At 42.3% G+C, this 72,089-nt stretch overlaps 2 protein-coding genes across 3 annotated transcripts in view; both read right to left on the bottom strand.

The window, feature by feature from the left end:
* Cog3 (component of oligomeric golgi complex 3) overlaps positions 1–13,835 on the bottom strand; it is a 62,836-nt gene extending 49,001 nt beyond the window's left edge. Inside the window, exons 1-5 of the mRNA XM_017796695.2 lie at positions 13,547–13,835; positions 6,307–6,453; positions 2,619–2,680; positions 1,520–1,685; positions 820–894 (exon numbers count right to left, since the gene is read on the bottom strand). Of these exons, the coding sequence (XP_017652184.1) occupies positions 820–894; positions 1,520–1,685; positions 2,619–2,680; positions 6,307–6,453; positions 13,547–13,720 (624 nt within the window). The 5' untranslated portion in view covers positions 13,721–13,835. The remainder of the gene's footprint in view (positions 1–819; positions 895–1,519; positions 1,686–2,618; positions 2,681–6,306; positions 6,454–13,546) is intronic.
* Positions 13,836–23,574: 9,739 nt separating this feature from the next.
* Positions 23,575–50,689, bottom strand: Slc25a30 (solute carrier family 25 member 30). 2 transcript variants are annotated; one of them, XM_008827740.3, is made up of 10 exons: positions 50,582–50,689; positions 42,379–42,498; positions 39,965–40,112; positions 36,321–36,415; positions 34,600–34,685; positions 32,055–32,150; positions 31,218–31,342; positions 29,171–29,309; positions 27,111–27,191; positions 23,575–26,101 (listed from the first exon to the last, which is right to left on the bottom strand). In XM_008827740.3, the coding sequence occupies exons 2-10, from the start codon at positions 42,440–42,442 to the stop codon at positions 26,060–26,062; spliced, it is 876 nt and encodes a 291-aa protein (XP_008825962.1). In that variant the 5' UTR covers positions 42,443–42,498; positions 50,582–50,689; the 3' UTR covers positions 23,575–26,059. The 2 variants fall into 2 exon arrangements, with proteins under 2 accessions (XP_008825962.1, XP_029416655.1); XM_029560795.1 differs by lacking the exons at positions 39,965–40,112; positions 50,582–50,689 and having other exon boundaries at positions 42,379–42,502.
* Between the last annotated feature and the right edge of the window lie 21,400 nt (positions 50,690–72,089).

Raw genomic sequence — 72,089 nt, 5'->3', positions numbered from 1 at the left:
CTGCACTTTCTAGCACTTTACAACACAGATTTTTTCTACTTTTGAACACTGGAATGTTTTATTGTTAAAGGATTAACTAGCAGTCACACTGTACTTAGCAATCACATTACAAAAGTCAATGCTGGGCTGGGAGTGTGGCTCAGTGGTAGAGCACCTGTATGCATGAGTTCCTGGATTCGATTCCCAGCACAGAAAAAATAAATATCAGTAGTTAATTTATTCCATGTCTTGATATACAAGTAGTTTGCAATGACCTAACTTGCACTATAGCCCATAATTAACTGGCTGCCAGCTTTATTTTTATGTCTCTAGTATTAAACTACAATAATTATGATTATTTTCGTAATTTTAATAGCATGATTTATAATTATGATGGTTTTACAAGTAAGAAATAGATATAAATATAGTTTACATAGCAGCCCTTATTGGAATTTTACTTGAGATAGACAAATACTTTATGAGGACTATATGCTTCTTCAAACTAAACAGGAGAATTTGTTTTTAAATGTTTAGATAGTATTACAGTCATGCAACACAGTAAGACTTAAAATTGAGTATTTCTTGTTATAATTTTTGGAGCTTACAAAGAAGATTCTACAATAGGTAACCAACAAACAGCTTCAAATAATAACATAATTTAATGTAGAAATTCTAGACTGATAATGGTAAATCCATTGATGACAAATAGGAACACTACCAGTCAGAAGATTATTAAGTTAAAGTACCACTCCAACCCATTTATCTGTTTGAAGATTATACTAAAAGAAGGAAATGCAAAATAAAATATTACCAACTTTACAAAAGGTAAAAAATACTTACTGTGTTAATAACTTCCAATTCATTAAAATAAGAAAGCTTTTGTTGAATGTTTTCAGCCAAATCAACAAGTTCCGACTTGCATTTTTAAAAGAAAAAAAATCAATTATTAAAAGAATATAAGAGCATGAGAATCAACCCTCTAATGTCAAAATTACTTTCAATAGACTTGGTTTAAATCAGATATGACTTCAGGATAAAGCTCAAATATTACTGCAGTCATGAACAAAAAGAGGAAATAACTGCTAAGTAGCATATGATCTTTTATAAAATAAGTCCCTGACTTTTAAAAACACAAAAAATACAGACGAAATTCTGAGATATAGTCACATCAATGCTCTATCTCTCATTGACAAGTACAATCTGAGATCAATTTTTTTAAAAACCCACTATTAATACAATCACTCCTCTTGTCTGAAGACTGTCAGTAACAGTGGACAGAGCAGAATAGTACAACCACTGCACTCTGAAACTGCACCTAGCAGATCAGAACAAGAAAAGCTGCCTTTGCCCATGTTCACTTTATAAAAGTAGGCTGTCCTCAAAGCAATCTGCATGTGTAGCACAGTCTCACACAGGACATCATTCAACATCTACTTGAAGAAATTAAGGAAACTGAAATTAAATAGTATTTGTCTATTTAAAATTAAAATATTAAATATAATTGCTGACTCTCTCTCTCTTCTTTCTGACACCCAATTACCTGTTCTTTTAGGAGCTGTTCACAGGCTTCATGTAGAGTTCCTGTCTTATTGGACACAAAAAGATACTGTTTCTGCAATGATTCCAGATGCTGAAGAGCATTGTTTACATCATTCAATATAGCATCACACTGCTCCTGAAACCCAGACAAGTAATCCCTCATCTGTCTAGAAAACAGAACCAAGAGGGGATTGGCAATAACATTTTCCCCCAATAGGCACAGTCAATAAACAACATAGTCTCATCTTTTCCAAAATGCTTAAATTTCACGAGAAAAATTGACCTCCCCCACAATATAAATATAGAAAAAGCTGGTTCATAAATGGTTTTAATACTTCAGAAGGCCAGTCACTGATACTATAAGAAATAGAAGGAATTAGTCTTAAAGGCACAATCTGGCTTTTCAAAGGGAAGGCAAGAAATCACTGGGGTCAACTGTCAAAGACAGGGACACCAAGACATCCCAAAGCAACAAGGTCATTCCTTCGGATAATTGCCACTTTGAAAGATGATGTAATGTGAAAAGAATTTTGGATTTGAGACTAGAAAACACTGGCCCAAACTCCAGCTCTACATAAGTCCAAATGACATTAGCAGTTACTTAATGTTTCCAGGCCTCAGTTTGCCCACTTGTAAAGTAGGAATAGCTCCTTACTGAGCTACTGTGGACAGTAAGTAGGAGCATAAATCCCTAACACACTGCCTAGCAACAATGGACGTCAATAGATGTTAAATAAACATGAGTGCAGAGTCCAATCCTAAAATCAAACTATACAGGGTCATTTTTTCCCATGCTATCAGTCAGTATACACTAGTTACACTCAATCCAGGTGATCACCTCAATGTTTCTCCTTAAACAAACATCTCGTGGAATTCTTGTACAGCTTCTACTTGATCCAAGTCCTTCTGGAGTTCTTTTTAAAAAACACACACATATAATTTCTAATACTGATTATAATAACCCAAATCCTTTTTCTGGCTATTCTTAAGGAAAATGTTCAAGAGTTTTCTTTGCAACTTAAAGACACAGACTATGAAATGGTTGAAATGACTATGGGCTAAAAATTAGGACAGCCAATAAGTACAGGACCCACACATACCTGTATTTTGTTCCTTCATCCTGATCCATCTGAGTTTGAAGCTCTGCAAACCATGAGAAAAACTGGAAAATAAATAGTATTATACTTTAACCAAACTAAAAAAGATAAAATGAAAATTGACTACACTCCTGGGTATGGTTGTTAACCAAACTAAAAAAGATAAAATGAAAATTGACTACACTCCTGGGTATGGTTGTACACACCTTTAATCCCAGCACTCAGGAGGCAGAGGCAGGGGAATCTCTGTGGGTTTAAAGCCAGCCTGGTCTACATAGTGAGTTCCAGGCCAGCTGGGGCTACAGGAAGACCCTCAAAAAAAAAAAAAAAAAAAAAAAGTAGACTCTAAATCTTACAGCTTTGTTTAGGGCTGTCATTAACAATTAGCTATAAGCTTTATAAAATATATACTATCTATACGCCAGGGAAAGCAAAGGATATTAAAAAACATTGGTCATTTCCTGAGTCAAGTAAGGAACAGTATTAAAGACAGATGTAAAAAATGAATATTTCAGAGACAGGCAGATCTCTGTGAGACTGAGGCCAGCTAGTCTATATAATGAGTTCCAGGTGACCTGAGGCTAGGGAGACCCTGTCAAAAATTAAATAAACAAATAAAATAACCAAAAAATAAATATTTCTTCTTAAGAAGCTAATGCCTGTCATGCACAGTGGTGTACACCTTTAATCCCAGCACCTGGAAGGCAGAAGCAGGCGGATTACTGTGAGATCGAGGATTACTGTGAGATCGAGGTCAGCCTGGAATGTTCTATATAACAAATTCCAGGCCAGCTAGAGCCACACAGTGAGAACCTATCTCAAAAACAAACAACAACAAATGGTGAAAATATAAACTTGAAAAACCACATTCATAGTGAGTTAAGAATATGGACTTTGGCACCATCTGAACTTCAGGCTGAATCTGACCTTATACCAATATTACAGAAACTATTTATTATTTTTTAAAAAACTGGCATGGCAGTACATGCCAGTAATACCAGCATGTAGGAAGCTGAAGCAAGAGGACCACAAGTTCAACCCAGCTTGGGCTACATATTCAGAGACTGTGTCTAAAAAAGAAAGAAAAGAGGGGGAAAAAAGTAAAAAACCAGTAAGAAGGTTGATTTACAAAAACATTTGAGGAGAATAAAAATGTTTTGCATCTTAGCCAGGTATGGTGGCACATGCCTATAATCCCAGCACTTGAAAAGTGGAGGTAAGAAGACAAAGCTCAAAGCCAGCTCGGGCTACATAGTGAGTATAAATAAGGCTAGCCTATACTACATGAGACCTTGTCTCAAAAAAACAAACAAAAAAAAGTTTATATCTTGTTAGCAGAAGTAGTTATAACAACATATACACTTGCCAAAACTCATCGTTAAAATACTTCAAAAAGACCAAAAAAAAAAAAAACTTTAAATAAGTACATTTCATCATATAGAAATTATAGCCAATAGATCTTTTAAACTTTTAAAATAGATATGCAAGTGTGAATTTAATGTTTAATGCAGAAGACTTTGTTTTCAGCACAAGAGGGATCTATTTAGGGGAGAAAAGGATCAGCAAGAAGGAGGAAGAGAGATGGGAAAACAGTGAGGGGAGAGTAAGAACAAAGTACTATGACATTATTTGCCACAAATGAAATCCATTATTGTGTAGGCTATCCTAAAAAAAATAAGATAAAGGGACTGGAGAGAAGGCTCAGTGGTTAAGAACACTGACTGTTCTTGCAGAAGACCCGGGTTCAAATCCCAGCACCCACATTTTTTTTCTAACAACTGTCTGTAACTCCAGTTCCAGGGGATCTGATAGCCTCTTCTATCCTCCACGGGCATTGCACGACATGGGTGCACTTACCTATATGCAGGCAATACACGCATACATGTAAAATAATAAATAAAAACATTTTAAAAATAAATAAATAAGATAAAATAATGCAGAAGAAAAAAATGACTATGTTTCAAACAGTCCAACAAAGTTCACAGACATAGGACAAGATGACCTATCATTCTCAAGTGTCTTGTCATGTACCTTGGCCATCATTTACTAGGCATTTACTGTGTGCTTGCTATCACTATATGTGTTATTTAATTCTCTGAAAAATCCTAGGAGGCAGGTATATAATCATGCTGTTTTCACAGACTAGGAAGCTAAAGACCCCAAAAGGTAATTTGTCCAAGCTCACAAAGACGGTAAGTGATGGAGTTGACTTTCAGATGTAGGTGGGCCTAAATTAAGAGCCAGAGTTCTCACTGCCTCTCTCAACTTACAATTCAGCAATTCAGTCAGCATGTTTGCTTTACCTTTCCCATGGAAATGCCTCAGCCTGAACTCTTTTTTGTCTTTTGTTTTTACTTTAGAGATAGAATCTCATTATGTAGCCCAGGTTTCCTTTGAACTTGCTATATATCCCAGGATGGCCTCAAACTGGTCCGTCTCCTGCCTCAGCTAGCTCTAACTCTCCCATCCAAGCACTAACGAGGCCAAATCCTGCTTAGCTTCCAAGATCAAATGAGATCAGGAGTACTCAGGGTAGTATAACCATGGACAGTCTCTTTTTTTTTTTTTTTTTTTTTTGGTTTTTTTTTTTTAAACAGGGTTTCCCTGTAGCCCCTGCTGACCTGGAACTCACTATGTAGACCAGGCTGGCCTCGAACTCACAGAGATCTGCCTGCCTCTGCCTCCCAAGTGCTGGGACTAAAGGCATGTGCCATCATGCCCGGCCAGTACTAACTCTTAACAGGTCAGAACAAATAGGAAAGCATCCATAAAAACTACTACACATTTATGCTTGCAATTAGCAATAAGCAAATACCAAGAGTGAATATTCAGTGCTAAATTACTGTAAAATAATTATAAACTTTCACCTAAAGAGAACATTTAGGATTTTAAAAGGGAATCACTTAGCAACAAGAGGAATGTATGTGTGCATATCTGTATGTATGTTTTGTGTGCTATAGAGGTTAATACAGATGCCGGGCACATGCCTTTAATCCTAGCACTCAGGAGGCAGAGGCACGAGGATCTCTGTGAGTTCATGGACAGCCTGGTCTATATAGTGAGTTCCAGGCCAGCTGGGGCTACAGGGAGACTCTGTCTCAAAAAGACTAAAAACAAAAGGTTAATACAGACATACATTGAGGGAAGTCAAAAGTGCACAAAATATTAAAATTTTAATAAATATAACAATCTATCAACATCCATATTGGAATGTCTTTTTCGTTGTTTTGTTTTTTGAGACAGGATCTTCCTGCAGCCACAGCTGGCCTGGAACTATGTAGACTAGGCTGGCCTCAACCTCCCAGAGATCCACCTGCCTCTGCCTCCCTTGTGCTGAAATTAAAGGCATATGACACCATATCCGGCTCTGGAATGTCATATTTTATCTATATTGGCAATACAATTGGGTAATGGAGTCATTTAAAGCACATAATAGCCAGAGCAAACACAAAATCAAGACTGTTTTAGCAAGACTCAATGCTCACCAGTGCCCTTCAGGGTATTTTAACTTTCTGACATTATGATATAATGTTGTCATCTGCAAATGCAATGGGCCAGATCCATAGATATCCTAGGACACACGTGGTCCATGCTTCAAGGTAGACAGACATGTCTGAATTAGATCCTTTTTTATTAGTGTGTATTGGGACATCCAGAATAATCCAATGTCCAGAAAAATGCTGCCATTTACCTGCTGAGCGGTCTCAATTCTTTCTTTTTCCATGCCTAAGGAAGAGAAGCCCTTCAAAAGAATGTCTTCTGTAGATTCAGGCACTATTGAAGTCAGCTCAATGGGCAGTGACTGGGATGATAAGCTGCATAAGTCTTCAATTGGGAGCTTGAAAAAGAGAGCAGTAAGATATTTAACTTGAAAATCCTCTTAAGTCAACTCAACTGAGTTTCCATCTTTGTTGTTTTTGAAAGAGAAAGGATTATTTCCATTAAATCTTCTGAGACTAGTTAATGCCATATTAATACTAACATTTTTCACTAAGTTCTCTCCTTGCTAAACACTACTCTGAAGAGGTAAACAGGACAAGTGTCCCCCACAGTAGTAAGGTATGATTGTTGAATCAATTTTCTAGTAGTAGGGGTGAGTCTATGTGAAGCCACACACATTTTCTCACTTGAACTCTGTGAACTACCACTAGACAAAGGAAAACTGCTGCTGAAAGTAACTTGCTTTCTCCAGGACCTAATGCAAAAACCTGACCAACCAGCAGAATTAACAAATCACACTCAAACTTAAATCAACAAACTCTGCCTCCACCTCCTATTTCTACCTACCAGCACACCTAACCTATACTGACAGTTCCTATTTTTTAATTTAGCAAGAGAATAAAATAGGAAGAATCTCAGAGTTTGCCATCAGTCTTCTAAGAGCCCCCAGAAAAGGTCTCATTTTGACCAGTACTTTCTCATTCTTAACTGCTAAAGATACTTTAGTCCAGGTATTAATTTACCTGAAGTCCTACACCAAACATGCTGTTTTTAGACCTAAAAGAAATGGGAAGCAGATAGCAGGGGAAGCAAAAGGGCCTTTGTTGTGGTTCAATTCCAAGTTTCCAGTCCTTAGCTTATGGCATTTAAGGTCCTCCAATATAAGACATGACTCAAGGCCTTAGGAAATTGCTTTCTATTTTTCTAAATATAGATCTTACCCCTGAAGACAGTGTTTTCTCTTTAAACTCAAATAAGCTAGATGCAAAATATACCGCTACTAACTTAGAAGCAAGATTCCTTAATAGTGGGAATTTTTTTGCATATGGTTCAAGTGGGGCTATACTTATAGCATAGTAAATATACTACAGTGCAGCCTTGTTTAAAGTCTGGTCTTGCTAACTTACAAGCTGTGTGAGATTGGGGAAATTACATAATGTCTCTAATCCTCAATTTCTTCTTCTATCAGACATAGATCTAGTATTGGTATCATAAGACTACTCTGAAGAGAAAAGAAGCAAGCACTGGCTTCTTGAAAGGAGTGCTAGCAAACTAGTCAGTCAGTGATCAAGAAGGCCCTTGTCTGATTTCTCCCCACAAATGAGGCAGACTTAAGAGCCAGGAGGGTCCTAGGTTTATGTAAATATATCTTACTAGGGCATCACAATTCATATAAACTTCCTGGAAAGCAATATAAGCCCTGTGGATAAAAGAGCTCAGGCCAGCCAGAATTAAGTTTCTCCAACTCAGTGAAATCTATCTTGAGTCTAAAGTGCACCAGCAATCTGGTGAGCGTTGATGCATTAAGCTATGGGTATAACGATAAGTCAGTAAGAGTTGGTTTTAGGGGCTGAAGAGGTGGCTCAGGGGTAAGAGCATTTGCTGTTCTTCCAGAATTAGAGTTCAATTCCCAGCACCCTCTTCCAGACTTCAAAGGCACTACACACAAACCAATAAACATATTGGCAATCAAAATATTTATACAATTAAAAATAAATAAATCATTAAAAAAGAGTTGATTTAATATTATGTTCACTTAGAATAATAGGTTCTCCCCTACGGCCTGTGACACTATATAGGTTAACCAGACTCCAGTGGAACCACACAGAAGGGCATTTGGGAAACAAATTTGACTCAATAGGCCTTCATATATATAGGAGTACATGAAATTGGGCAGGGAGGTAGTAAGGGGGTGTGCAGGACAGTTTTAATTGTCAACTTGACACACCTGGGTAGACAGGGCCTCAGTTGGTGAATTATCTCCATTGGACTGGCCTGTGGTCATGTCTGTGAGGCATCTTCTTGATTTTTGAGTGATGTGGGAAGGCCCAGTCCACTGTGAGTAGTACAACTCCTGGGCAGGTGGTCCTGTACTATATAAGAAAGCAGGTTGTGCATAGGCCAGGGGAGCAAGCCAATAAGCAGCATTCCTTCATGGCCTGTGCTTCAGCTCCTGCCTCCAGGCTCCTTCCCTTGAGTTCCTGCCTTGGGCTCCCTCAGAGAAGAACTGTGACCCAGGAAATGTAAAATAAAATAAACCCTTTCCTCCCCAAGTTGGTATCGGTCAAAGTATTTTGTCACGGCAATTTGAGGCAAACTAGAACAGGGGGGTCTAGATAGGGGAGGGAGTCTAAATATGATAAAAATGCATTGTATAGAATTCACACAAAAAAAATCAAAAAGTTAAAAAGTAAAGGTTAAAAAAAATTAAAGAAAAAATAATTTTAAAGAAAAAAGCAAAGTGTCACCAACAGCTCTGTGCTGCCACTAGGGGTTCTGAAAGACAGAGTTATACTGAGATAAGCAGCATCTACAACTGCCATGTGAAAACACCCTGTCTCCTTGAGGAGGGGATGGAATCTATGGGAGACAACCTGTGAATAGAGCACTTAGTGGAAGACCTGCCACATAGTAAGCTCAATAAGTTTGAGCTCCTGACATTAGCCATAGTATTTTGTATTATTCCTGTTACTAGCAGCAATAGCAATATTCTTTATTATTCCTATTAGTGGCAACAGAGTAAAAGTATTGCTCTGAGCCTAATCTAGACTGCTTCTTGGAAAAAGAATAGCAACTAAGCTATCTTTACCATATTGTATTAGTGGTAAAATTTAGTTTTGTAACAATAGATTACGGTGAAATTTAGCACCGTTAGGTAAGCTCTATAGGGGAAGAGGCTCGGATCTAAAAACATACCAGTAAGTACATGGGGACCACACTAGGATGAAGAAAGCTGAAAAGCATGTTGTTTACACCCTAGCAAACAAAAGCCAAATAATCTACAAAAGCATTTAGTATTCTTTTTAAATTTTTATTACATTTATTTAATATTTGTATGTGTGCTCATACATGCCACAGCGCATAGGTCAGAGGACAACTTGAGGGACTCAGATCTCGCCTTACATCATGTGGGTCCCAGAGATTGAACTCAGGTGGTCAGACTTGGCAGCAAGCACCTTTACCCACTGAGCCATCTTGACAGTGAGCATAAATATTCATAAGTCCACTGGAGTTCAGGTTGCAGGAATACCCATGCAAATTAAAAGGGGGAGAGAGATGGTCATTTCCAGGGAGAGTCAGGATACAAATACTGACTCACATATGTAAAATCAGAGGATTTATAAAAAGAAAACATGTGCCATGCAAGTAGGTAAAAAGAAATTCCTAAAAAACTTTTTTTTTCACTAACTGCTAAGTAGAAGCATCTGGAAGCCAATGGCTTAACGGGGGAGTTCACACCATTCACATGGCGCTCCACTGGACAGTCTTGAGAAGAGAATGTGATACAGACTTGGGAGAGAGGAATAGTTGCTACTACATGGGAAAGCAGGGCACAAAGCCCCACCTAGACCTTCTCCCCACTGTGGAACAAAAGTCTTAAGCCACTGTAGAGGGGAATGGGCACGCCTTTAATCCCAGCATTTGGGAGGCAGAGGCAGGTGGATCTGTGAGTTCGAGGCCAGCCTGGTTTACATAATGAGTTCCAGGCCAACTGGGGCTACAGCAAGATCCTGTCTCAAAAAGACTAAAAAAAAAAAAAAAAAAAAAGTTAAAAAGAAGAACTTGCTTTCTAATAGTATAAGAGAAAAGTATCCCTTTGGGTATATTTGCCCCACTACCTTCTTTTCACAAAGTATCTGGAATAGAGTGACAAATCACAAGTGGTGGATGGTGTTCCAGCCTCCTGGTTCTGACTTCTTCTGAGGAAGAGGTGACTCAGTCAACATCTCCACTCACTCACTGCTCTGGCTTCAGATAAACAGACAAATACCACCAGCCAGGCAGGAGCGCAGACCCAGCTGGCAGTGCTTCAAGCTACCGTGCAGCTTACGCACAGGGGACATGAACATACTAAATAGTAACAATAAACTACCCAGCACTACCTCACCAGCTTAGCAGGTCCAGAAAAAGACAAACATACCTTTTTCCCCCAAGCCTTATTTCTTGCAAAATTCTGGATTGGAGAAAATGACTTTTATAATCAATATGATCAATTCATTCCCTTACTGAAAAGTTTACAACACTTTCTTTTTTTGGTCTTTTTGAGACAGGGTCTCCCTGTAGCCCCAGCTGTCCTGGAAAACACTATGTATACAAGGCTGGCCTCCGTCTACCTCCCAAGTGCTGGGACTAAAGGTGTGTACCACCACACCCAGCATACAACACACATTTAGAGCAAATCACTGAAGACATACAGATGGAGTTTCAGAACGTTCCTCAAGATACCAAACATCTTTTTTCTTCTCTTTGGTCTAAGTGACACCTATACTTGCTCAGGATTTTAATCTATTCTTTAAAACATTTATCATTTGAAAGAAATCACATGAATAATGTAACATTATCAAGCTTGCATGTGCATTTACATATATGACTGCCTTTCATTTTCACAACTCCCCATGAGAGAAGCCCCTATTTAATAAAGAAAACAGAGACATACAGAAGCTAATTACCATGTAGGAAGTCACACACCTACAAGAAAACAACAGTCCTGACAACAGTAAATTTCAGATTAAATTATTTTAGCATTTTAACAAAAACTACTTAGTTCAGCAAAAAGGAAAAGGTCCACACTGCTGTAAGAAAATTTTCCCTGACAAAAAAGAAGCTGGTATACTGCAAACTTCTGTATACCTAATGCAAATACACACACACACACACACACACACACACACACACACACACATTTTTCTGGAGGAAAGAAAAGGTGCAACTTTTCAAGCTAAAGAATGCTTTTTTATATAGGTGAGAACACTATTCTCTAAAGAAGTTAACAGCTTTATGATGTTTACTGAGTCTGCTGAATTGCAGCTAGTGTATTAATCTTCCCAATTCCAGTAATTCAGGAAATAATTCATTTCATGAAAAGATGAACCTCTACAGAAAAGTCTTTGCAAACATACTGGTTGGACAAAATGAACATTGAGGCATACTTGTTTCAACACCAATATTAAAAGAATGGTAAGAGAAAATGAATCCCAAAGTCATTCCATCACATATAAAACACTCGTAAAGGAAATGAGAGCTGAAGCAGCTGTGAGAGCATTGCCCCCAAAGATGCCAGAGCTGTTGTGAACAGGCTCTATCCTAATACTGAGGCCGCTTGTACCAGAAGACCCTCATTGGATACTTGGACTAACTAGGCACATCCTCTATCCATGACCTTGCAGGCTTTCTCTCCAGCTGGCTTCCTGTTTTCCATTATCACTCACTCTAGACTGTCATTTTCTTTAAAAGGCCCTCCTTTTCTTTCAAAGGCCTCTCCTTCAAAGGCACACCTCATCCATTCTGGTCACACCATGCTATTCAATTTTTCTTATATAATGAATGGATCACTGTACCGTCTAATTTTTTTCATTATATGCTCATGATCACCATAATTATGTCAGCTCCCAAAGGCTGAGAATTTCATCTTTCCTATCTATCTTACTATCACTAATTCCTACCTAATATAGGCATGTGATATATAAAAAACCATATGCAACTAATGGTAGGTAGCATTGCATAAATATGGAATAAAAATAGTAAGATTCTTTACTTCACTCCAAACCCCCTCCCTGTTCAGTAAGTACAAGGTTTATAACCCATGGAAATAAAAACAAATTTTTTGCAGCATATGTCTCACTCCCCTAGTACTGTGAAGTCTAGGCACCCTGATTCAGGAAGAGTCCAAACCAATTATAAACAGACTGAGAAATACATAAATCAATTCCCGGGCTGAGGATGTAGCATGGCAGGACTCTGGGCTGAATACCCATCAACACACACCTATAATCCAGAACATAAAAACATAACCAGACCAAAGAAATTTTCCCTTGCTTCCTGGTTTAGTTAGATATACTTCCTGCACAACATCCTAGAGGTGGCCAGGGAAACTCATGGAAAAATACCTGTTTTTATGGGGTTTTTTTTTGGGGGGGGGGGGGCTTTTTGAGACAGGGTCTCCCTGTAGCCCCAGCTAGCCTGGAACCAGCTGGACCAGGCTGGCCTCGAACTCCGAGATCCACCTGTCTCTGCCTCCCCAGTGTTGGGATTAAAGGCGTGAGCCACCACGCCAAGCTTGTAAAAAGAACTTTCAAATCATACCTCTAAGGTATGAGGTCAACGGTGAAAACTCTAAACTCAATCTGCATTTGCACATGATTCCAAATTCTCTAAAAAATAATGCTTCCAATGTCACAAGTAACCACCACTGCTAATAAAATAACCCCAAATCTGGCCCTCAAAACTAGTAAAGAAAAATCTGTCAAACGTCTAATAAGTCGAAAAAACGTACTTCTTACCATTATAACTAATTAAATGGAATCACTCAAAGAGCAATATGCATACTATCACAATGGGAAACAGAGTAAAAAAATATTAACACTGGAACTTTTCAAAAGTTAGTATTACTTAGAGCTGGGTGTGGTGGCGCACGCCTTCAGTCCCAGCACTTGGAAGGCAGAGGCAGGTGGGTATCTGTGAGATAGAGGCCAGTCTGGTCTACTTAGTGAGTTCCAGGTCAGCTGGGCTACAGGGAAATCCTGTACTAATTCAACTTTCAAAAACAATCCATCTTGAGTGCTTTCCTATGGGTTAAATAAATCTGATCTCCCATAACCTACACCAAGAGTTCATAGCCGGGCATGTAATGAATGAAACTGTCACTGGAACCAGTTCTGCGCCCCTCGGTCTCCCAGAGATCAGGGAGGCCCGGGTGCTCATGAGGGCTCGAGAGCCTGGCTTGGCGCCTGTCCTGCAAGACGGTAGGGTCCATGCCACGGCTGACACCCGGGCACCTGCAGCAGGCAGCCGGGGACCCCACGCCGCTGGGGGTAGAGCTGGCCTCCGGTGGCCGTGTCCGCAGCCCTCTCCGGCCCTGCGAAGCTGGCTGCCGGGGACACGCTGGGCCCCTGCCCCCCGGATCCACCACGGTGGCCGGGGAGGCGAGGACAGAACCCGGGCAGAGGCGGGGGCCGGGGTGGCTCCCGGGCCTTCGGAGCCCTTCGTCTCACCTCGGCGGGCACCGGCAGGTCCTCCACCGCCGCCTTCAGCTCCAGCACAGAGTCGGTCTGCCGGTCTGTCAGCGGCGCCATCGAGTCGGCTCTCCGATCCCATAGGGCCAGCTTCTCGCGAGCGTCCCGCTCGGCCGTCGCCTCCGGCTGTAGCAGCAGCGCCGCCTCCGCCATCCCCGCCGCGCCCGGCCCCTCAGCAGCGCCGAGCGGAGGGGACCCAGTCAGACCCGGCCAGCAACTTCCGGGAGAACCAGGCTTCCAGCACCGCAGCCGCGCCGGGGCGGGCCGAATGCCCTGACCCCGGAAACGCTTCCCAGGCGTGGGGCGGAACCCAGGCCACAACAGACGTGGCTTTCAGCGGGTGACAGGTATTTCCGGTTGGGGTGTGGAAGATGATCTTATTGGAGACAGGCGTTGGTGGAAATGGAATTTCCCCTACCGGAAGTACCTTCCTCAACATCAATAACTTTATTATGTGGTGTTCAGGTTTTTTGACAAGTGTGTTATCACTCAAAGATGAGGAACTTCATAAACTCCAGGGATCTACGTTGACAGCTTCCGCGGCTTAGAAACCAAGAGCACAGACTTTTCAAACGTTCCATTTCCGTGCTAGAAAACTACTTTGTGGAATCACAAAACAAATTCAAAGACCTATATATCGGGTATCATTAATATTATCAAATAATTGGAAACAACCTGAACGTCCAACATTGAAGAACTGAATCAGTAATTCGTGATCCAGACATGCAACTGGAAAACTATTCTGCCATTTAAATCGTGTTAAACATTTAAGCAACTAAACAAATAATGATATTGTTAGATCAAACCTACATAATAAAATAAATACCATGGAATCTATACTGATATAAATACATTGAAGAAATGAAGAAAGAACAACTTTGTACCTTACAGAAGAATTCCTAACAATAAATGCAGGGAAATAAAGGAAATTTAAAATCATCATTAAGACACCACAAGTAATCATTGAAGCAGGCAAGACAGAGGATAGATACTGAAATGAGTTGGCAAAAGTTCCAGAAGAAATGGAAATTTACATAAGCCCAGATAATTTCCCTAAGGTATTTACTAATAACAAGGGGGAAGTCAGGCATGGTGATACATACAAGAAAGCCCAGAACTTGGGAGGCTGAGATGGCAGGATTGCCACATGTTCGTGGCTACATAGCAAGAGCTTGTCTCAAGATGCTGGAGAGATAGCTCAGTAAACACCAGCTGCTCTTGCAAAGGAGGTGGGTTCAGTTCCCAGCACCCACATGATGGCTCACAACCATCAGGAACTCCAGTTCCAAGGGATCCGACACCTTCTAGCCTCCATAGGCAGTTCACAAATGTAGTGCATTTTCATAAATGCAGGCAAAATACTCATAGACATAACATTTAAATTTTTTTTAAAAGCTATCTTTTCCCAAAAAACTGGGGGAGGAGTGGGGCCAGAATAACTTCCAGGGCAGATACCACTTTAACTATGTGATCTAACTCAACACCATCATGAAATTCCTGACTTGATGGATTGAGGGCATGATATCCCTTCTGTGGTATTCATAACAAAAATACAAACTTCATTCTGGTCGTGAGAGAAATGTTGGACAAATAGAAGGACATGCTACAGAACACTGAGCAATATTCTCCAAAATTGTCAGGTCTTGGGATGGATATGGTGACTCAAACCTTTGATCTCAGCACTTGGGAGGCAAAGGCAGCCTGATCTACATAGCACGTTCCAGGCTAGCTGGGGCTACAGGGAGACCCCGTCTCAAATTTAAAAATGAAAAATAAAGATAAATTTTTAAAAACAAAAATGTCAAGGTCTTTTTAAAAGATGAGAAAAGACCGAGGAACTGTTATATGTTGGAGACTGAGGAGGCATGACAGCCCAATGCAATGTGAGATATTGATTGGTCCCTGAAACAGAAAAAGGAACATTATGGTGAAGCTACAGAAAAAAATATAGAAATTCAAATAAAGTCTATAGACAATGGCATTCGACTAGTGTTAATTTTCTGGCTTTTGTTATTGTATGTGGCCAGGTAAGATGATGACATTGTGGGAAGTTGGACAGGCAATACACCTGAACTCTTGGTACAACTTTATAATTTTTCTGAACTCTACAAGGGAACTGGGTGTGATGGCTCATGTTTGTAATCTTAGCACTAGGGAGGCTGAGTCGGGAGAATTTCTTCAAGTTCAAGGCTAGTCTGAACTAGAGAGTGTGTCTCCAAAAAGGAAATGTCCCAAAATGAAAATGTTATCTATCTGGAGAAAATGATTGTGACATAACAAAAAATAAAATGGCATATGATCCTATTGAGCAAATGAAACATTGCCAAGACATTGTTGGATCTTGAGATTATTTATGCTTTTTGTTTCTCTTTTTAATTTTTTTAATTAAAAAAAAATCTATGTGTATGAATGTTTTGCCTGCATGTATGTAAGTGCAATCATGTCATGCAATGCCCATGGAGGCCAAAAGAGGGTGTCAAATCCCCTGGAATTACAGACAATTGCCATGTGGGTGCTGAACCTGGATCCTCTGCAAGAACAGCCAGTACTCTTAACCACTAAGTCATCTCTGCAGCCTTTCTATTTTTTTCCAAATGATCCCTTGCAATTAAGACTAAGTGTGTTAGCCTTCCATTGATGTAATTTATACCAGAGATAATCAACTTATAGAGAGAATGCCAAGTTACTCTTTCAACAACCCAGTTTCAGAGCACTCTTCTCCATCATACAAATCCACCACTATTTCCTAAAGAAATGCATATTGTAGATACATACAGACAGAAATGTGGCTTTATTTGTCTAAACACCTAAAACTCATGTTCTCTTCCTCTGCCTGACTGATCTCTAGGTTCACAAATATCAGAAATAAAATTTGATCTTGTTAAATTCTGTGAAGAGTTCTTTGCCAAACATTATCCTTCAAGAGCATCTTCTCTCCTGATGTGTTTCTATATCAGATTTTCCTGAAGCAATGATTCATCTACGTTTGTATTTATATTCTTTATAATTCCAGGAAATATCTTTACCAACTGGTGGGTGGTTCATGAAGCTAAAGGAATACAACACAGTTCATGACAGAAAAAAAATCTGCCCAAGACTGGCTGGGGTATAATCAGGAGGCGTGAGGTCACTTGAGAGGAGAGGAAGGTAAATCTTCAGCACAATCATGCCTGGTCTCTTCCTGAACTGAAGAACTGGGGGAGCCAACTGAAGGCAGCAGAGGGGAAGTTCAGCAGCTACCTGCTGGCTCGTCAGAGAGAGAAGGGGAGACGAAGCAAAGAACAGCAAGTTTATGGGTGTTTTTATTTTATAGAATGCCAATATAAACACTTCAACAACATGCTGTGATGATTATTCTTGATTGCCAACCTGACTCAATTGAGAGACACTTAGAGGATTAGTGAAACTCATCTTAGGTTGTCTCTATGAGGACATGTCCAGAAACAATGAGCTCATGAAAGTTCTGACCAAATCAATAGACTAATCCCTAGATGGATTCATAATATGATAGCACTATTGGGAGGTAATAAAAGTATGAGGCGAGATCTCTGAAGAAAGTGGACTTCCATGGAGGGTCCTTATGGGCTGTATCCTGTCCCTTCCCCATTCTTCTCTGCTTCCAGGCCACCATGATATGATTTTTCCTGGCCCTGCCCTCCATGCCAGCCTGTACTGAGCCCTCTGAAACTATTAGCTACAGTAAATCCTTCTTTCCTTAGATTGTTTCTGTCAGATATTTTGGTTACAGTGACACAAAAGCCTGACTAAGACATATGTTGTTCAGACACCAAAAAGTATGATGTAAAGCACCCTGAATCTGGCTTGACTCTAGTACTTTTTCTGACTTCCTTTTCAATGCCAGCATCTTGAGGATGCTAGGCAAGTGCTCTACCACTGAAACACATCCCAACCCCACTTCACTTTCTGTATGGAGAATTACTGTCTGGTCAACCCCCCCACCAAAAATACAATTTCCTATAATGGATTCACCTCTGTACACTACATTACAAGTCAAAATTTTTCCTGTTTCTGGGTGTTAATTGGAGTACTCCCTGAAGCATGGATAACATGAGGAATGCAATTGCAGTTCCAACCTCCTAATAAATTATTGCAGTATATTTAATTACATATTGGTAATTGTTCCCTTAAAAATCATTAAAATGGACATAAGCACACACTGCATATATCCATTAAATGGTACACATATGTATTCATACTGAAGTGTGTGTGTGTGTGTGTGTGTGAGAGAGAGAGAGAGAGAGAGAGAGAGAGAGAGAGAGAGAGAGACTGCCATAGGTTACAGAGAAAAAGGAAAGTCAGAGAAGTCTCATTCCCAAAGGTTAAGTTCCCTGTTAAAAAGAGAAAGCAAGAAGACAGAGATGACAGGAAATTAAAACAACAAAATTAAAACATAAAAGGTCCCCATATCATCAGAATCTATCTTGACTATAAGATCTTATTCAGATTTCACAAATGTCTCGTTTTATTAGTTTAATTTTACATAATAGATTTCATTTTGACATTTTCATATGTGTATATCATGTATTTTGATCATATTCACCCTGGTACCCTCTGTTTTTACCCTCTTTTTTTAATTTAAAAAAATTTCTGGGGCTGGAGAGATTGCTCAGTGGTTAAGAACACTGGTTATTCTTGCAGAAGACCCGGATTTGAATCCCAGAACCCACATGGCAGCTAACAACTGTCCATAACTCCAGACCTAGGGGATCCAACAGCCTCTTCTGCCCTCCACGGGCATTGCGTGACACAGGTGCACTTACCTACATGCAGGCAATACATGCATACACATAAAAATAAATTTTAATTTCATGTATATCACTGTTGTCTGCATCTGAGTGCACCCATGCATGCGATGCCCAGAGAGGCCAGAAGAGGGCATCAGATATCAGAGTCCCCTGGATTTGGAGGTAGGGATGGTTGTTAGCCATTGTGGAAGAAGGGATGGAAGTAACGTAAGACTCAGGGGAAGGAAGTGTGGGGTGTGGAACACTGACTTTCCAGCATAACACGGCCATTGTACTTTTAAACTCACAGCACAATTACCTGTACAAGATCTGCAAAGATTGGGTCCACCAACATACTATTGTAGAGGGAGGAAGATTTCACAAGGCCACACTCCTCCCTGGTGGTTTATAAAGATGTAAAAGTAGAAGAGGGAGCCAGGTGTGGTGGCGCACGCCTTTAATCCCTGCACTTGGGAGGCAGAGGCAGGCAGATCTTTGTGAGTTCAAGGCCAGCCTGGTCTACATAGTGAGTTCCAGGACAGCTGGGGCTAGAGGGAGACCCTGTCCCAAAAAGAGGAAAAAAAAAAAATGTAGGAGAGGGGCCAGTTGAGAAAAAGATTAGTGGGAGGGATTGGGAGACAAAAGATAACAAAGGACTGGAGACATGGCTTAGTGGTTAAGAGCACTGGCTGCTCTTACAGAGGACCTGGGTTCAATTCCCAGAACCTACATGATGGGTCCACCAGTGAATAAGACTGTTGATGACAATTCTCCCCCATCAGTCTGCATAGCACTTTGGCACAATGAGGGCTAGCCAGCAGGGAGAAAGCTTCCAGCACGATTCCAGATTGTATTCTCTGTGTCCTATGATCAGAGTACATGGTGATTTCACCACTAGGGTACTACTGCCTACTTCTGGTGGGCAGCCAACAGCAATGACAATTTTCTGTCTTGTTTTGGGATGTCAAGGGCCTCCCTGGCTAACAAGTAGTAGGCAAGTAACTTATCCTGGCACTAGGATGTTCACTTAATAGCCTATGCTTTCTGGGAGCAGCTTTATCCACCCACACAGGGTGCCTCCATTCAAAATCTTTTTAAAATTAACTTACCAACTACCAGATTTCCTTGTGACTTTTTCACACATGGCTAAGTTTGGTTGACCCTACTCTGTACCCCACCCTCTCCTCCACCTCTCCCTGGCCCTCTCCCTGCTTAGACCTTTCCAACCCATATTCTCCTTTTCATATTTGTATCACATGCATTCTACTCCTAACACACACCCTGAAAACTTCTTTTATCTCCCTCTCAGGGTCTCCTTTCTAGTTTTCTGGAATCTACACATACTCCCACATAAAGGCACATATATAAAAATTAGAAGCACGGCCAAATATGGTGGCACACACTTTTAATCCCAGTACCCGAGAGGCAGAGGAAGAGGCAGGTGGGTTTCTGTGAGTTTGAGGCCAGCCTGATTTACATAGCATTCCTCCATGGTCTGTGCTTCAGTTCCTGCCCTGGCTTCCCTCAAGGATGAACTGTGATCAGGATGTGTTTACTTCCCAAGTTGGTTTGGTCAGTGTTTTTTTCACAGCAATGGAAGTGAACTAGAGAGCACTAAGGAGGAGCAGCACCAGGCCTCGGGTCTCTTTTGATGATTTCTTCCACATTTGCTGGTTGTCATGTGGATTCAGACTTGCAAGGTGCCAGGACTCAGCGTATGCAGTCTTTACCCATCCTTGCTTCAGTGCTGTTAAGAGTTTAAATATAGGCTGGGCGTGGTAGTGCATGCCTTTAATCCCAGGCGGATCTCTGTGAGGTCGAGGCCAGCCTGGTCTACACAGTGAGTTCTGGGTCAGCTGGAGCTACAGGGAGACCCTGTCTCAAAAAGACCAAAAAAAAAAGAATTTAAACACGTTAAAGAGCCAGACTCCAGAGCCCTGCACCAGAGTGCACCCTGATCCCTGTCATATGCCAATGCAGGCAAGTTAAACAGACCTGTAAGATGTGCCTGAGAATAAACTGAGGTAATGCATGTGAGGACCTTCAAACCTAAGTGGCAGCTACTGAAGAATGGAGAGGAGGGAAAGGAGGGGGAAGCAAGAAGGACATTCCAAGTGGTGGAGAGTTGAATCCCTCCGGAATTCTCTAGGCTGATCTTCCAACAGTTCCTAGGAAGCCCCGCTGTAGAAAACCAGAGCCACTCTGGCTGAGCACTGACCCCAGACAGTCCCCCTAGCTATTTCTCCATGCTACACCCCAAGGATTCAGTCCCCCACAGCCAAAAGTCTCTGTAACTGAGGTTCTCCAGGAGGGCCAACTACAGACCCAGGCTCAGCTGAACTGAGAAACACTGGGGTGACTCTGAGGACCCCGCTCTCCAAGGCCAGTACAGAAACACCACTATGGGCCAGAGGCAGCCAACTCTGGGAGCCAGCAACAGTCATGGAGGTCTCTTCCTGCTTCCCTCCAGGACCAGGAACACCAAGGCATCTTCCTAGCAATTTTGACAGTCATCTGGCACAAGTAACGTCAGGGTTTATTCAGAGACAAAAAACACAAGCCAGTGCCTGGTGTGTTTCTAAGTGAGGGCTCTGAGGGTCTTTTAAGGATAGACCTTAGAGTGAAAAAGAGCACACAAAAACCACGGTATCAAGCCCTTTCATTCCGCAGATGAACTGAGACCTACAGAGGAGCACATCCAGCCTCCTGCAGTAGGTGGTTAATGGTCAAAGAAAGTCAGGATGACATTTCAGATATTCTGGCTGTGGCTGATGCTCTTTGTACTACCACACGGTTTCTCCTAGTTGAGTGATGTACAAAGTCCCTTAGAAAACTTCACACTTCAGCCAGGCATGGTGGTGCATGCCTTTAATGCCAGCACTCAGGAAGCAGAGGAAGGTGGATCTCTGTGAGTTCAAGGCCAGCCTGGTCTACATAGGGAGTTTCAGGCCAGCTGGGGCTACAGAGAGACCCTGTATCAAAAAGACAAAAAAAACAAAAAAAAAAAACAACAAAAAAAAACAAACAAAAACCCCAACTTAAATAAATAATTATGGAATGGAATGGAAACCAAGCAAAGCTATTGAGAAAAGGTCCCCAAGTCAGCAAAAGTGGTATGTGTACACACACACACACACAGTTGGGGAATCAAACCCAGGACTTGTAACTTACTAGGGCAAGTTTTCTACCACTGAGCTCCATCGCCAGCTCCCAATATGAGCTCTTTATGTGTGTATGGGTGGGGAGGGTTGGTCTTTTTGAGATAGGGTCTTCTCCCCACCTTCCCTTCCACCTGTCTCTGCCTCCCAAGTGCTGAGATTAGAGGTGTGCACCACCATACCCAACCCCGACATGCGTTTGAGACAGGCATCATCTTCTGCTCTTCCTCATGCTTCCAGAGCCCTGTGATTTGGTGTAGGACTTAGATCCTGCTGTTCGTTTAGAGCCTGCTGTGCAGAGAACAAGTTGTCCAGCTGTTGGCCATGTCCTATATTAATCAGCCATTCATTAAACTTGCTCTCATATTTAGAACTGCTTCTTTTGAGTCTACTAAAGATTTTCTGCCAGGTCTGAATCTTGTGTTTGCCTTATCTGTTTTCTGATATGCAGATGGAAGGACCCCCACTCCCCAGGTCTCTGTTGTGTCCCCTTGCATTTCAAAGGGAATTAATACAATTCACAAAGTAGTAAGAGCCAGAAGACACTTGTATGGCTGCTCCTTCTGACACAACCACTGGATTATCCCAATAGTTTGGTACTATTGCAAGGCAGCCCTGGCCATGTAGTCTTCAAGCACTGAGTAATGGGCATGAAAAGGGGCAAAAGCTACTCTCTGGTTCCCACAGAGAGTAAGTGGGCACAAAGGCACCAGAATGTGAAAGCTGCACTCTGCTCTAGATGAGTTAGATACACAATGGTACGTGATGGCGAGAGAGCAGCTACAATGACCTGCCCCACTGAGTACCTAAGTGATCAGCCAATGTCACATTTCCCTTGCCAATTTAATGAAGCCAATGTGTTTAACGGGCACTATCATTCACTGCTCAGAGGCATTTGAGACACCAGAAGGCAGCTGTTCTCCCTGATCCCTATAAGTACCTGGGGCTCATCGTCCCATCTTAGGTCAGAGAATTAAGTCCCCACCCCACTACCCTTTTGCGGGGGCAGTGAAACTGTAAGAAGTGGTAGAGAAATGCAGCCCACCACTGCCACTGGTAGCCTGAGTCCCCCTCTTAAGGAACCCAGCTCCTGCTTCTAGCAGCACCAAGTACTGGGCAGAAGCCTAAGGGAGCCCTGAAGACCACTGCACTGTCATTGCACTGGTGCGAATGTGAGCCTGCCCTGCCAAGCCAGCCTCAGATCAAGTTGACTGGTCTCCACTGAGCTACAGAGTATTCCTCAAAATGAGATGAGGGGAGTCTGACAAGTACTAGTTAATGAATAAGTTGATCTCAGTTACTTCTCCATGTAGAGAGAATGGAGTATCCATAACCACCTTCACAAACCCTGTTTTTCCCCACAGCCCTGGACCCTCTGGAGTTTGCCTTTTGTGGGAAGGACTTCTGAAATGCCTTCTGTAACAAATGGGAATTTTACTTAATGTTGTGACTGAGTTAATCACATATTTTGAGATTACTGAATACCATATATTCAATCTGCCTTTCTACTATGTAATCAGCTTGTTGAAATTTAACTTTAAGAGAACAATGTAAACAGTCTTACCAAGGCCTTGGGCTCCCTATATAATCATCTTTTACAAGCTGAGCTAAACACATAGCTTTAATCTTAAACTATGCTCTCTAGTTCTTCCTCATGACTCTTTCATGCCCCAACTCAGAATAACTTATGTATGGGTATGTTGTGATAATACTGAAACAGCGACATTGAAAACAACAAATTATCCACAGTAAATGTTGTAAACAACATACAGGTTGATATCAACAATAGGTTGGTAACACCTACGGTGGATTTGTATGCTGGGTCACAGCAGTAAGATAAAGCAAACTCCTTCTCTGGCAAAAGATTCTTTAAGACAACATTCCTAATCCCTTTCCCATATTAATGTTTAAATAAATACAGAGAAAGTCCTTTGTTGAGAGGAACAGTTTCTGAAGAAATCAGAACAGAAAAGTTCTGAGAACAGATCCAGCTCAGTCTTGGTTTAAGACTCCAGGAGTTAGTCTTTCTTTTATCAGCCACTGCCATAACTTTAGCCTAAATGTTTCTGGAATAATCACAAGCCATTTTATCATTATATATTACTCTAATTTATTAAATAAATGAAACAAGGTTTATGCCACATATTTCAATAATGTTTAAACAGTGTGAAATATAAAAGCTTTTGGAAAACATACTCTATATATAATGCACACTCTTTATAGCATATGAATAAATATGGAGAACAGGAGCCACTTTTTATATCACAGATCAGCAACACTGAACATCAATAACAAATAGCAAACAAACAAAATTCTCTTCAACTTAGTTACAAAAACTATTGTCTTTACCATACTTAAGCAATATCCAAAAGGTGAGGTGCTGTAGTCAAACCCGTGTCTCCAAGAGCTTTAAGTTGTTTCTGAGTTAGAAACTTTAACAATTGCATTAACTCAAGTTTTTACAAAAAAGGCAGGTTAAGACCCTACTTGACAAGGCACTTAATAAACTGATACCATACTAGTCCCAAAATACTGCATTTCTGTCTTAAAATGTGCTGAAATTGCACGGTGAAACGGAGTTTCTTTCCCTCCAGATACAGACAAGTACATAGTTTGAATGAACTGGTAATACTGACAGTCATTCTTTATATGATCTTCAGAATGGTTCAGTGAGTGGCGTGGTAGCGCAAGCCTTTAATCCCAGCATTCGGGAGGCAGAGGCAACTCTCTGAGTTTAAGGCCAGCCTGGTCTACATAGCAAGTTCCAGGCCAGCTGGGGTTACAAAAGGCAATCCTTTTACCTCAGAAGTGAAAGCCTCTCTATAGTCTATCACTTCAATGGAATGTTCTGATAAGAAGAAAAACATCTCTAACCTGTAGTGCTAGGAGCCAGGCCTGCAGCTCAAGCATCCTCTACTGGGTCTAGGGTGATGTGGACTTTGGTCTTAGTCTTTAAGTCACCAGTACACTTCTCTGTTTAATGCTTCTTAGCTTTTACTTTTAGAAATAAAACCCTGCTTCGCAAAACCCTGGCAAAGAAAATACTAGTAAAGGCAAGGTGAAAATGTATAGGGAAAAAAGCACCCGACCCCCAAGGAAAACCTGCACACCTTCCATCTCATGAAGGAAGGAGCCTTAGGGACTGGCCAGACTGGGAATGTGCCAAGCACTATGGCCTGCTTGGAGCCCCAGTTAGTATGTAATAGGCTCTCAAAGGGCTCACTTGAAGGGACTGAGCTACCCTCTAGAAATAAAATATTCTAGGCTCTTAGAGACATCTTTTCTTAAAACTACAAGAGGATTTATCACAGTATCAAGAAACAAAAAATGGAGGGATATTACACACCTTTTCTCAGAAACTAGACAGACATATACTACAGACATGGGTGGGGTTAGGAAGAGGCTCAGTGTAGAGCAGTTACCCCAAGATTGCAAAGAAAAAAAAAAAGCGAGAGAGAGAGAAAGAGAGAGAGAAAGGAAAGGAGAAAGGGAAGAAAGGAAGGAGGGAGGAAGAATTTTTAAATTTTTATAGATACTAACTAGGAAGTCTCAGATAGGAAAGATTCTAACAATTCAACTTGAACTAAAGTAAAAGAATCTGGAAACATCAACTCTTCAATACATGAGCAACACTGTGCTACAGAAACATTAACGCCTTCACTTGCAGTGTTCTTTCTTCTACAAGGCCTTTGACCAAGGGCTTCCGTCCTCATTATAGGAGAAGCCCTTGGTAATACAACCAAGGGATTATACCTGCAAATACTGTGTAAACATACTTATTCTTCACATGGCCACACCTGCTTTTTCCCTTCACTCAACTGCTATTTCAGTATGGACAATCCCCGTTTTACTAATCTGGAAATAACAAACTTTACTAAAAATCATTGGACAAATGACTGCTACCTGAAACAGATGTCAAGAGGCTTGAAAACACCTCTCACCAACACAGACCCTGAAACTTTCATGTGAAGGTGGCACAAGGCTGTGAACTTAGGTTATTAATGCAGTGTAGAAATCCCCCCACAAAGGTCAAGGCTTCTAAGGCTTAATGTCACTTACTATAAGTGAAAGACTCTGCCAAAATAGTAAATTATACAATATTCCAAAAATCTACTTCCTGCACTGACCAGATCTAGGGTTTCCACACACAAAATTCCTTTTACTGACTAGAAGCCAAAGCTCAAAACAATTCCGGAACAATACCAACCTCCTGGAGGCTCCATCCTCCATGAGCTTTTTAGCAGTCTGATATTCACAGCTGGATGTCAAGAGGCAGCAGGGTTATTCACCCTGAAGAAAACAGCATACAGTTTCTGAATTTCTTGCAAGTCTTCAGCAAGAAATGTGTATTTTGTACATTACCTGGGATGTCAAAGGGCACTTCAATGTAAGGACAGTGAGTGTTGGGTGCTATAGTTTAGGCTCTTAACACTTATAGAATGTGTCCAATGGCAACATAGGTCATCTGAATGAGTTATCTTCACCCATCCCAGAAGCTGTGATGAGCTGTGAGGTGTTAAGCAGCAGAAGTACAGGAATTTCTATTGCAGAAGCTGGCTTTTCAGGATATTCATCTGTAGCCCAGATGGTCACAAGTCCAGTTTCTTCAGTTGCTCATATGTCAAAAAGAACTATGGTTATGGGTTAAGGCTGCCAAGAAAATGTCTTCTTACCAACCCCAGTACATAAAGCAGACTGACAGGTAGCTTTTCTCCTAACAAATAAATATGTTCAGGCAGCTCTATGCCAAGGACATGATTCATGTGAGCAGGTCCAATCTAAGCCCCTCAGGCCATCTCCCCATAAGCTGCCCAAGGTCAGCTCAGAGCATAGAGGACAGAGATGAGATCTGCATACCCCTCAGCCTGGGTCTCTCCAGGAATGACATCCATACTAATTAGCAAAGACTACCAGGCAGAGTACAGTTAGCATGCCCTAGGAAGCTCTCCTCCAGCATTTCCCCATCAGCAAAGTAAGGAAATGATAAAAATCCAACATTCCTGCTTCCTACTTTACTGTCTACTGATCTGCCCCACCAGCCTGCCTCCTGCATTTGTGTAAAGTGCCGATCAGGTGAACACTTGTAGAGCTAAGTGCTATCTAAGTTCAGTGAGCAATCTCTCAATAAGCATGCGCATACACTGTTGGTACCTTCCCCAGGAGAGCTGGAGATGCGTCAGTCCTGTCACTCTGGAATCACAAATACCCTAAACTCCCAGGGTGCAGATTCCAATGAAACGTCATTATTGTTACCTTTTAATACAACTACCTTAATTAAGCTAGGATCTCAGGGATGTCTGCAGAGAGACCTCTGTGTTCATTAGGCAGAAACAGAGTGGTAATAATTTCTTAGAATCAGAGGAACGCAGAAGGTTAAGAACCTACTTCTGAGCTAGGTGTGGTGGTGCACACCTTTAGTCCCAGCACTCAGTGGGCAGAGGTAGGCGCATCTCTGAGAGATGGAGGCCAGTCTGGTCTACATAGTGAGTAGCAGGTCAGCGGGGGCTACAAGGGAGACTCTGCCTCAAACAAACAAACAAACAAACTTACTTCTATATTATCATTTATAAATTTGCTGATTTATACATGCACTTCTTTAGTTACATCTTGTTTTAGATCTGCTACAACAGAAAAGGATACAATGATATTCCAAGGACCGAGCCGTAACCAATTTGGCCAAAAACCTTTATATAGAGCAAAAAAACCTTCATTCTTCCATGTCTATTAAAAAGAAAAAATAAATAAATAAATAAAAGGTTAACTTCCCAATTTCCAAGTATGTCAAACACATTAATAGTAGTCAAATTGGTACGCTTTTTCTTTTCTTTTCTTGGGTGGGGAGACAGGGTCTCCCTGTAGCCCCAGCTGTCCTGGAACTCATTATGTAGACCAGGCTGGCCTTGAACTCACAGAGATCCGCCTGCCTCTGCCTCCCAAGTGCTGGGGACTACAGGCGTGCACCACCATGCCCGTCTAAATTGATATGTTTTTTCATAAAAATTTAAATCCTACAGCTGAGGTATAGATGTACTTCAGTGACAAGTATTTATCTAGCATGCCTAACCTGAGCTCAATCCCCAGTATCATAAAAACTAAAATAAAACAAGGAGTAGGGTGGGGGCAGTGGGCTGGCTCAGCAGGTAAAGGCACTTACTGCCAAGCCTAATAATCAGACTTCAATCCCTGACGCCCACATGGTGGAGAGAAATGATCACACAAGTTGTCCTTTTACCTCCACACGTCATGGTACGTGCAGGCACACACACACACACACACACACACATGAATCAATAAATGAATAATTTAAAAAATGTAAAAAGAGGGGCTGGGAGATGGCTCAGCAGTTAAGAGCACTGACTGCTCTTGCAGAGGACCCAGGTTCAATTCCCAGCACCCACATGGCGGCTACGAACTATCCTTAACTCCAGTTCCAGAGGAATCCGAAGCCCTCCTCTCACCTCCGTGACATTGCATGACACGGGTGCATTCACATACATGCAGGCAATACACGCATACACATAAAATAAAAATAATATTTTTTTTAAAAAAATGTAAAAAGAAAAAAGAAAAAAAAATCTTTTAAAAGGAGGTGGCTGAGAGCCTGCCTTGAGAGAGTAAGACAGATCAACCAGGTCTGCCAGAGCCTAGGCTTGCCAGAGTGGCCTTTCCAACTGCTCTCGGGTTATGGCAGGGATGTCTCCATCCTCCTGCCCAGGATATCACAGCCCATAGTGCTTAAGGTCAGTAGTGCCACTGTGTAACCAGCCATGTGTGGTGTCTATTAGGGCTCATGCCTGCCATAACATGCAACACAGGATCACAGTGCCTGATATAGCTACTGTACTGTTGACAGGGAGATTCAGAAGACAGGGAGATTTAGCCACTGGACTTTGAAATTTCCTGAGACCTGTTCCAATCTAGATGCAAAGGACAAGGAGAAATATCAGGTGCTTGAATGAACATATTCTGGATGCTGCCATTACACATTACAATATTCCTCCAGTTCAAGCCATCAGTTGCTATGCAGAAGGTTAAGCTCTTCTTGATCAAAAATTTTACTGAAAACACTTCATAGTACAGAAAACTGCTGAATATGTTCTGCTTTAATCAAATTATAGGAAAAATGAGAAATCTTTTATGTGTTTACTTAGTAAAATAAAGCAAAATCAAAGTCATTTGGAAGGGTGGTTTAGAGATCATTGCTCTCTGTCTCTCTGTTCCTTAAAGGCTTCTGCACAGGTGGGAGACCAAGGCTCTATGCCAAACTACCCACACTAAGGGTGTGAGGATCCCTTCATAAGCAGCCAACAGCAATCTGGTGGGGAAGGCAGCTGAAAACTTCCCTCCACTCACAAACCAGTTATCTAAGCCAAGAACTGCAGTAAGACTGATGTGTTCCTTTAAGAGAGATATCTGATGACGAATATTTACTCAAGAGAGAAAAAGTATATACTTTGTAAGGAGGCACAGTTCTATGATCACAGAAAATACTATTTTAGCATCCTTCCTAGCAGGGAGAGGTTATATAGAAAATGAGCTTTGGTTTCTAAAATTTCATCTAGAGTTTAGATTTACAGAAGTTAACACTAGTGTGGCTAAAAATGGCATCCCTTATGTATACTCCTTAATAACTGTTATAACTTAATTAAGATGCTATACATGTATTTCACGGTCCTGCACAGACAGACGTTTACTCTTACCTGTAACAGGCAATCTAGGGTACCCTTGTAGCCAAAGGATCTGCCATCTCGAAGAGTTGTCTGATTCATCATACGAGTTCTCACAACATCAACAGGGTTTGAGGCCAGGGCCCCCGCCAGACCACAAGTGAAGCTTGAGCTATGAAGAAAACAGCATTGAGAAAAAGCACAACGTTAAGTACCACTCAGCTACAACTACAGCAAAAGCAGGAAACAGCTTGCTCCCAATTCATGTTAAATATGGAGCTAAATGAACTGTATCAAGAATAAGGTCCATAGTTACAGTCCAACTTCTTAAATATCAGCCACAGCTAAGAATGCCACTGAGGTTTCAGAAGGTCAAAGAATCATAGAAAAATGAAGGAATGTCCTCCAAGGATGATCTGTTTTACCTGTAGGCAGGCGTCAGAGAAATTCTAGCCATATCATATTCTTACTATTCCTACAGGTCAAAGCACAAGATTACCTCCCTGGATGCCCACCGGGGTCTGAGGTCCTACCACAGGCCATGCTACACAGTACTGTTTAATTACGCTTAGCCTAAAGTTGCCGCCATACATAACTACCTGTAGCCTAAGTTACCATGTATATAACTTGCAACCTACTATATAGAACCACTTGTAACAAGCAGCCAAGTCTCAGCCAATCAGTCAGCCAATCACAGGCCAAAAGTTGCCAATCATACATATCCAAACAAAGCAGATGCAGAAATGCAGCCCATCAGGAGAACTCTGACAAATGCTTCTCAATTTACGGTAGCTGTGTCCCCATAAGCCCATCGTAAATTGAAAATACTGTAAATAGAAATATGTAATACCAGATATATTAAGCATCAGTTGAGTCTAGCCTACCTAATGTGCTCAGAACATTCAGTCACTACACTTGGGCAAAAAGGCCTTATATAATGTCTATTTGATAATAAAAGGTTACACATCTCATGTAACTTACTGAATACCATACTGAAGCAGAAAACAGATGGTTAGATGGCTATATTTTCACCTTATTTCAAAGTTGAAAATCCTAAACCAAAGTACAAGGAGGCCATCTGCATGCTCCTTCCATTTCTCTAGCCACAAACACTCCTGCACACACTGTGGACGCAGCTCTGATAAATATTCCTACACATTATGGGATGCAGCTCTGATAAATACTGCACATGCTGTGGAATGCAGCTCTCTAAACCATTTATCATCATGAATGCTACTCTGCTCATGAACCTTTCTTCTGCTCAAATAAACTGATAACCTGACCATGGTTTTTATTTTAATAGTATAAGTTAACTCAGAAGTTCCTCAGCCTGAGCACCCCTCACATGTTGGCTGATCATGGCCTTTGGTGTGTAAGTCATCCTGCTCACACTAAGGTTAAATCAGTATCAGCAACATTTCCTCTCTACCCACTAGATGTAAGTAGTGCTCCCTCTAGTGGTAATAAACAGTGTCCACACTTGGTCAAATGTCCTGTCAGGACAAAGTCATTCACGTCACTAATAGATTAATGATCTATGATATACATAATCAATGTGATCATCTGCAGTTACTAAAAACAAATTAATCTGTAAGAATGGATGTGAGCCAGGTGTGGTGGCACATGCCTGTAGTCCCAGCACTTGGTGGATTTCTGGGAGTTCAAGGCCTGCCTCTTCTACATAGTGACTTCCAGGCCAGCTGGGGTTGCAAGGGAACCGTGTCTCAAAAAGACCAAAAAAAAAAAAAAAAAAGGACATGAAAATATAGTTGGAATGTACTGTAAGATTTTAAAAGGCAAATAATACAAACATTACCTTACCTGTGTATGAAAGTACATGTACTATACTTTTGTAGACAGGATGTATTTGCAAATATAGGTACATATCTGTTAACAACAGCTACCGATGTACAGGTAAGGACTTTTATTTTGTCCTGTTTCACTCCTGCATTAAAATGTTTTCAAATAAGTAAATGATGCTATTAAAGTACTCTCTCTAAAACGTCTATAAATTTATACCAAATTTCCATTCTAAACTCATGCATACCTAAAATATTAATTTTAAAATCCATAAACATACAGGAAGTGGGTATAGACAGTGTCTCCAATCAGGCCTGAGAGTATCAGATGCTTCTTGGTGATGTCATAGACTGGAAGCTCCACACCGACAACAATAGCAGCCCTCTGAGCTGTAAGGGACACACCCTAGGTAAAAATATTAATAATGAAATGATCTAGATATCTGTCCACAGAATACAAACGCACAGAAATTCTATTCCAAATCCCTATTCCCGTTAGTGGGTAGAAATGTGTAGTGACGAGCAGCAAAGGCCACCAGCAAGAACTCAAAAGCACTGACGTCAGTTCTGACTCTGCACCAACTATATGATCTTGCACCAGACCACGGCTAGGACAGCCATCCTCAGATCTCTGGTTTCCCTGTCACACTGAGGGATCATCCTGGGTGATATTTAGAGTCTGTCTATGAACTGATGCGTCACTGAGATACTAGGAAACAGCATTCCACACCACCACTTGCCTAATCACAGACTTTACCTAAGTCACCAAACCACACAGCTCAATCACCTGGTGCAGCTGGGACCCAGGTATATTCTGTGTAAGGATTTAAACAACAAAAAGCACACATCAAATAAACAAGAAAGTGTTCAACCTTCACAAAACTCTTTATATGCATTATTTGAAAGACACTTTAAAATCACAACATATTCCTTATATTCTCATTTTATAATCAGGGAAATTAAGAAAGAGGTTATCTTCAAAAGCAGAAAATGCCAGCCTTCTCTCCTCACTCCATTATAGCGCTTAGATTAAAACACAGTGATGAACATGGACAGATAGACTCTTAAAAGGAAAAGGGCTAAGAAGGCAGCCAGTTGGCTCTGCTCAGTAGGCTTACCTTCCACAGTCCTCTTGTCCCTTCCTGCTGGTAAATGTTAATGAAGTTGCCTATCATTCCTCCTCGAACAGTGCTGCTCTGCGCCTGCATTCGGATCTACACAACATTTTAACGATCAACATGAGAAGGAAACTGGCACCTTCCCCGCCACCAGGTACCTCTGAAAATCATCAACCAAGTGCTTAGGCTTGGAGAAGACTAGCACAAAAATGACTGTGGTGCTACTTTCACACCCTCAGGAGACTAAGAGCATATGAAGGTTGGTTCTCAGGAACTCCAGAATCTAAGAAGACCCCAGTAGCATCCACAGACTCCGATATACAGCATTTCATTTCATTTCATTTCATTTCAGTCTCAATTTTTAAGAAGCCTTTTGGGAAGGAGAGTAACAGCCTATTTCTCTATATGTTACTAAGTAGGAAAGAAAGTAATTTTAATGTCAACAGTTTAACATAATTAGGGCTGGAGAAAGATCTGAGTGGTTTAAGAACACTGGCTGTTCTTGCAGAGGACCTAGGGTGGATTCCCAGCACCCATCTGGTGGCTAACAACCACCTGTAACTCCTTTTTCAGGGTACCTGGCGCTCTCTTCTGACCTCTGTGGGTACCAGGCATGCATGTGGTACACAGACATACATATAGACAAAATATTCGTACCATAAAATAAATCTTTTAGGGGCTGGAGAGATGGCTCCGTTGTTAAGAACACTAGTTGTCCTTGCAAAAGACCTGGGTTCGAATCCCAGCACCTACATGGTAGATAACAACTGTCCATAACTCCAGTCCCAGGGGATCCAACAGACTCTTCTGACCTCCTCAGGCATTACACGACATGGGTGCACTTACCTACATGCCGGCAATACATGCATACACATAAAATAAAAATAATGAATAAAATTTAAAAATTAAAAATTAAAAAATAAATCTTTTTTTTTTGAGACAGTCTGCCTGTAGCCCCAGTCGGCTTGGGGCTCACTATGTCGCCCAGGCTGGCCTCGATCTCACAGAGACCCATCTGTTCCTGCCTCCAGAGTGATGGGACTAAAGGTGTGCACCACCATGCCCAGCAAAAATAATTTTTAGAAGGATTTAATACAGTTAATAAGTTACCCAGTATACTGGGCTGCAGTAAATAACAGGCAAATATAGTTCTTAAATTGCCCTAAGCCACAACTATTTCCAGTCCACTAAACTAAAGGTATGCAAATAAGCCTGTCACATGATGCTGTTACATACACTGTTATACTGAACTTCTACAGCTCACAAGCCCATGACTGGATTCCATAAGTGAAATGTTCAATGGAGCACTTTGTCTTCTTAAAAATGAAGAGACTTCTCACTAAAAAATCAGCACCTTGTATTGTCAAGGGAGCAAATATATTGTCACTAACTTCTGAAAGACTTGTTACTGCCGTACTAACATGAGAAAACTAACCAAAATACAAAAATCACTATCCCTATTTAAGAACTAATGGGGGTCAGGCGTGGTGGTGCACACCTTTAATGCCAGCACTTGAGAGGCAGAGACAGGCAGATCTCTTTGCATTCCAGGCCAGCCTGATCTACACAGAGTTCTAGGCTAGCTGGGGCTACAAGGAGACCCTGTCTCAAAAAGACCAAAAAAAAAGTTAATAGGTGCTGAGATGGCTCAGCAGTTAAGAGCACTGGCTGCTCTTGTAGAGGATCTGGGTTCAGTTCCAAGCACCTACATGGCAGCTAACAAACCATTCATAACTCCAGTTCCAGGGGATCCAACGCCCTCTTCTGACTTCTGCTGGTACTGCATGACACAGGTGCACTTACACACATGCAGGCAATATACACTCATACACATAAAATAAAAATAGTAAAATTTATTTTTAAAAAAGTAAGTTGATAGTAGTGGGGACACACACACATGCTACACCTTGTTTATAGTACACGTGTTAACTACAGGGCACCCAACATGCTGCATACAGTTTTAGTGCTTGTCAGAATCTCCTATTGGGTCCTCCTCTGACATCTGGGTGCTAAGCACACAGTCCAAAGCACAGAATATTAATTAAATAATAGGGATGAAAGGGAATACTCTAGGGATGTTCAGAAAGTAATTCATATAGAATTTTTCTACTAGTTATTCCCCTGCCTTATTCCAAAAAAGATTTCAGGAACTGTATCCCTGTGCTCAACAAGTTCAGCTGGTTACTTCTAATTTCTGTACATACATATTTATATCTGTATTTCCTGACATAAAATTTGTAGATAAGAAAACAGCCTAGATTTGTATAATTTTGTATAGCCCCTATATTTTTAAAGAACCAATAACATAAAGATGTTCTATGAAAAAATAACTCAAATATATGAGTATTTTTTTTCTACTTAATCACCAAAATCCTTATCTCCAAAATGATCTGTATTACTTAATCCCATCTATATCTGTGCAGAATCCCTTTAATGGCTATTTAAAAGTTAGATATTCACACATGCACAGATTTTCATTATCTGAATGCTCTTCCCAGTAAGAAAGTGTAGAATGTGCCTCTATGATGCAGCTAGCCCAGCTTACTTTCAAAACATCGGTTGGATTAGCAATAGCTGAGGATATGACTCCAGATAGAATTCCACATATGACATTGATCAGCAGGGTTTCGTCTGCAAACAAAGACACAGCAATTGATTCTTTATACAGAGTTCTTCCTGTGAGCAACTCCAGTAACGTATAACTCATTACACTCTGTTTGTTCATGTGAAGATAAAAAAATGCATGCCCAGGGACAGAGAGATGCCTCAGTGGTTAAGAGCACTGACTACCCTTGCAGAGGACTCAGGTTCAGATCCCAGCACCCATATGATAGCTAACAATCATCTCTAACTCCATTTCCAGGGGATCTGAAGCCCTCTCTGGTCTCCACAGGTACTGCACACATGTGGCATACTTACATACATGCAGGCAAAACACATACACAATAATTTTAAAAAAGAAATGTATGCTCTCCGAATCAAGCAATTAAAATTTAAATGATCTGCTACTGTTTTTTGTTTTGCTAAACAATCAGCCTCAGAGAAACATTTTTGTACAGGGGGATTAACAGAGAGACTCACAACTGGCACAGTGATGAGAATGTGGGACTGTTGAGTACTCAGTCTCAAAAGGGACATTTATATCACCCCCTTCAATGCCCAGAGAAATAAAAGGGAAGAGGAGGCAGAAAAATGTGAGCGTCAGAAGACAGAGAGGAGTACTAGGAACTGTCCTCTGTACACAACAAGCCATTACAATCATAAACACACAGTAGCTGTGACGTCCCGCTTGGGTGGGGGAGGGGCTTGTGAGGCAGTGCTGCTCCTCCTTGAGGAGCTACTGGCAATTGCTGGGAGAGAGAAGGCTATTTTCTTCAGTGGTATAGCCACTAATAAGCTGCCCATGTCCCACTGAACAACCCCTCACCCATGCTCACCCAAACAACCCTAACTAAACTCAGGGGCCCACAGAAATAAACAGACAGGAAAGTAGGAGGGTGACTGGCTGGGAATGAGGGGGACGGCAGGAGGGCCAGCCAGGCCAGTAGGACCACAACACCTTGAAAACATGCATGGAACTGTCAGGAAAAAGTTAAAATTATGGTGGCTGAAAGGATTTTGTGTAACAAAATTTTTTGGTATCCGAAAGTAAATTTAAACCATCAGAGTGAGAATACCAATTCAGCTGTATGCAATTCACACCATCATGGTTCAAATGAGGCATAGCTGTTAGGAAAATAAGAGACATGTTCCTAGGAGACAGCATGGAGGGTTGTTTGGCAGAGGAAGTTTTAAAAACACAACATAGTTTGGTTTTTTTTGTGTTTTTTTTGTTTTTTTTTTACGAGTATGAGTGTTTTGCCTGCATGTATGTAAGAATACCCATGTCATGCAATGCCCACAGAGGACAAAAGAGGGCATCAGATCCCCTGGAACTGGAGTTGTTTGCTGTCATGTGGATGCTAGGATTCGAACCTGGGTTTTCTGCAAGAGCAGCCAGTGCTCTTAACCACTGAGTCATCTCTCCAGTCCCTGAAAATTATATTTTCTTAAAAGACAAATGATTAAAATATTTGTACACACAGCTCCTTGTAAGGTTTGCTCCCCACAGTTCAGTATGGGCACAATTCATTTAAGCTTTGCACCCAGGCTCCTCCTCAGTGGTAGAAAACTAGCAAACAGATAAGGAGAATCTGCTCCAAAACCACTAGAATAGAAAGATCAACAACCCACCTCCTGTCCCAGTTGGAAAAGATTCCCACTTACCTTCCGGGCGTTCCACAAACAATTGCTTCAAACTCTGGTAAGTGCCGATCTTGATGGTGCCATAGGAAGCCTGGCGCAGCATCGCAGGGGCAATCCTGTCACATCACATGCAGAAACACAGTCAAACTACCACTAAAATGGTTATCTTAGCATTCAACATCCAAAAAAAAAAAAACAACCAAGTCTTGAAATTAGTGATAATTATTAGTTCCCTAAGTGAAAGCTTGAGGCCCAACAAACTGCCATTCAAACAATTTTCTTTCTTCTTCTTTTTTTAAAAGATTTATTTCTTAATTATGTGTATGTGGGGGGGGGTGCACATGAGTGCAGGTGCCCAGTTAGAGGATGATGCTGTGAGTCGCCCAACATGGGTCCTGGGAACTGAACTCTGGTCATCTGCAAGAGCAGTGAGTGCACCTAACTATGCTCTTAACTGCTGAGCCATCTCTAAAATGATTGTCTTAACATTTATAATCCAACAAAAAATTAGTTAGTTCCCTAAGTGGAAGCTTAGGGCCCCTTAACCTATGTGTGAGGTCCATTTGCCATTCACATTAAAATGCAAGGGCACTCCTTTCTGAGTACAAAAGACCCTGGAAAGCTAGCTTGAGATGACACCTTGCAGGTGCCTGTCATTCCTCCACTGCTGCTGAGCAGCTATCTCCTACCTCCTTGGAGACTCTGTTCAAGTTATTTCCTTTCCACAAAAGTTTTCCCAATACAATACTCGAAGTTTAAGCCAGAATCAGGAAACACAAGCTAAATTTCCTCTATCCTAGGTATCACCCCTCCCAGCCACCCTGTTGCATGATTCTACCTGCCCCCACCGTGACCTCCAGTTCTTTCTGCACTTTCCACTTCCTTCTGTAATTACAGCCTGAGCTCTCCTTCCACCTCCTCATCAAGGTGACCAGTCAGGATCGAGTGCATGTTTTCCAAGTAACATCTCATATAGCCTCCTTGCAGTATTTGCTCCTGACTGCTCTGTCTTCCCTGACCTGGTGCAATATCACCTTTCTTCATTTCTTTTCTCTACATCATAGCATCTTACATATGTTCTCTGGAGGTTCCCAAGATTCTGTCTTCTCTCTTTTTTTCCACACCCCCTCCCACAAGAAGTCATCCACTCCTAAGGCTTCATGGGCATCCTTACAAGTGATTCCTAAATCCATGTTCCAACACTAACCTAAAGATAATTTTCGTTGGATATGGTGGCGCAAGCCTTTAATCCCAGCAGAAGCAGAGAGGGAGGCCAGCCTGATCTACAGAGTGAGTTGCAGGCCAGCTGAGGTTACAAGGAGAAAGACCAAAAAAAAAAAAAAGACAACTTCCAGTTGTTCCCTAGATCCTCAATTTACACATCCTACATACACACCCCATCAAACGCCCTGCACTGAACTCATTCTCTTTCTTCTTCAAGCATTAGCTCTCCTCTTCTGTTTCCTATGTCAGAGAATAGAGCCTCTACCTCTAGCTACAGACTGGCCAAATCCACTGAGCTTTGTTTCCTCCTTAATTCTTCTTCCTGATCTTTATTAACACTTTATTACCCCTCCTACATGGGGACCTGACAATGAAGTCATACAACGCTGCTGATCCCATCAGCCTTCATAGTTTCCTAGCCTGCCTTCTCCTTCTTCATCTTCAAGACCAATACCTCAGCTCTGATGCTCATCAGCTCTGCTTCCCACACAGCACCCCTACTCTTGGGATTCTTATCTTTTAACTCTTCCCATGGCTAAGAGATTTTCCTGATGAAAGCCTACTCATGTCAGTCTTTCTACCAAGAACTCTTCAAAGGTGCCTGTCTGCCACAGATGTAGCAAACTCAAATGTTTACAAGCACCAGATAGATACCAGGAATGAGTGAGCACCCTCAGTTCAACTACATATATACATATGCCACATGTGAAGAAGTTTTTATAAACCAGAAAAAGTATCCTCAACTCCAGTTACTGCTGCCGTAGTGAATCAATGCAGGCCTGGTGTTGCCTTTTCTTTCTCTGATTTTTAGGTGCAAGCACTTATTCTTATAATATTGACTTGGATGAGCATGGTGGCACATACCTACAATCTCAGTTGCTCAGGAGGCTGAGGGAGGAAAATCATTTGAGGCCAGGAGTTCAAGGCAGCCCGGGCAACATAGTGAGATCTCTCTCTGAATGAATGAATGAATGAAATATCCTTGGTAAATGAAAATCAAAAGCCTTTGAGGATTAGTGGTTCCATGGAGGAGCTGTGGGTCACCAATGTGGGGTCCTGCACTTGGCATGGCATGAGACTCTCCATGTCCTGATCCTTTATTAACACTCCAGCTCCATGTCTTGCTACTCACTAACTCACTATATCCATGATGAAATAAATGCTTGCAGTTCTGGAGATGTTAATGCTGCCTACCAGTATGACAACACCTTCCTTCTAACTTTACCTGGCTAATTCTTCTCTATCCTTCGAGGCATGATTCAATGCTCCTGGATGGAGCAGCTCTCCTTAAAGTCCCCACCTCCCTGCCCCCAACAGTATGGGACTGACTGATGCTCTCTCTCTACCAAACCCTAGTACTCATCAGATACAACCATAATTCCATTTCTACATCTGCAGCATCCACCGATGACAGTTTATTAAGGACTGTGTGAAGCTCTGATTTTCAGCTATCCTCCAGATCCATGCTTACCCTTCTGTACCATGAGTCGACATTCACAGACTACATCTCCAGACTCCCTTACAGCTGACTTCCAAGAGTCCAGCTACTTGGAGAGGGAAAAGGAGAAATAGGGGATTTCTTCCTTTCCTGGGTCATCACCAAAGCATCCCTGAGAACTGGCCTCTCCATCAAGGACCCACCTACCTGGGCTCTGGCACCATGCGTCCTGCCCTTGGCTCCTTGGCCCAGAGTTGGTGAGGATTTTTTTACTCTGCTAGTTTCTAGGTACCTCAATATCTACCCTTCATTTGTTCCCTCATGCCCTGACATCCCTTTTACTTAAGGTCCTTCATTTAAGTCATCCAAGGGTATTCTGCTCCCTGAAGAGAAGTCATTGGTATAGACGAGGCCTTGGGCTGTTCACATTCAAGCAGTTCCAAGTCTTACCCACATGATATCACTTTTATCATGGTAAAACCTTAATCATTCAGAATAACCAAAGGGCTATTTGTTCAAAGAGTGAAAAACTGAATAATGGGATAGTTTAAACAAATGTACTTTGCATTGTTGTTTGCCCTTGACTAAAAACACAATTTTACCAAAACATTTGCTATATAACATATATTTAGAAAACAGCTGAAATTAAAAGTGAAAAAATTGGGACTGGAAAGACGGCTCAGTAGTTAAGGGCACTGGCTGCTCTTGCAGAGGACCTGGGTTTGTTTCCCAGCACCTTCGGGGTAGCTTACAGCTGTTTGTAATTCCAGGTCACAGGAACTCTGCTGCCCTCTTCTGGGTTCTGTGGGCATTGCATGACAAAGGTATCTGCAGGCAAAACACTCACAGGACATAAAATTTACAAAGAAAAAAAACCCTCTACCATGTTAACTGCTCTTTTCAAATGCCCTCAAATTCCTACTTTTTCTTTATGAAGGTGCTGTGTTAAGTATCCACCTGAAAGGGTCCACAGTGAAACACAAATGCACAAACACGGACTCACCCAGAATACAGCGCCATTAACCCTTCTTCTCTGCCTATCCTTATCAATGCGTGCAACATCCCTCGATACCTAATTTCTTGAAAGTTGGCATCGTTTGTCTGGCCTTGAATCTGGAGCCGCGTCTTAGTTAAATCAATTGGAAATGTGCCTTAAATTTTTAAAGAAAAAGAAACATTAGGAAATGGTAGGGCAGGGCTGGGGAGACAGCTCAGTTAGTAAAGTGCTTCACAAACATGAGGACCTGAATTTGATCCCCAGGATCCACGTAAAAAAGCTGAGTGTGGTGGCACAAGCTGGGGAAGTGAAGACAGGCAGATTCTTGGGGCTGGCCAGCCAGCCTAGCTGACTTAGCAAGATCCAGGCCAGGGAAACCATATCTTAAAAAAAAGACTCCCAAGGTTGTCTTCTGACCTATACATGTGCGCACACACACACACACACACACACACACACACACACACTCTGGCAACCAGGCATGATAGTACATATGTATAATTCTGCACCTAGGAAACAGAGGGAAGACTGTGAAGTTTGAGGCCAACCTGTGTTACAGAGTAACACTGTCTCAGAAAATTGAACAATAGGGGCTGGAGAGATGGCTCAGTGGTTAAGGGCACTGGCTGCTTTTGCAGAGGACCCGGGTTCTATTCGCAGCACCCACATGGCAGCTAACAACCATTCGCAACTCCAGTTCCGGGGGATCTGATGCTCTCTTCTGACCTCTATGGGTACTGCACAGCACAGATGCACTTACATGTGTGCAGGCAATGCAACCATACACATAAAAATAACTATATATACATATAGAGAGAGAGAAAGAGACACGCGCACGCGCGCGCACACACACACACACACACACACACACACACTTTTTTTTTTTTTTGAGACAGCTCTAGCTATCCTGGAACTCACTAGGTAGACCAGGTTGGCCTCGAACTCACAGAGATGTGCCTGCCTCTGCCTCCCAAGTACTGGAATTAAAGACAGTCACCACCATTTTTTTTTTTTTTTTTTTTTTTTTTTTTTTTTTTTTTTTTTTTTTTTTTTTTGAGAAAGGGTCTCCCTGTAGCTCCAACTGGCCTGGAACTCATTATGTAGACCAGGCTGGCCTCAAACTCACACAGATCTTCCTGCCTCTGCCTCCCGAGTGCTGGGACTAAAGGCTAGTGCCACTACACCTGGCACAAAATAACAATATACTTTTAAGAAAATCAAACAATATAAAATGAAAAAAAGAAATGGAACATGTTGTGCAATCTTTTACTTAAAAAGAAAAAAAGGAACCAAATGAGTAACAAACCAAAAAATGAATAAACATGTCTTTGTTTTTGAGACAGGGTCTTGTGTTGCTCAATATGGCCTTAATCTTGCTATGTAGCCAAACTGGTCTTGAACTTCTGACCTGCTTACTTCCAACTCCCAAGTATCTGCATCACAGGCAGGTACTACCACACACTCAGGTAAATGCCCCATCTTTTCTATTAAAGAACTGAGGAGGCTATAATACTATAGAATCAAGATGAAGCAGAATCATTTACATAAAAGGAAATCCATTTCCAACCCCAAATGACTGTATTCTTTATGTATGTTAAAGGCTAAAATTGGGTTCAATAACTGAAGAAAGGTAAAAATTCACTTTTTGAAAGAATTCTCACTTATGAGAATAAAGGAATGTTTTATAATCTAGAATTCAATCAGATGAGGCAGGTAAGGATACTTAATATACCAGACCATCAAGCCAAATATATAGAATCCACCCTCAAACAGTGACCATGATTCACTGAAACCAGGTTAATTCATTCAGCAAGATGAATCGTTCTTTGAAAGTCCTCCAATCACAGAAAGCCCACCAGCACCACTGAGGGGGTGATTGGTGTACCCTGCAAGTGAACTGAGCAGAGTATCCACCTCAGCACTGGAGGCTCATAAGCTGATCAACAAGCACTGGATAAACAGAGAATAAACACAGGAGCAACGTGATCAGACATGGAACCCAACTGAGGAAGCCACAATGGATACGGAAGACACATAAAATGAGAAAGTACTTGAGTACAGTCAGTCTGGTTCCACGAAAAGCCTGGAGCTTCCCAAACCTCTTTGTAGCCAAATGGGTTAATAGTGGCAAAGTAGGGAAAAGGGCATGAAAAATGGGGACAGAAAAATCCAAATGGGATTCATGAAACTGTTTGGTCAACAGACTCAACTTTCTCCCCACTGAACTTTGAACCTGAAGCTGCTAAGTAGCCAAAATTATTAATCTGCTTTTAAAAACATACCCAGAGAAGGCATGTCTGAGTGTGGAGGTTAGTATTTCAGAAGCCTGCATACTGTACTAGAACAGCATACACAACACAACACCAAACAGCAGCTATCACACCCAACAGGCAAGGTGACTTCAGAGCCAGACTCCTTACCACATTCGGCTGTGATGGAGGCCAACCCTCCATACACAAAGGGCTTCCAGTTCAGGGCTGACATTCTCACAGTCCCTTCTCCTTGGAGTTACTCAAACATCGCCTCCTTCAGGGTTTGTCCTGGACACAAAAGGAAAAAGATTCAAAACTGTAACTTACTTGGGGCTAGAGAGAGAGCTCAGCAGTTAAGAGCACTGACTGCTCTTAAAGAAGACCCGGGTTCAATTCCCAGCACCAACATGGCGGCTACAAACTGTCCTTAACTAACTGGAACTGGACCAGGGGAATCCGAAGCTCTCTTCTGACCTCCGTGGCATTGCACGACACGGGTGCACTCACATACATGCAGGCAATATACTCATACACTCCTCCTCTACGCATAATGGAAAGCCAGAGGGCTCAGTCTAGAGCAGTGTCCACAGCTGCCGTTATTACAACACCCATGTCATATCTGTAAGACAGGGTCTCATGATACTCTTTCCTGTCCTCCAGCTCCTATCCTGCCCCCTCTTCTGGGATGTTCTCTGGGCCTTGGGGGCAGGAGATGATATGCACTCATCAGTCACTTACTGTCAGTACTCTGACCAGACAGGAGTCTCTGTATCAACAGTCAGCCCCGGTAAAAAGAAGCTTCTCTGCCCCAGCTAAGAGCCACACTAGTCTATGGGCACAAACATTGATATTCAAAAGGCAAACTGACAACATGCAAATTTAGAGAAACATGTTAACTTGAGCAGCCCCTGCCCCCATCCATGCCCTCCTCAGCCATAGGTTTCTGATCAGATTTATAGTGCCAGGTGTATATTCCCTCCTAGAGTAGGCTTCAAATCCAATCACAAAGCACTTGGTTACCCCCAAAATAGTAGTGCCACTATTGCAGTCTGTCATGTTGCTCAACATGGCTTAAAACTTGCTATGTAGCCACTGCTGACCTTGCACTCCTGATATGCTGACTTCCAACTCCCAAGCTGGGTGAGACCTTTGATGAGTTTTCTCTGCCAGCAGCCTGCCCAGCACCTTCTGTCACCAGTCAGCAGGGAGGGAATTTCTAAATCAATTCTATCTTGATTTCTCTGTGTCTTATAATCAAAGTGTGTGGGAGCACACAAATTTTTATTCACTAACATAAAACAATGCCTACTTGAGGCCTATTGGAGGGATTAAACAGTATACAGGTTGAAAGCACTCAACAATCCTTGCCTTCTCCTCCCCCCCCACATAGGGCCATGCTCACAAGCCACAGCCCAGGCTCTTTGCATTCATGTTCTAGCCATCCTGCAGCTGTATGTGATCACCTGGTAAATTTGGCCTTCCACCCACTCCCAAGAAACATAAATTGATATACTACTGAAACTAACTACTGTCTAAATCTAATAGCTATTCCTCACTTACTAATATTAAGCAAATTCAATGTAGTTATAAACAGGCAGGGTAGAAGGCTCCCTAAGCACAGAACTTGAAGGTCATCACATTTTTGTCAAAAAGCAAGCTCTCTCCCCAAAGTTCCTCTCACCTCACTATTATCCTTGAAAACACTGAATACCTGTGTTTAATTCCTAACCTTACTAAACTCACAATTAATCATTAACATTGTACGCTACAGACTATAAGAACACAACAATAAATCTAACAATTCATTTGCTGTCTAGTAGTAAACCTCAACCTACTTTTGGGTTTTGCTGACTGCTAAGTTAAGAAACAAAACAATGATTGCAGGGCAGTGGCTTTGCAGACATAATGGAACTAACATGTCCTACATAAATTACTTAGTGACTCAAGTGCCTCCTCCTTTCTGCTACAACCTGAGCTGTACACAATCCTAAGAGGAAGACATCTTAAAGAGCCCACAAGGACATTGTGATAATGAAAGATAGTTTATTAATTTTAAATAAGGAGCAACTACTGTTAATCAGAATTGCAAAGGTACTACTAACAAGATGCATCTTATAAACAAGATAAGTTTAAGAGAAAAATCTTAAAATATTCAGAAATTTTTCCAGCACATAATATACAAATGTAGTGTTCACATGATATTTTTTTCAAGGTTTTGTGTATGTGTGTATGTACATGGATGCAAGTACATGTGTAAGGGTAGGATGCATATGTGTGAGCATGTGTGAAAGCCAGATGACACCCCAGAGACCATTCCTTAGGTCTACCTACCTTTTCTGAAACAAGGTCTTGCACTAGCCTAGAACTTGCCGATTCAGTTAGATTGGCTGGACAATGACCCACCTGTCTCCACCTCCCCAGCACTGGGAGGACATGAGCTCACCACACCTGACTTTGCACATGGGTTCTGGTTCCCAAACTCGGGCCCTAGCAAGCACTTTACCAACTCAACTACCTCCCCGGCTCCCCAAGCTTTTTTTTTTTTTTAAGTTTGTTTTTATTAAATTCTGTTGTATTTCATATAGAATATCTCAAACAATCTGAATCTCTATAGCCCCATCCCCACCAGACCCTTCCCATAGCCCTTCCAACTGGAACCCATATACTCTGTGCTGGGTGTTAAGGCCCACTATGTCAAGTCAGTGTTCCCAGATGTTCCCCAGTGCAAGTCCATCCACTTGTGGTCTAGTCAGATCACTCTCATCTATCCAAACACCTATCACTTTCATTTTTTCTTTTCTTTTTTTAACAGAGCATAGGGTGGGGAGGGGGTTATTTACAGATTGAGTGGGTGTCCCCCATTTACGGATGTACTGGAAAGTCCAGACTCAAGTATAGATCCTGTGACTTCCCGACAGCCACACAAAATGGTGAGAGAGGTGCCTCCTGGCATTCTCAGCTTATATATCCTCAGCCTCTCCTTCACATGCGGCTAAGGTCAACTGACTGGGTAGGAGGTGTAACTGACTCCCTGCTTGACTCCTTCATGAGCGTGGGCAGGAGGTGTGACTGTAACTTAGTGGCATAGTGGTAACACTTCCAGTTAACACTCCACCCCTTCCTCCAGCTCTTACATTCTTTCTACCAACCTCTTCTGCAAAAGTCCCTGAGCCTTGGAGGGGGTGGTAGGTGTGGGATGATTGTCCTCCTATTGTGGCAAGGCACTGGACTTTCAGGTCTCTGCATTGTCAGTTTTCCATGGGCTATTGGCCCATTTCAGTGGGATCCCATCTACTGTAAAAACACAAACATCGCTGGGTGTGGTGGCGCACACCTTTAATCCCAGCACTCAGGAGGCAGAGGCAGGCAGATCCCTGTGAGTTCAAGGCCAGCCTGGTCTACATAGTGAGTTTCAGGACAGCTGGGGCTACAGGGAGACCCTGTCTCAAAAAGACCAAAAAAAAAAAAAACACCACAAACAGCAAGAACATCTAAACAGTGGCTGCTATAACTTAACCTATGGGTATAAACACAAATGCTTGGACAGTACTTTAGCAGGTACATCACATCCATCTAACAAAACAACTACAGTGGCTTCCCATTGGCACCTATATTCTCCCCTGCCACAGGGGGTTGGTCTGGTCTACAGTACCAGATGCATGTTCCATCCCTAGAAGCAGGCACTATATCCAATCAAAAATTTGCTGGTTGTACATACACTAGGTGCTCCACTATTGCACCAGCAAGAACAACTTGTTTAGTATGTTGATAGTGCAACACGCAGGGTTCATAGTTGAGCAGAATTATAGGGAACAATTCTCCCCCAGTCATCTGCATATCACCTTTTGGTACGATGAAAACCACCCATCCAGTGGCAGGGTGTTTCCAGCTTAGTCCAAGCTTGACTTCTCACTCTCCTGCGCTCACATCAAGCAGTGTCTTCAGCAATAGGGTCCCTCTGTCCACTTCCAGTGTACAACCAACATTATTGGCAATGGCCTTTATTGTTTTGGACACATTCAGCGCCCCTCAGGCCAACAGCTCACAGTGGGGAAACCCATCTCTGGCACTGGGATTTTCATTTAACAAGTGTATTGCTTCTGGAAGGGCTTTCTTCCATCCCCATAGGGTTCTTTCTGTGCTTAAGGTTTGTTTTTTTTTTTTTTACTGTGTATCTGGAGAATTTTTTTCCCCTTTATTCTCATAGTTCTTTAGCCCCAAGCTTTTTATAAGATAAGATTAACAATTTCAAATAAACAATTGAGTACCATGTGGTGGGGCACACCTTTAATTCTAACAACTCGAGGCAGATGCAAGTTCCAAGCCAGCAAGGGATAAATGGAGACCCTGTCTCAAACAAACAAACAAAAACAAAAAACAAAAGAAAAATAATGGAGTAGCTCTTAGTACACTCAGTGTTGTTCAAACACCTCTTGATCTAGGACCTCAAAACTTCCATCATCCCCAAAGGAAATCATTACACAGCTGCTCCCATTCCCGACCCCCACTGTACTTCTGGTTTTGAATTGTGAGAAGTAACAGAAGCATCAAGCACCTGTGCGGAACACCGACTTCCTGAGCAGCTCTTTACCAGACTACAGAGCTTCATAAAAGTACAAACACAAGGGCCACACCACTGAATGAGCATTGCAAGGGGGCAGCCAAGCATCCATGCTTAACGAAAAATCAGTGAACTAAATAAATGATGGCCAATGTATCAAAGGATCTAACGATCCATTTAAAGTAGCCGAGTTTCAGAGCTGGAGAGATAGCTCAGCAGTTAAGAGCACTAGCGCTCTTCCAGAGGACCTGGGTTTGATTCCCAGCACCCACATGGTGGCTAACCACCATCCACAACTCTAGTTCCACAGGATCCAATGCCCTCTTCTGACCTCTGCCAGCACTGCAAGACATGGGTACACCTACCTACATGCAGGCAATACACTCATACACATAAAATATAAATAAAATATAAAAATAAAACAGGTGATTTTCAATAATGACATTACAATTGATTCTTCTTTTCCTTCATATCATTTAGAAGTGGTTTTTTCTGCTATTAAATGTATAAATCTGGGGCTGGAGAGATGGCTCAGCAGTTAACACTGTTCTTGCAGAAGACCAGGTTTGAATCCTAGCACCCACATGGGCAGCTAACAACTGTCTGAAACTCCAGTTCCCAGGAATTTGGTGAGCTAACAACTGTCTGAAACTCCAGTTCCCGGGAATTTGATGATATCTTCTGTCCTCCGTAGGCATTGCACGACGGGTGCACTTACATACATGCAGGCAATACACACATGCATATAAAATAAAGATAAATCTTTAAATATATAAATCTATGTGTATTAGCATGTGTACACACACACACACACACACACACACACACACACACAAAGCAGCCTCCAAAATATCAGCAAAAGTTTATGGGAAGGGATTAGAATTTATCTTTAACTTTTCAAAAATAAATACATTGCGATCATTATACCATCATGTCATAACACTGATTTCCTAGTTTTCTGTCACCACTTTTTAAAAAAATGTTTTATGTATATGAGTGTATTGCCTGCCTGCCTGCCTGCATGTACATGTTGTGCAGTGCCCACAAAGGACAGAAGAGGGCATCAGATCCCCTGGAACTGAAGTTACAGATGGTTATTAACTGCCATGTGGGTACTAGGGTTCAAATCCAGGTCTTTTGCAAGAACAGCCAGCACTCCTTAACCACTGACCCATCTCTCCAGAACCTATGTTCATGTGTAAGTGTTTTGCCAGCTGTGCTGGATAGCTTTAGTGTCAACTTGACACACCTGGGTTGAGGGAGCCTCCATTGGGGAATTGCCTCCATAGAACTGGCCTATGGCCATGTCTGTGGGGCATCTTCTTGATTGTTGAGTGATGTGGGAGGGCCCTGTGGGTGTTGCCACCCCTGGGCAGGTGGGCCTGTGTTGCATTAAGAAAGTAAGCTGAGCAGGGGCCAGAGGAGCAAGCCAGTAAGCAGTGTTCCTCCACGGCCTGTGAGCCAGCTCCTGCCCTGAGTTCCTACTTTGAGCTGGCTGATGAACTGTGACCCAGGAGATATAAGATAAAATAAACCCTTTCCTCCCCAAATTGGTATTGGTCAGAGTATTTTGTCACAGCAATGGAGAAACAAGAAGAATACTTGCATTGTATTTAAGTACACCCATGTCATAGAACACCTGTGGATGCCAGAAGAGGGTGTCAGATGACCAGCAGTTGGGAGTCAAGGACAGCTGTTAGTTGTCATGTGGGTGCTGAGAACCAAATCTGGATCCTCCGGAAGAGCAGCCAGTGCTCTTAACCACTCAGTCATCTCTCCAGCCCTCTGACACTACTTTTAATAAGTTTTTACTTCTGTAAAAGCTGACAGTTGTGGGGCTGGAGAAATGGCTCAGTGGTTAAGAGTACTGACAGCTCTTGCAGAGGACCGGGGTTCTCTTCTGACCTCCTCAGGATTGCACAACACAGGTGCATTCACATACATGCAGGCAATACACTCATTCACATAAAATAAAAATAATATATATATTTTTTTAAACATGACATTTGTGAGCCACCATGTGGGTACTGGGAACTGAATCTGCATCCTCTGAAAGAGCAGCCAGTGCTCTTAACCACTCAGTCATCTCTCCAGCCCTCTGACACTACTTTTAATCAATTTTTCCTTCTGTCAAAGTTGACAGTTGTGAGCCACCATGTGGATGCTGGGAACTGACTCTGGGTCCTCTGCAAGAACAGCCAGTGCTCTTAACCACTGAGTCATCTCTCTAGGCCTGAGAGGCGTTTTGTTTTCAAAAAAGATATTCTGAATGGAAACCTCCATACAAATTAAGAATTTCAAAGATTCTCCCTACACTTAAGATATTCACTGTTGCCAGACCTGGTGGCCCATGCCTTAAATTCCCAGCACTCAGGAGGCAGAGGCAGGCAAATCACTGTGAGTTCAAGGCCAGCCTGGTCTACATAGTGAGTTCCAGGCCAGCTGGGGCTACCTGTCTAAAAAAAAAAAAAAAAAAAAAAAAAAAAAAGTGCTGGTGGGATGGCACATGCCTTTAATCCTAGTACTTGGAAGGCACAGGCAGACTGTGAGTTTGAGGTCAGGCTGGTCTCTGTCGCAAGTTCCAGGCCAGCTGGGGCTAGAGACCCTGTCTAAAAAAAAAAAAAAAAAAAAAAAAAAAAAATTGGTACTTGCTGCTGTTTCTTCTGAAAGCTTTCCAAGTTTCTCATATAATTAATCCATAATAAATTATTTTCATTTTACTTTGTATTCTTTCAGTCATCAGTCTTAAACTGTATTCACACTCTAAATTCCTGGGCCCTGATCTTTGTTCCTCCTAGATTACCCTTTCATAAACTTTCCTATTCTCTATTCTGTTTAAAGGCATGGTGGCTCATGCCTTTATCTCAGCACTTGAGAGGCAGAGGCAGAAGGATCTCTGAGTTCAACGCCAGCCTGGTCTACTATGTGAGTTCCAGGCCAGCTGAGACTACAGGGAGACCCTGTCTCAAAAAGACAAAAAAAAAAAAAAAAAAAAAAAAAAAAAAAAAATGTCGTCTTATGTCACATGAATTAATGAACCCATGGTAACAAAGGTTGGCAGTGGCAAAGCCAGGACCCAAATTCACGTCTTTCAACGCTTTACTACGTATCTCCGGATGTATCTGCAGGGGCGTTCCAACATTGTTTAACGATTCTCATGAAATACTGATTATTCTGAGAGCTTTACCTGAAATTAACCCAGAAAGTCCCTATAACGCAGAACTACATAACTTTCCGGGCAAATTCATTTGACTGGTTTTGCCAATGGGAGCCAACCTAGCTTGTTCCACGAGCAAAGTGTGTTAAAAAAAAAGATGGGAATTGCTCATCTATCATCCATTTATTTAGCTGTACTGGAACTGAACCCAGGGCCTTATACATACTCAGGGGCTCTACCACTGGGCTACATCCCAGGCCCCCACCCACAACTCAAAGAGTGGCGGGTCCTTTCCCGGAGTACTAAGCACGCGGGTGTCGAGGCTGCACAGGCTGAACCCGAGTCCAGGTGGGAGGGACACGCACCGGCCGGGTGGGAGGACGCAGTGTCGCAGCGGTGCAGCCGCTGCACCTCCAGGCAGCCGGGCACCCCGACCACGCTGGGACTGCAAGCCCCCGCCACCCACAGCAGCAACGCAGACCCACGCGACCCCCGGCGTTTGGCCCGGCCCCCGGAACCTCGTGCCACGGAGCCCGGCCGTGCCCGCAAAGCCCAGGGCACCGAAGCTCGAGCAAGCGGGACCGCGGAGGCTCTTCTGAGGCCGCCTCCCGGATCGCACTTCCAGCCCGGGCCACGCGTGGGATGGAACTCACCCCGCGACGGCGCCCCACCTCCTCGCAGCCGGTACGGCGACCTGAAAGCCTTCGGAGCCCGACAGCGAGAAAAGTCCTCCTAGCCGCGAGCGCGCCGGAGCCCGCGTGCAGCTCCGCCCAGGGCCCGCCCTTCGGCACGCCCCGCCCAGGCCCCATTGGCCCCTGCGGGTCTTCACGCACCAGGAAGGAACCGTGGAAAACGAGCCTTTTCCGGGGGTGGTTTTATGCCACCTGGAGCCTCCGCCGGCGCAAAGAGGTCAATTTGCACTATTTATACCCTAGAGCTTTTTAGTTTGAAAAATGTGCTAACTGACCGAAAACTGTGAACAGCGTACCTTTAACCCAGTCTCCAAATGCTAACATTTCGCAACATGTGCATTCTTTCTGTATCTTCCTCCTACCCATGAACAAATGGAAGATCACAAACAAGAAATTGAATACTTCTCAATCATACCGCATATTCTACCTTATTTATATATTTCCTTTGCTGTCTCAAAATGTCATCCATACATGCACTCACACACATAATAAATACAAGAGCTATTGAGAATTAACCCAATACATTTGAACTCTTTTCTCATAACTTGGTTTAGAACAATATCCTCCTAAATTTTTCATAACTTCTCATACTTGCAGTCCATATCAACTGTCTTGTACACTGAATCACGTTCTGGATTTATGGAATTGTTTCCTCATGATTAGATTACAAAGCGGAAGGTAGAGCGGGGTGGGGGGCGGGTACTCACATTGCTTCCCTTTACTGGGAAGGTGCACACTGCTAGTTTGACATCACCATTCACCAGGCTAAGAGACCAAAGTCCACCACTTGCTCGAGGTTTTATCTAGCTCTTCTCTCCTCAACAAAGTTCCCATCTGCAATGAAGATTAATATCTGCAGGGGTACACTAAAACCTACTGAATATTTTGTGCCCAACAATCCTTTATCCAATGAATATAGCATACATTAATGACCACTTATTACAACAGTTGTATAGTATTGTGCAATTCTAGCACCTTTTTCCGTATTTTTTAAAGATATTTATTATTTTTATTTTATGTGTATGTGTGTATTGCCTGGATGTAGGTAGATGCACCCGCATCGTGCAATGCCCAAGGAGGACAGAAGAGGCTGTCAGATTCCCTGGAACTGGAGTTGCAGACAGCTGTTAGCTGCCATGCTGGTGCTGGGATTCAAATCCAGGTCTTCTGCAAGAACAGCCAGTGTTCTTACCTGCTGAGCCATCTCTCCAGCCCCTTTCCGTATTTTTTTAAGCCAGCATTCATGTCTTTAAAAAGAATATCTTGGGGCTAGAGAGATGGCTTAGTGTTTAAGAGCACTGTCTGCTCTTGCAGAGAACCCTTGGCTCCCAGCAATCCATGTAGTGGCTAACAACTGTCCTTAACTCCAGAGTTCCAGGGAATCTGATGCCCTCTTCTGGACTCCACAGACATTGCATGCACATGACACACAAACATGCAGGCCAAACGCTCATACACATAAAAATAAATGAAAATTGGGGCTGAAGAGATTGCTCAGTGGTTAACAGCACTGACTGCTCTTGCAGAGGACCTGGGTTCAATTCCCAGCACCCACATGGCAACTAACTGTAACTCCAGTTCCAGGGGATCTGATGCCCTCATCTGACCTCTTCGGGCAGTGCATGACATGGGTGTACCCACGTAATGCAGGCATTACACTCATACACATAAAATAAAAATAATAAATAAAATATTTTAAAATATTTATTAGACTGGCTTACATAATATGGTCTGGGTAGTCTGACAAGGGCTGCCTGCATGCTGGAGGAGCTAAAAACCCCTTAGCTGCTCAGTCCACGAGACTGGGTACCTCAGCAGTCCCAATCTGTAATCCAAGGCCTGGAGGATCCCTTCAGAGTCACTGGTCTTCAGTCCATCTTGGAAGGACTACAAAGCTGGGTTCTGATGTCAGTGAGGGAATGTAGCAGCAACACTCACCAGCAAGAATCCAAGGCAAGCAGGCAAAAGCAAAAGCTAGAGGCTGATCCTTACAGGTTTCTCCAAGGCTTGATTCTAGTTCCTATCAGGTTGATGATCAGTACAAACCATCATGAACAGTATGCCTTCTACACACAGATATGATTAAATCAGGAGTAATAGCTCTAATTCAAAAGCCTACACCATAGAGTTCACTCTAGCCTTCTCTTTTCCATATTGCACGGTTCATGTACGGTAGTGAATACCCTCATTCTCACAGAATTCATGTACTGACGTATTAGTCCTGTCATTTATACAAAATCATTGATTCTACACCAGGAATGGTATCAACAGGTTGATGACACATGGGCTGTGAATGAATTTACCAAAGGCAGAAGTACAGTTTGCTGGATACACTGCGATCCACCCACAGCAGGTAAAACACTAGAGAGAAGCCACCTGCACATAGGTGTGCTAAGCAACTGATTTTATGTGGTAGGGAGTTCTGTGCAGTCAGTCACGCAACCTTTCAATGTCACAGAGTCCTTGAAATAACTGCATTTGAGACTTATCTCCTTGAAACAGTGATTGTTTGCCCTGGGTCAGAAGTGGCTCAACACAACTAAGGTCCTTTTCTCCATCCACATTTTGCAACTAAGGCTGACTATGACTAACTCTTTCCACCAAGATAAGGTCCTGATCAGAGGCAGCTGTGACCTTGCTCTGAGCGCAGCCTATTCTGAGGCTAGAATGGTTCCATGCATCTCAGAATGACCATGTGACACACCGGTAGCACCACCAGCAACCCACCCATGAAGTTTCAGACTTCCTTGCAGGGTTTTGTTTGTTTTTTTTGGGGGGGGGGGAGAGACAGGCCCTCCCTGTAGCCCCAGCAGGCCTGGAACTCACTATGTAGACCAGGCTGGCCTCAAACTCACAGAGATCCACCTGCCTCTGCCTCCCAAGTGCTGGGACTAAAGGCATGTGCCACCACACCTGGCTCATTTTTTTTTGTTTTTGTTTTTTAATCTTTATAATATGTCCTTTAAATGTGGAGCAGTAAATGAATGTGCCCAAAAATTCTTCAATTAATGTGCTTTTCTTTTTAAAATCAAAACATTACACTTAGTTACTGAGAGAGAGAGAGAGAGAGAGAGAGAGAGAGAGAGAGAGAATATACGTCACAGGACAACTTGAAGAGTCAGTTCTCTTCTCTCATGTGGGTTCCAGAGTTCAAACTCAGGTCATCAGGCTAGGCAGCAAGTGCCTTGACCTGCTGAGCCATCTCTCAGGCCCTAATGTGCCTTTAAAAAATTTTTAATTTAATTTTTATGTGTATGTGTTTTGCATGCAAATTAAGTGTATCATATGCATGCAATGTCCACAGAGGTCAAAAGAGGGCATTGGATTCCCTGGAACTAGAGTTGGACAGTTTTTAGCACCCATGTGGGCACTAGGAACCAAACTTGGGTCCTCTGCAAGGGCAGACACAGTTCTCTTAACCTCTGAGCCGTCTCTCAGGGCCCCCGAACGTACTTTTCAATATGGTTTAGTATCAGTTTTCAGTTTTGACATCATTTTTACTCACATCAATTTTAGAGTTATCATTCCCATTCTTACTGCCATAACTCAACTCCCTTGCCCCTAACAGTAACCACTTCTGTCAATAACTCACCATCGTTAATTTTCAGTATGTTATCTATGGTTATACTACAACTGCTAAATGTTTCTGTGGTCAGTTACTCAGTTTCTGTGCATAATCAAACCAGGAGGAATTGGGTACTGATTCCAATACATTGAAAATTGCTTACAAGACAAGACTGTAGTCAGGGTCACTTGGGGCTGAAATCATCTCAAGGCTTGTTGAGGGAAGGGAGGTGTTGGGAGGGAGGAATGTTTCGAGGAGGAGGTTGGGAGGAGTAATGTTAGGGTGGGGCACTTTCAAGTTCACAAAGACTCCCTACTGGAAGACCTTGGAAGATCCTGTTTGAGGCTCATTCTTTCTGTTCACAGGTTTCAGGCCCAGGCAGGTCACTGATTGGTGGAATCATTTCCTGAGGTTGCTGTAACAAAGTACCACAAACAGGATTGATTCTCTCAGAATTCCAAAACCTACACATCAATCAGAACACAATGTGACCGTAGAGTGTATTCTCTCTGGGGCTGGGGGGAGGGGTTTCCTTGCCCCTACCAGGCCTTTGCAGAGCCTGACAAGGCGTGACATTTCTTTTCACCTGCAGCTCTGCCTCTCTCTGACCTCTGTCTGGGCTTTCAGATGGTATTCTCACTGAGTGTCTCCACACCCAAGTTTCTTTTGTAAAAGTACTCTAATCCAACACCTTGCTTTACAACGTCTAGAATGTTCCCCCAAAGGCCCATGTATGGCGTCTTCATCTAGAGCTTAGCACCACTGGGAGGTGGTAGAAATTTTAAAGGTGGGGCCTAATGGGTGGTCCTTCAGTCCTTAGGTGTGTTTTTGAAGCGGGTAGTAGGATTTCAATCCATTCCTCTTCTATCTTCTCCTGGCTGTAAGGTGAGTGGTAGTGACTTTGTCACATGCTGCCTGTGAACTTGCCTGAAAACAAAGGGCCAGTCAGTCAAGGACAACAGCCTCCAAAATTGTAAACCAAAGTATCCCTTTTCTCTAAGTTGGTTGTTTAGGTATTTGTTATAGTCACAGAAAGCTGACTGGCATTTCCAGTATGACCACATCCAACTTTATCACCTTGACAAAAAGCACATGTCTAAGTACGGTCACAAGGTATGTATCTTTGGGGAACACAGTTAAACCCACAACAGCTGAAGATAGCAGTTTCCTGCATCATGGACCTGTCTATAAAATTGTTCATGACATGGCACCATTCAAGGGGCAGGGGGCTTCAAAACAGAAGCCATGGTCTTTTGTGACTCCCTGCTTTGTTCAGTTTGCTAGAAGCAAGTCAACATCTACCCCACATTCAAGGGGAAATGATTATATACAAGCATAAATACCAGGAGGCAAGAATCCTTGGGTGCCACATAAGAGGAGGCACACAGGGGTTGCAGAGACGGCTCAACGGTTGCTGCTCTTGCAGAGGATCAGGGTTTGAATCCCAGCACCCATATGGTGGTTAACCACCATCCTACTCTAGTTCCAGGGGATCTGAAGCCCTCTTCTGACTTCCGAGGACATTGCATGACAGAGGTGCGTTTACATACATGCAAGCGATACACTCATACACATAAAAATAATTTTTTTTAAAGAGGAGGCACACCACAAAATATGCTTTGTATTTCCTCTTTTCTTACTTGACATACAGCACACACTTTATACCACTTTGGTTTTCTCCCTTACTAACATATAATGTATTCTGGAAATTACTCCAGAGTTTCTAGAGGCTTCTCTCATCCTTTGTTAGAGCAGCATAGTTCTCCATAGTACAGTTGGGACCCAGATTATTTAATAATCTTCCTGTGGGATGATAATTCTAAAATGGCCCCAGATTCTTGATCCTAGTTTTCACACTCCTTCTCCCAGCTACTCAATCAAATCAAATGCAGATTTATCTAGGTACTGCTGTGAGAGGCTTTTGTATAAGCCATTAAGATCCAAAATAAGTCTATCCTATGATAAATACTCCAGTGGGCCTCTCTGACAATTTTTGATCACTATAATATCAGATGCGAAGTAATTTTATAAAGAAGAGATTTATTTCACTCATGTTTTTCTGGTAGCTAAAGTCTAAACAGTATGTCATCAGTGACTATATCACATGTTAGATGGCATGGTATATAAAGTCAAACCACAGCTCATGAGAGAGCTCACAGGGTGTCGGTGCCAACCAGCCAAGACAAACAGCACCTGAAAGAGGGAGTGAGGATTGAAAGAAAAACAAGAAACAGAGAAAGATACTTGGGAGGACTGTCAGTAGAGACTGCAGCCCCGGTTTATTTTAGCTCAGCCTTTTTATACAGTAGAACATCAGATAGCCACCGTTTGCTTAGCTGAATTGGCGCCAAAAAACTCTTTTTTCCCCCACCTCTTCCTGAGAGTAAAGGAACAGTCAAATACTTGTTGTGAATTCAACCATTCACCTGTCCTCCCTAGAATATCAATACATTCTTCCTGACTTGGCAGAACAATTCGATACTTGTGTGCAAAACACACAAATTCTAGAGTCAAGGCAACCTGCCACAGCTCAGTACACACAATGGCTGTGGTTAAAATAATAAAATAATAGCTCCCAACAACAGGATGTAGAGGAAACAGAGGAAAGAAAGCCAAACTCACTTTGTGATGACCCCTTCGCCTAAGAACTAATCTAGTCTCCTGAGATCTGTTCACTCCTGAGAGACAGAATCTCTTCATGAGTGTGTTACCTCTGTGATGCCCCGGTTTGAAGGTTCCACCACCTCAGACTATCACACTGGGGACCAAGCTGTCAGCATTGAATGTTTGAGGACAAAGCCTATCAAACCATAGCAGGCTTTATCTCATCACAGGATCCCTATGAAAGTCAAAGAATTTTCTATGGCTCATCACAATAGGAGAAATCAGAGATTCAAATCACAAGAATTTTATGAACTGTTGATGGCGTTGATGATGGAGGAGTCTCAAGACCCAGAGGAGCTGCGAGTGCCCCCTGCTGACATCCAACAACAAAACTTCAATCTTGGTCCTCCAAGAAAGTGCTGGCCAGCTAATCCACCCTCCTTCACTCTCTAGACAAGAGCTCAGTCCAGCCAACACCTTCATCTAGCCTCATGGTGCCGTGAGCATAGAACACAGCCTCATCAAACCAGACTCCTGATTTACAGAATTGTAAACTAGTAGATGAGGCTTAAAGCCGCTAAGGTTTTGATAATGTAATACACAGGAATTAAAACTAGAATAGATGGCCTATGGGTTGTTTGCAATATTTTGCTGTAACGAGATGGAATAATGAACATATAAATGTAATTTTATTGGAGGAGGTAGAGCTTCCAGGTAAATTCCTAGACGATTATTGGGCCAAGCAGAAAGCTTGTAACTATCGATGCAAAGTGCTACCTCAGGAATCTTTGCATCTAGTGGTTCATTTAAGCCAAGTGAATGCCAGTTTCAGAGATGAGGGAAGAGAGCTTTCAAGAAGAAACTGGCCCGTACCATAACTAGAGCTTCACCTCCCCTCCCTTCTCTCCCTCTCCCCTCTCTGCCCTCCCCTCCACTCTCTCCTCTCTCCTCTCTCCTCTTTCCTCTTTCCTTGCTCCTGCATCTCCATCTTAGGCTCCAGGTTGGAATCACACACACCCTTTTCCTGCTCTCCAACTTGGAGTCCAGATGAGTCCCTGGATTTTTGTCCACATCCTGTCTCTGAAATCAAGGCAGTTTGGACTATTTAAAGTCTCGTCTGAATCCTGACCATAAAATCCTGACCATATATAATCCCCAACCCATTGAGAAGGTCTGTGGAATGCTTTTTCCTCTGCAGGTCAAGGAAATAAGTGTAGGACTCTCTCCCACTCTCACCTCACCATGCCCTGTGCTATGTGGTGAATGCATATAGAGGTAGGTACTGGATTCCCCTCTCCACTACAGAGCCATAGACACCCAGATTACCACCACCCTCAGCCTCAACAGCCTGTGCTAATACATGACAATCTCCAGTCTTTCAAGTATGAAGACCCCTTTGAAAAATAATTTCTAAAAATTTTGGAGCATCTACAAAATAGCATTTCAGTGCCCATTATAAAATGCATGTTGAGTTTGATAACCCCTGGCAACCACCTTGGGTAGCCCCACCAGGATGTCTGCCCATGAGTTCAAAACCACTTGTGAATGAAAGAAGAGTAATTTGATTGAGGCTCATACCATGTTAGAAAAAAGAATAACAATGCAGTAAATCTAGAAACACATCTGCCAACTATTCAGTACTAGCTCCTATGGACACAGCTTACTTATTATTATTGGCTTTGAATTCTTACCACCACTATCACCACACACACCAATACCAGCTTTGTGTGTGAGCCTGTAAGTGGTTCTATAACAAACTTGTGCTCACATGTCTGTGTGAGTGTCTGTGTGTTGTACCTGTGTTGCATGTGTGTGCTTGCTCAGTCCATGTGAGAGCATGTGGAGGTCAGAGATTGATATCAACTATCTTCTTCAATCACTTCTCCACTTTTTTTTTTTTTTTGGTCTTTTTGAGACAGGGTCTCCCTGTAGCCCCAGCTGGCCTGGAATTCACTATGTAGACCAGGCTGGCCTTGAACTCACAGAGATCTGCCTGCCTCTACCTCCCAAGTGCTGGAACTACAGGCATACGCCACCATGCCTGGCTTTCTTCTTTTTTTCTATAGAAATCTTGAATGCCTTGTATGAAGATGACTACATTATAAGAAAGGATCTTGGGACCTGAATGGCACTGTGGAGCAGAACCCCATTGCTATGCAGACGGATGTAGGTAAGAGGGAGCAATAGAGTTGATCCTGTTAAATCACTGAGACTTTGAAATCACCCATTACAGAAGTTAGCCAATCTTGACTAATAGTCAGAGGGATAGACAAACAAATATACATGATAATTTTGATGGGTTTATAACTGTATGTAGCCGGATAAGGATACAACAAGGGAGGGGAGAGACCCAGGAATGAAGGCAGAGGAACCATCCTCCAACTGCAAAGCTTAGACATCAGCTTCCTGCTGCTCCATCAGGTTAGCTCCTCTAAAGAAAAAGGACACTGCTTTCAGAGGAAATAAGAATTTATTAAAATAAAATTTAAAATATGGACATGCCCCCCAATTAATATTTACTTCTAATATAGTTTAAGATAAACAAAGACACAAATTATCATAAACTCACGTAAAGATGACATGACGTTTTGTTTTTTCTTTTTTTTTTTTTGTCTTTTTGAAGCAGGTCTCCCTGTAGCCCCAGCTGTCCTGGAACTCACTATGTAGACCAGGCTGGCCTTGAACTCATAGAGATCTGCCTGCCTCTGCCTCCCAAGTGCTGGGACTACAGGCATGTGCCACCACACCCGGCTGTTTTCTCTTTTCTTTTAAAGCAACTGGTGCTGGAATGTTTCTGCCTTGAGTGTATCTATTAACTTGACTTTGTATCATATGAAACTAACAGTCTCCTAGGAAGCTATGAATTGTCTATTTTCTTTTTTTTTTTAATATTTTATTATTTTTATTTTATGTGCATGCGTGTGTTGCCTGCATGTAGATAAGTGCACCCATGTCATTCAATGCCCGTGGAAGACAGAAGAGGCTGTTGGATCCCCTGGAACTGGAGTTATGGACAGTTGTTAGCTGCCATGTGGGTGCTGGGATTTGAACCCGGCTCTTCTACAAGAACAGTGTTCTTAACTGCTGAGCCATCTCTCCAGCCCCAAATTGTCTATTTTCAAGACCTTATGAACCATGGCAGCTTATCTATCTTCAGGAAGCTCCATGCATGCAGTTTATTAAAACAGAATCTGCTATAAATGTAATATCTCCTCTTTAGATTCTTAATTCAGTGCATTCTTAAAGAAACTTAAATGTGTACACTTAATCATCGCTTGTTTGAAATTTAAGTTTTGCTACAATTAAGTAAAATCATACCCCATTTTAAAAAAAAAGAAAGAAAAGGGACAGAGCAGTGTGTCTCCCTTGTTTTGGCCCCATTGTCACATCTTTAGAAGACAGTCTCGTCTGTGTCCTCATTCTTTCCTCATCATCCATTCACTCAGTTGATCTCGGTTGGCAAATCTCGTCAGCTATATGCTTACACAACTCCAGAAAGGCCTAGAATTAAATATAGAAATGATGGGCTAAATTAAACTCATAGCTAATATTTTTAGTATTAGTCATTAAATGTAAGACAATCTGCAAGGGCTTGTGATTTATGTGATATACAATAGCAAAGACAGAAAGTATACTCTTTAAAGAATCTGACAGGTTAAAAATAAAAAAATAAGGCCAGGTGTGGTGGTACACAGCTTTAATCCCAGCACTCGGGAGGCAGAGGCAGGTGGATCGCTGTGAGCTCAAGGCCAGCCTGGTCCATAGAGTGAATTCTAGGACAGCTGGGGCTACCAGGTTACCTGGTTTCCATCTGAAATGTGCAGTTGACTTTGTACTTATGATTTTTGAGAGAAAATGCAGGAGAATCTAAATATATAAACTGCATTCATTGATCTTATGAAGAGAACCGTGCTGTGGTCTGTCCTGTAAGGCCAGGAGCTCTTCCTGAAGTCTCATGGTCCTTACCCTGCCACCACTGGCTCAAAGAGGGTGGACATCGTTCCTGAGGATGACACTCTTGGTTGTCCTCTAGCCTGTACATGCACACACATGAGCATGCACATGCATAAAAATAAAATAAAAATACATTGATGGAAGCCTCAGGTAGGCAGGTTGCAGGAAAGCATGGAGGTCTGGGTTATAAGCCTCAGATGCTATCTGATGACATTTATAAGTCTTTGGGTTGGTGGAACCTAGGGGTTTATTTGTACATTCCAAAAAGGATTTATGTCATAGTTACAAGAATGAATGTTAGGTGGACTGCAGAGGCAGGCATTGATTGGCTATTTAGGGGGCTAAAGATAGCTCAAGATAATTTAACTCTGGACATGTAACATTTCAGTTCTAATCAGTCTATCAGCATTGGAGAATATTTAACACAAATCCAGCCCCCCTTTTTTCCTTGGAATTTTACAAAGGTGGTCACAACATGTGGCGCTTCAACCTTCCACCTACAGAACCATAAGCTTAAGTAAATCTTCTTTCTTGAAAACTCTCCCTGTCTGTGGTATTGTGGTATTAGCAACAGAGAAGCAACAAATCCATGCAGATTGTAACATGGTGTTAAACTAGAGTTCCAAGTATAGCTCACCAAACTTCATATGGGAGTCTCTGCACTGTTACCCCACACATTTTCCCTGTTAGAAAACCCAAGGAAGCAAGTGTACTTTGAACAGGGCTCACATGTTGTGAAGTCAGTCGGGAGAGGATAGACTATTTGACAAAGCCTACATCCTAGTCTTCCCCTCCCTTCCAGCTCCCTAATCTGTGGGCATTTCAAATGTGCTTATATTTGTTAGGTACATACCATACCAAGTGCTCAGCTGAGTCCCTGCCCCACGGGCTTACTGTCAGAGGGAAGACAGAAAGAAACTATTCCTTCTACTGCAGTACACTTAACTTCTGGTAGCAGCTTGGACATGCAAAGTCCTCAGGCTTCACTCCATTTTAGGAATTAGGAGAGCCGTGCTAGAGGAGAGGAACCCTAAACTGAGGACTGAAGAGTGAGAAGGAATTAGCAAGAGAATGAACTCAGCCAGTGCAGTGCAGCACAGAAGCATCAGCATGTGGAGGAGCTGAGGGTCTTTTATACAACCACTCACTGACTCACAAAGGCACGTTCTCAACAGAATACCCAAAAATAAGAAACACAGGCAGAAAGCAGCATTCCTATACAATGGGACTTCTCCAACTTCTGCACGACTGCCATTTTGATCAGTCTCTATTTCGGAGGGCTATGTTGGGCATTGTGGGATGTTTGGCAGCATCCTTAGATGCTAGGAGCATCCAGCTGTGACCACCAAAAAGTCCAGACATTGCCAAATGACTCCTGGGGAGCCAAATCTTGTCACGGAGAGCCACTGCTGTAATATGTGATGACAAAGAAAGTCACTGGCTCATTTCCGGGACAGCTGGGGACACTTGGTATCCAGGCATTCTTAGGGGTAGCTACTTATTGCTCCATTTTGCCCCGCAAAAGAAGTGACCAGGTATCTTAGTCAGATATAACTTCCTCCCCTGCAACAACCGCCAAAGACTGCCCCTAAAATTGGTTTCATGCTGTGTGATATCAGACATCCAGAAAACCCCAAGATACTTGCTTGATATAGGATCATTACCTTCATGCCTATAGTGTCTGATGTGTTTGAATACATATTTAGTTAGTAAATTCTAGCTGACTCTAAAGTACTTATCTTTTTTCTTTTTGGGGGGGGCGGGTCTTTTTGAATTAGGGTTTCCCTGTGTCCCCAGCTGGAACTCACTCTGTAGACCAGGCTGGCCTTGAACTTGCAGAGATCCACATGTTCTACCTCCTGAGTGCTGGGATTAAACATGCACCACCATCTGGCCCAAAGTATTTCTTATTCTTCAGTACTGTACAGTTATAATACAACTGCCAACCCTGATGTGGGAGAGGAAAGGTTTGTTGCCCCATAAGCATGACTGGTTGTCCACCTCGGGAATGTAGTACTGATTTACAGTCCTGGGGACCATAATGTACCAAATAGTGGCCTGGACACTATGCTAATACAAGGCCTAAATGCAAATGAAGCTAAAAGTCCCATTATTAAAGAAGACAGTGAGATTTCAGGGTACATGGCTGGGAGGCAGATGAGTGGGGAGGAGGATGGGAACCTGGATTTCTGTGGCTGGAATCACAGGATCCAGATCCTTATAAGCCAGTCTCAGGGTGCACCCTTAGCCCTGAGGCCTGTGGGGGAAATGAAGAATTTTAAGCTGGCAAAGGATATAGTCGGATGAACTCGGAAGCTATTTCTATAGCATCCACATTTACACAGTGTGCTTCTCGCACACTGCTCTAGTTGGGATTGGAATGTCCCTGTTGTACCACGTTATCCTCTAAGCCAGACAGGCGCTATCTTCTGACCAGATATCTCAGCTGGATATAACCTCCTCCTTCCAACAACCACCAAAGGCTGTGTCATAAATTCAGCTGAGCCTCCTTGCAAAACATCATCCCAGCTGGGATGTTGACTGTTGACTTCACCTCAGAGAAGGAGGGGTTGGGGAGGATCATTGGGCCCTCACTTGAATATTCATTCAGACCTTCCTCCCAACCAGTTGTATGCAATTCTACCTTAATTGCACAGGGAGAGGTAGAGTCCACAGGCTGGGGAAAACTAGCAGATGGGAGCTGGATCTATGCCACTATGGGGAAGCCATCCTCTGCACTGGATAAAAACTCTCCAGTATGGTTGCTATGGGGTTACCCACACGCCTGCCCATAACCCCTCACACATAGCTCTGTAAATAAGCCTAATAAACTCGTTGGTTACCCAGGGAGAACTTTGGTGGAACTGAATTGTGGTTGGTCATTGGGACCTTAGAAGGAGGAGGGTAGACATGGCCTAGTTCCACCCTCCTACCTCATGAAAATTCTCACAACGGTCCTCTACAGACCCGTGTGTTAAAGGCTAGGTCCTCAGGATTGTGCTATTGGGACATGGTGGAAATTTTAAGAGGTCGGTCTAACATGCAGTCTTCAGGTCATTGAGGGGGCCAGGGCACTTTCTTTTCTTCCCTGTCATGAGTGGGGCAGTTTGCTCCTGTATACATGCTCTCACCACTGGAGACCTCAAAGCCTGATCATTAACTGGAACCTCCGAAACCATGAGCCCAAATCAGTCTTTTCTCCTTAAAGCTGATTGTCCCAAGTATCTGTAATAGTGATAGAAATTTAAAACACATACCACCTCATTTGACATTCTGTAGGGTATTGTTTCCATTATGCAAATGAGGACTTTCAGGAACTGAGACATTAATTAACCAAGGATAGAGAGTCAATAAAGCTTGTGCCCAGGATTGGACAGAAGTAAAATATTATTATTATTATTATTATTTTGGTTTTTGAAACAGGATGACCTTGTAACCCCAGGTGGTCTGGAACTCAATATGTAGACCAGTCTGGGCTTGATCTCACAGAGACCCACCTCCCTCTGCCTCCTGAGTGCTGGGATTAAAGACATGCACCACTAGCCCCAGCTGAAGTCTTTATTTTATTTTGCCACCTGGATATGTTTACCATAGATAGATCGAACACATACACATACACACATACACACGCAAGATAATGAGAAAAGGAGGAACTCACAGGTCCAACATAACACATTCCAAGTTGCAGAGCTCAGTGGGAGATTGGAATATTGGGAACGATGCAAGTATTTTATACAAACACTCTCTGGCTCACACAAAAGATGTTTGCAGGTCTGGGGCTGTTGGTGCAGCTCTTGCATAGCATGTATGAGGCCTTAAGCTCAATACCCAGTATTGTCAGGATTTAAAAAAAAAAAAAAGGAAATCGTTGACTTGAGGTTCCTTTGGCAATACTTCATTGGACTGGGGAGACTGCTCAGAACCTGAGTTCAGATCCCAAGCAGCCACATAAAAGCCTGGCGGTGGTGTATATCTATAATCCCAGTGCTGGGGACAGGAACAGGCAGATCCCTGGGGCTTGCTGACCAGGTAGTTTAGCTGAAAGGGTGAGCTATAGATTCATTGAAAGACTCTATTTATTTATTTATTTATTTATTTATTTATTTATTTATTTTTTATTTATTTTTGGTCTTTTTGAGACAGGGTCTCCCTGTAGCCCCAGCTGCCCTGGAACTCACTATGTAGACCAGGCTGGCCTCAAACTCACACAGATCACTCATCTCTGCCTCCCAAGTGCTGGGATTAAAGGTGTGCCACACCCAGCTCCATTTTATTTTTTTAAGACCAAGTCTTTCATCTGGGTACTTGGCAGGCAGAGGCAGGTGGATCTCTGTGAGTTTGAGACCAGTCTACATAGTAAGTCCAGGTCAGCTGAGGCCACAGGGAGACCCTGTCTCAAAAAGACAAAAAAAAAAAAAACAAAAACAAAAAAAACCCCACCAAAACAAAACAAAAAAAAAGGTGGAGAAGTGATTGAAGAAGATACTTGATATCAGTCTCTGACCTCTACATGCTCTCACCTGGGCTGAGCAATAAAGCTACATAATAAATAAGTTCAGCCTGTGCCGGGCTTGGTGGTGCACACCTTCAAGAGGCAGAGGCAGGCATATCTCTGAGTTCAAGGCCAGCCTGATGCTACAGGGAGACCCTGTCTCAAAAAACCAAACAAAACAAAATAAAATATGCAGAGAATATTATCCCTTTACTATTACAATAGAAAGACTGAATTTTTCATTCAGATAATTTCAAATGGCTGAGGTCAGCCCCTCACATCAGAGTTTAGTATATTTAAGTCTATTGAAATGAAGTTTTCTTGAGGGAAATAGTGCTGGGTAATCAATGTTAATTCCCAGTCCTTCTGGATAAATATGCAGAATTATTGTCTCTAACAGGCAGTCCTATCCCTACATTATGTGATTTCTCTTGTTTCTTGGTTTGTTTTTTGGTTCTGCTTTGTAGCCACGCACACAAAAATAAATCATTGGAAAAACTACCTTTGCATAGAGAATTAAGATGCATACTGAGATTTATCTGTAGAGTTTTTAGTAATCTACATAGGTTATTTTACAAGACTATGTATAGGAGCAGTTTATTTTGAATATATTCAAATATATTCTGGGTCATAAGAAAAGGGGTAAACAGGCCAAACTGTATCATTCCTGGTTACACAGAACTTTGTGGGTAGATTTAAATTTTTGCCGGTGTCAGCCGGCCAAAACGGACAGTACCTGAAAGGGGGAGTGAGGATTGAAAGAAAGGAAAGGAGACAGAAAAGATGCTTGGGAGGGCTCACAGTGAATACTGCAGCCCCGATTTATTTCAGTTCTGCCTTTTTATACAGAAGAACTCAATTAGTTACAACTGCTGTTTTTCCCCACCTGTATCTGAGGGTCAGGGAGCGGTCAGATCAAAGGCTTCCACTATTGCAGGTGTTGTGAGGCTCTCCATATAAACATATTCCTCCTAATAAGGCAGATTAGATACTGGTGTGCATAACACACACTCAGTAAACAAGCCTGACACAGCTGAATGATTAGCGGCTCCCGACAAATTTTATACTTCTTTTCCACCTCTGGTCACAGGATCCATTGAGAAGAACTAGTCACAGAGCCTCACTTATTAAGTACAGGATCCTTTAAGATAGGGTTTAACTGTATTAGTGAGAAGAAATGGATTTGGGTAAGCATACAGCCAGTCTACCTTTGGTGGACTGCAGTCCAATAAGGGCAGTTACATGATAGTAGCTAGTCCCCATTCTGCTCTTGCCTCCCCTACCCATCTCCACAGAGCAGAGAGATCTAGATCCAGCCTTCTTGATGTTTAAAAGTCTTTAATAACCTTCCATTGCACCAAATAGAAAACCTTAAATCCTTAACATAACCTAAGGGCTGTCTGATCAGGCCTTCCTTGTTGATGTACCCTTCTTCACACTCTGAACTCCACTATGAGTTAACTTTCAGTTCCTCTGATGTTCCAACCTCCTCTTCACAAGTCCAGCACAGGTTGTTCCCTCTAATGAAACACTACCTGTCCAGCTCACAGCCTGGTGTCCAGCTCACCCATCTGACCACAGGTCACAGAATTATGGTCCCAATGGCACCCATGTCCTAATCTCCAACTCTATCACTACATTTGGGTTACATAGCAGATGGAATTAAGGTTGCCAATCAGCTGATCTTAAAGTACAGCAATGATCCTGGATTACCTAAAGGGCCAGTTTGATTGTATGTCCTTGTTAGTGAAAGTGAAAGGCAAAAAGTTAAAGAAGGGGATGTACCTATGGAGTCATGTTAGATTAATTTGCTGTAAAAAGAACTCAACCTGCTATTGCTGACTTGGGAGATGGAAGAGTCATGGACCAAAGAATGTGGGGAGCTTCTAGAAGCTGGAGAAGCAAAGAAACAGGTTCCCCCAGCCCTCTGTTGGCAAATTGGGTTAGCCCACTGAGTCCCATTTTAGTCTCTCCCCCTCCCTATCCTCACCCACCCCAGTGAGTGGCATGTACATGTGTGCATATGCATATGGAGGCCAGAGGATGACCTCTTGTATTATTCTCCAGGAGCCATCCCCTCAAGTTTTGCTTCACTGGGACCTGGGGCTCACCAGATGACTGACTAGCCAGTGAGTTCCAGAGATTCTCCTGTCTCTACCTCTCCAGCATTGAAATTATATGTGCCACTATGCTTGGCTTCTTATAGCTGTGGGTACTGGGAACCAACCCCAGGCCCTCATAAATGTATGACAAGCACTTTTCTGACTGTCTCCCAGCCCCCCTTTCCCCCACCCCATTTCGGAATTGTAGTATCTCAAACTAAAAGAGAATAAACTTGTGGGATTTGGTGTGGCAAGTGTGTAGCAATGTGTACTAGCAGCAATGGGACTCTTACACGCCCTTCCTGATGGCCCCTCTTACCATGCTCCACTTGCCTATTATGTTCATTGGGTCCCCTGACCATCTCCCCTTGAAGGTCTGGATCCAGGCAGGCCATGTCTCTGGGACATGGATTGGGAACTAACCTTCACCTTCCCTTCATCCAACCCCATCGTAAACACTTGGAGTGTGTTGGATTTGTCCACCAAAGTTATTTCTACTTGGTGCCTTGGCAGGTAAAAAGGAAGAGAAAAGAAACAAACAAAAATTATGAGCTACTTCGTGAAAACCACTGGAAGGGTTCCTCTACCTGGCTGCATCCTTTCCCTTTGTGAAGACTCAGCATAAAGATTTGGTATCCTAATAGTAAGAACTTTAAAAGCAACATATCTTGGGCTAGAGATATGGCTCAGTGGTTAAGAACACTGGCTGCTCTTGTAAAGGACCCTGGTTCAGTTCCCAGCACCACATGGTAGCTAACAACCATCTGTAACTCTAGTTCCAGGGAATCCATCACCCTCTTCTGGCCTTTGTGGGCATTGCACACATGTGGTACACATATGTACTTGCAGGCAAAACACTCATAAACATATAAACAGTGCAGCTTATCTTCCTTATAATTCTCAATTTCCTTAAAAGTAAAATAAATAGGGGCTGGAGAGTTGACTAAGTAGTTAAGAACACTGGTTACTCTTTTAGAAGACCCGGGTTTGAGTCCCGTTTTCCCTACTGGTAACACTATATATGTAAAACTAATAAAATACATTTCACAAGTTTATAAGTTCCTTAAGTATACCTTTCAGCATACCATTCAATCTACTGTGGGATTTGGTCGCTCCAACCATTTCTTATACAGTCTGAAGTTTTAAGAATCACTTTAGGTTTTGTTAAGGAGCAGCAGCCAGCAGTCTTACCATTGAATATATTGATGCCCAAGCTAGGGAGACAGGCCTCAAAGGGAATGATATCTGCTTAAATATGCCTCTTCTTCTACTCATGTGACCTGGAATACATAGTCTCAGGCAGTACGAATGTGAAGACCTGAGTCATATACACAGTGAATCACATTTTATCATTGCTCATGTGAACTGGAGCAGCTACAGAATACATATGACTCTACATAGTGTTGGGGAGAATTTACAACAATCTGAAAGACAAGATGCAAAGGGAAATGATCTGTTAGAGTTAGACAAGCACTGTATGTGGCCACTTACATGAGGCATCTGAAATAATCAAACTTGGGACTAGAGAGATGGCTCAGTGGTTAAGAGAACTAATTGCTCTTGCAGAGGACCGGGGTTCAGTTCCCAGTACCCACATGGCAGCTAACAACTATAACTCCAGTTCTAGGGGATCAGATGCTCTCTTCCAGCCTCCACAGACATTGCATAACACAGGTATACTTAATATATGTGCAGGCAAAACACTCATAAAATTAAAATAAATGGGCTGGGCGTGGTGGCGCACGCCTTTAATCCCAGCACTCGGGAGGCAGAGGCAGGTGGATCTTTGTGAGTTCAAGGCCAGCCTGGTCTACAAAGTGAGTTCCAGGACAGCTGGGGCTACAGGGAGACCCTGTCTCAAAAAGACCAAAAATTAAAATTAAAATAAATGAAATAAACTGACAGAAGCAGAAAATGGAATGGCTGTGAGGGTGGGAAGGGCAGGGAAGGAGAAAAGGGGAGTTGCTCATCAGGTATAAACTTACAGTATGAAAAATGATGACATTCTAAAGGACAGTTGTATAATATAGTGCCTCTCCTCAACAATAGTGTAGCTGAGTTCATGCCTGTAATATCACTACTTGCTTGGCTGAGACAGGAGGATTACCATGAGCTGTTTGGGGCCAGCCAAAGCTAAATAGTGAATTCTAAGCCAGCCTGAGTTACAATGTCAAGACCTTGTCTAAAAAAGAAAGCTGATGCTGGGGATGTATCTCAGTTGGTAGTGTAAGTTTCTGCCTAATATGCATGAAGCCTTGGCTTCAATACCCAGCACTGCACCAGGTATGGTGGCATGGGCCTATAATCCTAGCACTTGGGAGGTGGAGGTAGAGATGGAGGATTAGTTTCAAGTCATCTGACTGCTTAGAGAGTTCAATACCAGAATGAACTAATGAGACCCTGTCTCAAAACAAAACAGAAAACTATGGTGTTGTACACTTAAATTTGTTAAGAAGTTAGATCTCATAGTAATAAGAGTTCTTAACTAACACACACTGAAGATGGTGGTTTGTTACCATTATTGTGGCAGTGCTGTATATATTACATAGGTACATGCATTTTGCCACCAAATTATATAACGTGTGCCTGGAGTTGTGGCATGCTCCTGTAATCCTAACACCTGGAAGGCTGGGGCAGGATAATAGTGAATTCAAGATCAGCCTAAGTAATATAGTGAGATTCTGTCTCAAAGCAGCAACAAAATATTATATACCTTAAACATGTATAGTTTTGGTATATTAATTATATCTCAATGAAAATGTTTTTTTAAAAGTTAAAATATTATAGGTAAAAGGGAAAAAAGAGAGACCATGTGCAGAGTCTACTATGGGCATTATGTAAAAAAATCATTAAGGATCACAAAGATAAATACATAGCCACATATTCAACTTGCACCCAAATTCATACCATATATGGTCTACCTAGCTCATAATTAGCCCAAGTAGCAAGAGCTTTAAATAGATCAGACACTCAACAAATACTAGTTAACCAGAAAGTTCCTCCCTCTGCAGAAGGGCAGTTGAAGCAGCAGGCCGAGTTCAAGCTGTGCTCAGGTTGAAACTGATAACGGCCTCTGGCTGGATGTTTCTCTTCTTTGTGTTTTTCCATTGTTCAAGGTCAGTACTCACTTGATGGCTGAAGTCACATGGACATGTATTCCTCTTAGAGGAGACAAATTCCAGACTTGTTCTGTGAACACCAACCACATAGTGGTTTTGTGTTGACAGAGGTCTCTGCATGGCCAGGAGTATATTGTCTGTCTTGAGTTTGCATTATCCAATAGTATGGGGAAATTTCTGCAGCCAGAGTTGTGTGCACCTACATTACCATTGTCACCCTTTCACCCAATTACCTAAAAAGAGATAGTGAGACCTGGACTGGGGTTATTGATCAGTTCAAAGCAGGCCCTCTATACTTTGATATGTCTATTTCCCAAGTTAAAAAAAAAAAGTCTACAGAAAATAAACAGGATGACCTTTTCCCCAAATATATTTCCTTTAATCAAAGTTCATGAAAGATGAAAGCCAAGGACAGATGTGTGCTCCCTTCCCATCTCTTGCTCTGCGCCCTGAGCTACCTCCCAGTCCTGCTAGGAAGGCAGTCACCAGACTGCTTTCCAGGCACCAGGTGTCCCGGCCTTTCTCCTCCAGAACAAGAAGCCCAAATGAGCCTCTTTTCTTCATAAAGTAAAACAAACAAACCAAAAAGTTCAAGAGGATTAGGCAAGCTGTTTTATATATGGTGTTCATTTTTCACCCATTTATATTAAAAAGGAAAAAAATGATGATGGAACAGGCAAATGGCTTTCCCAGCTATGGCTCACTCTGTCACAGACATGATGTGATTGCTTAATAAATGTAAGTTAAACGACAGTCAGAAACCAGAAATCCACCAGATTCCACTGAAAAACATTTTCTGTCCTTGCTTTTTCTTTTCTTTTTTCTCTTTCTTTCTTCCTTCCTTCCTTTCTTTCCTTCTTTCTTTTTCTTGTTGGTAAGAATACCATGAGGAGTTTCCCATGACTCCAACTTTGGACCTCACCAATCGTTCTCACTTATACTTCCCTGAAAATGAATCACAAGAGCAAACTATCCAGAAACAGGAAAATTAAATTATCTAACTTTGTTTTCTTTACAGTCCAGAGAATGATTTACAATAGTCATATTTCTGGTTTTGAACAAATGAGTTTATTAAGTATACATCAAATCAAAGAATAAATACCAAGAGATAGATAAATAGATGATAGATGATAGATAGATAGATAGATAGATAGATAGATAGATAGATAGATAGATAGATAGGGATAGATGATAGATAGAAAAGAGCAAAACATCCAATTGACTGGGGCAGCTTCATTGAGAGAGCAAGCTGGAGTTCCAATAGAAAGAGTTCAGGGCTGAGCACAGGATCCCCTCTGATGAGACTTCCACCTTACCAGACAAAAGAACAAATAACAGCAGAGAGGTGACATCATCAAATTGGGCAGTCACAACATCCAGCAGAAACCAAGTAGGAAAGCTGAGGCAGTCAGCTGGAATTGCTGATGGAGTTTCTCTCCATGAATGAGCTCCCCATGGCTAAACGTCTGTTGTCTCTTCCCAAGTGTTGACATTTTTATATCATAAGATAAACAATAATAACATCTGCTAAAAATAGTCTATCCTCTGGCTATTCTCAAGGACATAATGTTTCTTACTCATGAGCAGTTTTACTGTTCTCTCTTCCCTGTCATAGAGTTGCGGAAGCAGCCTG

The sequence above is a fragment of the Nannospalax galili genome, unplaced genomic scaffold, assembly GCF_000622305.1.
Source record: "Nannospalax galili isolate Female #2095 unplaced genomic scaffold, S.galili_v1.0 scaffold430, whole genome shotgun sequence".
NCBI lineage: Eukaryota > Metazoa > Chordata > Mammalia > Rodentia > Spalacidae > Nannospalax > Nannospalax galili.
Note: the sequence above shows the minus strand (reverse complement) of the source record. Positions and strands in the feature narration are given on the sequence as shown.

What these genes read in the sequence shown, in the direction of transcription:
- Slc25a30 (XM_008827740.3), bottom strand. Translation starts at nt 42,442, where the DNA reads ATGTCAGCCCTGAACTGGAAGCCCTTTGTGTATGGAGGGTTGGCCTCC. An exon ending in CTCCATCACAGCCGAATGTG is followed by an intron (nt 40,113 to 42,378) that starts GTAAGGAGTCTG and finishes TAAAAATTTAAG; the next exon opens with GCACATTTCCAATTGATTTA. An exon ending in ATCCAACCGATGTTTTGAAA is followed by an intron (nt 32,151 to 34,599) that starts GTAAGCTGGGCT and finishes AATGTTGTGTAG; the next exon opens with ATCCGAATGCAGGCGCAGAG.